Genomic DNA, 72,089 nt, shown 5'->3' with positions numbered 1-72,089 from the left:
GCCTGAGAAAGTGCTCCATCTGCAGAAATGTCTTTCAGTTTTGCATGGTGTAAAAATCTTGAGAGCTTTTTAATCGTTGAGGACAGTCTGTGGGGGGAAATAGCCCGTGAAGCCTGGGTGAGACTGGGAAGAGCCGCGCTTCCCTCCCAGACACGGGTGGGGACTTCACCCCCGTTCAGGCAGTGAAGGGCCCAGACCCGTGAGCGGAGTTGACACTCGTGAATATTTACGTGTATCCGCTGCTTCATCTTGGATATTAATTTCAAGCTGAGTCAGTTTGTGGCGGCAGCCTCATCCTACATCAGGAATTTATAGTATCTGCTCTTTGAGGTGAAGACCAGTCAGACTTGATTATTTAACAGTCTCTCTTGAATTGATATCTCAGATTCCTTTATCAAAAGCAAAACAGCAGAAATACAGATGTCCTTTAATGCCGATGTGACCTGGAACGGGTTTAGTCTCAGTGCCTCAGTGGCCTTATCTACGGGTGGAGAACATGATAACAATGCTTCCTTCAGAGGGGCTGGGGAGGGGGGAGTGAGAAGCACAAATGTAGGACTTACACGTGATGCTCATGAATGACCGAATTTAGTGCTCTCAGACTGGTGAGGCCTCAGGGGCAGAGATGTCAGAACAGAGCAATCCTAGCCAGAACTCGATCCGTGTTGGCAGCTGTTACGATCACTATCACCACTGTGGGTTATCAGGTAGTTTTAAGACTTGGTAATATGAATTTTTGAATAATGTTAAAAGACTAGACATCTCAGACCCAGTTTACATAGTTCTCAAGAATTCCTCTGAGAAATGGATTTTTTCCCCCATCTTAAATCTGAGTTGAGTCTCTAAAAAAATTCTGTATTCCTCCATCATTTTGCTTTAATTCTCCATTTCTTAAAAAAAATTTTTTAAGTGTAGTTACTGGGGACTGAACTGAGGGCCTCATGCATGCTAAGCACATACTCTCCCAAATGAGGTATAATCCCCCCCTGTTTTTTTTTAAACTTTACTTTCTTAATATTCAGAGGTTAGAGGCCTCTAATTCTTTTTCTGGAGACTTGTCCATGAACCTGTAAATCTATAATTAATGGACAAAACTTGGTTTATTAAAAAAATCAATAGAATATTCTGCAATCCATCCAAAAGGAAATGCTCATTGATTTAAAATGTTTGTCCTTTAAGGTGATTTCTACTTTTTGGTCCAGCTTAATTTATTAACAGCCATCCTCATCATCATAATGACCAAACTCACTGTGAGTGGACACTTACCTAAGGCTAAAATGCTTTCCTCATGTTTTACTTCATAGCAGGTGTTTGAGGGTAGGTATCAGTGTCTCCTTTTTTGCAGCTGAGGGATTGAGAGATGGGCCAGCTTGTCCCAAATCACACGCAGCTGGTGGTGTCTAGCTCGGTGCTGGAATCCAGGCTGCACAGGATGCAATCTCAATTGCTCCTCTAATCAGCCTCCCATTGAGTGGTTTCCCGAGCTCCTGTGAGTCCATAAATGACCGATTTTAGCGATCTCAGCCTGATGAGGTCTTCAAAGGAGAGACACCAGTGAGAATGTGAGACAGAGTGGCATAAATTAAAATTGTACATTTTCACAAATGTTTTATTCTCAGGTAATGACTTTAAAAAGTATTTTTTTTTTAATTTTAGTGCTTTGTAAGCACTAAAAACAAAACATTTAAAATAATTATTGTGCAAAACAGAAGTGGGCTTTGAAAATCCAACCGTTGCTAATGATGTTATTGTTTTTCTCTAGGGGTGCTTATTGACTGAAAAATTTACAAAGACTGAATTGGTTTTATGTAGTCTTATTATGGAAGAAAAGATTGTCAGTGAGTATTGTAAGTAAAATCCTTACTCTTTTGTTTCCTGATGATGAATATGTTAGTTGTTTTCATGGCTTAAATACATTTCGTTTTTTGTGAAATTTGAGTAATATCGTTTACCTTGTCTGACTGTGAGAGTTAGACGTCTTGTATACAAAGCACCGTAGAGGTGCTTAATAAAAATGTGCTGTCACAATGACTGATACTTTAGAAGTAGCAACTCTGAATACTAAAACGTGTAGCTTATTTCTGATGCATATTCAGTATGTATATATATGATATATATGAATATGGCTTAAAATAACAAGGATTCAGTTTTTTTTTTCCTTAGTGCAGTATGAAGTTTTAATGAAATCTGTATCATTCTTGTGAGACAGGGAATACTTAAATTGCCTTAAGCAGACGACCTTGAAGATTATTTACACAGAATGTGTAGTGTTAAAGCTCAGAATTCATGTTGCCGTGTAAACATCCACTCAGACATTTAAATTCGTGGGATTCTGACCAGAACCATTAAGTTTAGAAAAATCCACATTGATCATTTTCAGGGAATAAGCTTCTCTCATATGTGATTAAAGAAAATTTTGATATTTTTTCTGCATTCTTAACAGGTTTTAAAATATCAACATTTTGATTTGACATGTCACATTTTAAATAGAGAGAATAAAGCTCAGGCTGTTTTAATATGTAAATAAATGTTTTTGTATTTCAACAAACTTGTATGATTTCCTGGCTCTTTGAGAAGTATTTTGCAAGATACTTTGATTACCTGCTTTTGGAAAAATACAGACGTGACTTTTATGAATATAGGCCTAGTACAGATCTGTTGGTTTTTGCTACAGTGCAAGACATGTGGCCTAGGAGAGCTTTGCTGCAGATTGCCAGGACATATCCAAGGTTTCAGTCTCCCCTCCTGTAAAATGAAGTGGCTGGACTGGATTCTTTCCTCTTCTAAGATGAGTTTCCATGAGCCTGTGTCTTTTGTTTATATTCAGGAGTATTAGCAATATCAGATTAAATACTGAATACCCCTCCCTTCCCCCAAAGCAAAGTGCAGTATGTGGTACACAAGTTTTTAGTTACCTGATTCTCCTTTCTGATCCTACAGGCAATTTTTGTGTTGCATATTTCCCGGGAACCTGGAAGGTATTTTTAGCCGTAGGTGGCGCTGTTGCACATTCTTAGAGTCTTAATTTTCCTGTTTATAAAAGAAGGCTTAAAAAACATGATTTTATTTTGATTTCTTTGCTTAATGCTTCAGAATACCACAATGTCCATTGTGTCTGTCTACCTGGAAAAATTATTCTGCTTATATCTTAGTTTTATTCTGTCATCTCGCTGTGAACATTTCAGACTTGCTGTGCAAACAATGGCAAAATCGGACTTTTCTTCCAGTGTTAGAAATCAGTGGGCCAGGATTTTATAAAAGAGCAAGAAGTGGCCTCTGGAGCAACTTAAAGCTAAAAAGTGTGTTGAGTTCCCTGAGAATTGACCCCGCTGATGTGTGTTAATTGGTGGGAGATGATTTGGTACATATACAAAGGAGTGTAGTGTTTTGACTTGGGTTTGCGTGCACGTGCTGCCACTGAGCCACGTGAGCCTAAGTCAGTTCGTTCTGAGATTTCCCTCGTCTGTGAGATGGGGACGCTCATATCTGCTTTGTAGAATTGTGAGAATTAGAAGTTATGTAAAGTGTTTACCACAGTGGGTATGTCAAGAGGGCTTATAAACTTTAGCTGCTGTTTTGTGTGAAGACATCATTTGATGGTCTTTGGCAATTACTAAGAAACAGGAAAATAAGAAAAGCTGATTTTATGATGAAAGATATTTGAGGAGGTTCCATAATTCCTATACCCATAATTTAGCATCATCAGAGTCAGAACTGTTACACAGTCGCCCTGAAACAATGTTAACCCACAGAATTCTTTGTTCATATATGTTGGGGCCTAAGAGGGTCCAATACTTATACACATGTTGTCTCCAGCAGCCAACTGAGAGATGACGTAAAAGACTAGGCAGGCAATAAATGTCTTCTTTGTTACTGATGAAGCCACGTTCTCCATGAACTTCAGGGCTGTGGGTAAATGAGTGTCGTGATACTGTGTCCCAGAAGTAGAGACTTACCCTGTCCCATGTATCTCTGGGCCACAGCAAGCCTTCCCTTGAAAGGATCTGCCCCATCATGTAAAGGGCTGTCCTGCCATGGAGCTGAGCACCCCAGGTGCTTCCAAAGGGTGGGCAACACTGCATGCAAAGGAAGGGTTTCACATGTCCTGCTTCTCCCCCTGGAAACACACCTCACTCTGTTATTGTGAGGAGGGCTAGCTGTGGACCAGGGGTCAGTGGTGTGAAGGGAGAAGCACTCTCCATGGCCCAGAGGAGTTGGGAGGAGGCATCCCCTCCTTCAGTTTAAACAGGTGGTGGGATGGAACAGAAGGGTACACCCCAAGAGTTTATAAAAGGAGAAATAAGGATTTCCTTTGGGAATTAGTCTAGCCAGGAAACACAGGAGATGATTAGAAAGGAGACTTGTAAACCACTGTAATATTAAGTTGACATTTGTTGAGCACCAAAAATGTGCTACATTCTTTTCTGAGCGCTTTACACAAATGCATCCTTCAATCTTCTCAACAAGCGAGTAAGAAAAGTTTGATTGTTATCCCAGTTTTACAGTGTGGAAACTGAGGCACACAGAGGTTAAGTTGGCCAAGGTCACAGAACTAGTAAGTGGCAGAGCTGGTACTTAAACACTGGCTGTCTGACTTTGAGGCTCCGAAAATGGGCTTTGGGTGTTTAGATGTATCTGCATCCCTGGATTTCTGTACATCTCTGCATCAGTTAGCCCAGAAACGACAGGGAAAGGAGAGTTACACAGGTGCTCACAGTCGTGTCTCGGCCACTGTCCATGAAGAGTGCACCGTGATTAGCGTTGTTTTCCAGGAGGTAGATCTGTTGGTATAACAGAAATTTAGTCCATTGAATTAATCTAGAAACCCTTCCTGCTCTGCTTCTGTCCACGCTTGCCATGTGACTGCCTGCTCGTGATTGGGCCGTTGAGGAGAACATGTACTCATGGTTGAACTCTGATATTGCAGTCTGGTTCATAGTTTCACGTCTTCTGTTACATTAATAAGTTAAATTTCTAGTTTTCTTGCATCAGTGTCTCATGAGTTTGGTTAATGTGAAACCAGTCCATGGGAGCCCAGGGGTAATGACGGTATAATTTCTTAGCACTTTGTGGCACTTCTAGCTGTGCAGACCTGCCTGGAGGATGTACGCCTTCCGCACTGATTTACCCCAACAGCAGGGCCCTCTCCCACCCCCGGATGTGAGACTGGGAGCTCTCTGAGTAGGCCAGTCAGAGGCCAAGACCACCAATCAGAAAATGATGAAGTACCTGGAAGTGGGTTTAATAGAATTAAAGGGCTTCCAGGTAGTCCGATGGGCTGTTTGAGTAATTTAGTGAAAAGCTGTCCACTGTCTGTGGTTGAGCTGCTTCTTTGCTGTTGAAAATTCTGGATTAGATGAAGGGATTTTAAAAAGCAGAAAGGAGTGATTTCAGGTGGTACGTCCACACCGGGGAGAAGTGATGGATGACCGCCTGTGTGAGGCATAGACAGAGTCTTACAAACTTAATAAAACAGCTTTAAAAGCTCTGCCATCTTAATGCACTTCATATTGGGTCCAGTTCATCACTGGTCACGCTGAGAGGGCAAATAATTTATGACGGCAGAAAGGACACAGAGGCAACAAAAAGGTCTCAATCACGTTCCCGTTTTAAAGAAGGTGGCACAGTGTAATATATTTGAGCTGGTTTTCCACTGAAAAATTTTTAGTGTTTTCTGGCTCTCCCCAGTTCCCCAAGGTTCCATGCAGCTGGGTGTCCCCTCAGTGCAGCTCTCTCAGCGCTTGCCCTGGGCTGACGCGTTGTCACGGGGAGCAGGACGGTCAGCGTCCCCGACTCCTCCGAGCTCCGTCTCCTCATCCACAGTGCCGGGTTTCTCATCCGTGTCTACTTAGTAGGGTTGCTGAGAATCACACGTGATGGTTGTCAGATGTGATTTGTGGTTGTCTCTGTGATTGGCATATAGTCAATATTTGATAGAAACACTTGTTTTTTTATTCCAATTGTGGCTCCTAGATTGCAGTGGTTTTTAGTCTGCATTTTTTTATAACTTTACTCATTTTTAAATATGCACTTATTTTTATTTATTTGTTTGGAGGTACTGGGGACTGAAGCCAGGACATTTTGCATGCTAAGCAGGTGGTCTACAACTGAGTATCACCCACCCTCCTTGTCTGCACTTAAAAATAAATATTGCAATACACAAAAGAGCTCTTAATCACCATCATGGGACCTAGTCTCTGTATAGGCATTTGAACATGTATACTATATCAATAAGAGTAAATGTTGTTGGGACAAACCTTTCTGAATCTGTTAATGTGCTTAAAAACGATCATAGCTAGTGATAAACATGAGACTTGGATCCAGTACTTCTTAGGGTCTGTTTTGCCATCATGGGAAATTACATTCTACAGAGAAGTCTAATTGGGTCTCTTTGATAATTGGATGGTTTAGCAGATGATCAAGGCTTTCAAAAGCTGACAGTTTTGTATTTTAAATTAACTACAAATTTATATTCTAGAAGTTGGAAGTCCTAAGCTTGTGAAGTGTCCAGTAATCCAGGGGGAATATGTCTGTGTCTCTGTGAACGATTGTGTGTGTGTTTTCAGGAAGGTAGAAAGAAGTTCCATATAGACTTCTGATATATTTCTCCTCTAGTTTAAGCTGTAGGCTTATATTTACACAAATAAATTGATATTCTTTTGTCATTTGGCATATTGATGGGAATAAGTCGTTCTCATACTTGTTTCAGAAGGGTTGGGAAGCATGAGCTTAGAAAACGGGAGGAGAAAGAGGCAGGGAGGCCCTTCACATTTTGTGCAGGATGAGAAGCAGTAGCTTTTCTTTTCTCTTTTATTCTAAAGCAAACTGGCACTGAAACATAACATACTGTTACTCAGAATTGCTTTTCTGATCAGATACTAGTGCCTCAGATTTTTCAAGGCAACATGAATGATGAAATGTGTTTTAGCATTTATCTTTAAAAGTAGTTTTATTTTTCAAGGAAAAGGCTATAGCTTGTTCTTTCTTCCAGCGGTACATGAAGTTCTCATTGATCCAGGTACATGATCTATGTGCTTAGTTTCTTTGGGTTTTTTGTTTTTTTTAAGTGCGTGTTTCATTGTGGTGTGAATGAATGTTTAAAATTTCTGGATTTTGATCTTTAGAACATGCTGATTTATCAGAACTGTTAAAAACCTGATTGTTCTTTGGCCATTGTTTGATGGTTCACCCTATTGATTACTGTTGTCTGTTAAAGACAGAAATTCTTCCTCTAGCCTGCAGATCATTAAGTGAATGGTTTGCAGTGTGCCTTTAAATTTCCTTGAATGCATTGAACATGATTGTCCAGTGAATTTTGGATTGACTCATAGTAATGACTTTGCTTTGTTTCTGTGGCTTTTGCTCCTCTCCACAAGAGTTTGAATTCTCTATTGCATTCTGTATAAGTGTTCTTAACAGGGGAAGATATTTTGAATTTTTTACAGAGGTGGGTTTTCCTAACCCCTCTGAATGCCTTCTGTAATTGATACAACAAAAATCTGTTATTGCAGTTCTTAATTATTTCATACACTAGTTTTTGGCTTAATCAGAAACAGTGAGAGAGTGATAATAAAATATAGGAAAACCTTCCTTCCTTTGAAGAATAGAAATCAGGTGGTCAGGCTCACCCATGCTTTACTCTCATGTCATTGTGTATCATGATTCGGAGATGGAGTTGTTTCAGTTTTATAGATTTTTCTTTAAACATTTGTGTTGAATTCTTTCTCCAGGCTGATGTATCCTTTTGGGTTTGTTGAAAGTGTAGAAGGGAAACAAATGCTTTTTTTTGTTTTCCGGAGGCCTGAGTTGCTGATGATAAAGAGTTGAGGGTGGGCTGAGGAACAAAGTGACACTCCCTCTACTCCCAGCTGAAACTGATGAACAATGAAATCAATTAAGTGTATTGGTATTTGACCAATAGAATTCAGCGAGACCAAACTGGCTAGTTATGCCCAAAGAAAGTACTGAATTCACCTGCAGAATTAGTTGCTTTACCAAGAAGAAGCAGCTTAGAGCAATCAGAAAAATCAGTCCTATGATGAGATATAAAATGAATATAATATCTTTTATTTCTGAAACTTTTCTACGTTAAGTTGTGTAGAGCTAAAATTAAGTTTCAAGCACCAGGAGTTAAGAGTGTGGGTGATTCTGTAGGATCATTATTCAGGGATCTGCCTAGACCCTGCTAGAGTGGCTGAAGCTGGCAGGAAAAGGCCCAGAGCCAGGATTTGTCACCCAAGGGTGTCCTCCATAATGGTTCCATGTGGGAGCCCATGATTGGGTTAAAAAATTTTAACAGACCCCAGCCGCCTGTCAACATTAAGGAGAAAAAAAAGCTTAGTGACTGCTTTGCAAGCAAGCGCCTGTGCATCCTCACTCCTGTCTCCTTGCCTTAAAAAGCAGAGACAATGCTTTGCTTGTGTAGTTGAGGTTTTAGATAGCACTCTGCTCATTGCAAAGCAATGACCCAGGCCCTCAGCTATAAACGCTGGGCTTGTGTGCAGTTAGATAGTCTATTATCCCCAAAACAAGGACTTAGCTGGTCTGGTGGTCTGCTTTGTAATTCACATATCTAAAGAATGTATCTTATTTCCCTCACCCCATGACTTCCCTAAAGATACACTAAGACTTTGTACTCATGGTGGATTCTACAATCTCTTTCTCATCCCTTCTTTCCCCAAGTTCCTGCTTACTATCACACAACTGTTAATGACTTTTTCCTTTGATTATACACAATAAATATGGGAGCATTTGAGAGGCTCGTGGAGTTGGCTCCCTACTCCCTATCAATTTCTGGGCTTTTTCCACAGGGTCTTGAGTAATCATTTACTGTAGGTAAGAATTCTGCAAACCAGAACCCACAGATCCAGGTGAGAAGGATGCAGGTTTATCTCTCCTACCCGAGGGAGAGAGAGTAGAGAATTGAGATCTGCTTCCTTGTGGTCTCTTCCTGCCCCAGGGCAACTCCAATTCACCTGCAGCCTTCTGGCCTCTGCTCATAGGGCGTCTGTCCCAGGACTGACCGCAGCCTTTTCTTCCCTTGTCAACATTTCCTGTGTCTTTTAGAAGTTGGTCTCTTCTCTGCAATACAACCCTTGAAGATGTGATGGTGGTCAGTGTGCTGGTGGGCAGTCACTTGGGGACTGCCAGGAACCATGCTGATTCTCCTGAGTCTCTCATTCGGGGTTACAGAACTGTCGAGCACCGGAGGAAGCCCATTCACGAGAGGTCAGCACAGCATTGCATCATTTTTATTTTATTTTTGAATTTTCAGTGGAGAAATTATTTGTAGCTAACTGTTCCAGATTTTCGGCCGCCTGATTTCCTCACCACCATTTCCTTGTTATCTCTGGTGCTTGTTCTAAGAACAAGGTATCTTCTCTGGTCATTTCTAGCAGCTGGGCTTGCTAAATCCTTGATCTGCATTTGAAGCAGAATGTTTTTCATGATGTCGAGCTGATTTTCCTATTTCTGAATAATTCGTGTACACTCAGCAACTGTTTCAAGTGAAATGCTCTTGTCCAATTTCAGTTTACCCACACTTGATGATCTCCTGCTTTCATGCTGAGGGCAGTTTCTTCTTCCTGTAATAAAAGTTAGCAATTTGTATCTACTATTTGAAAGTACTGGCCCTAGGTGCTTTTGTCCTTAGCAGTTTTAATACAATTCACCCAATAAAATGTACAGCGGTTTTTACTCTATGCCCAGAATTGTGCATTGCAGTCAATTTAGAATATTTTCATCCCACTACAGGAAGCCCCGTATGCACAAGCAGTCATTCCCATCTTCCCCATCCTCCCCCAGCCCCAGGCAGCCACTGTTCTCTCTCTGTGGATTTGCCTGTGTTGGACATTTCATGTAAAACGAGACATTTCATGTAAATGGAACCGTCTCTTGTGACTGACTTCTTTCACACTGAGTAACGTTTTAAATGTTTGTCCACGTTGTTGCCTGGGTCAGTACTCTATGCTTTGCTATTGCTGAATAATATTCCACTGTATGGCTGGGCCCCACTGTTTACCCATTCATTAGGTGATAGTCATTTGTGTTGTTTCTGCTTTTTGGCTGTGATGAGTAATGGTGCCGTGAATATTCCTGTAGGAGTTTTTATGTGGACATTTGTTTTCAGTTCTCTTACGTGTGTACCCAGAGAGCAGAAAGGCTGGGTCATTCATAAACCAAATGTTCAAACCTCTGAGGACCTGTCAGGCTGTTTTCCAAAGTGGCCACACAGCGTTATGTCCTCACCAGCAAGGGCTGCGAGCTCTGCTTCCTCTGTGTCCTTATTAGTGCTTGTTACTCTTTTTTTTTTATTATAACCTATTGTAGTGAGTGTGAAGCGGTTTCTCCTAGTGGTTTTGACTTGATTTCCATTACAGCTAATGATATTGAACATCGTTTGATTGTGCTTATTGGCCATTTGTATATTTTCTTTGAAAAATACATTTTCAGATCCTTTATTCACTTTTTAATTGAGTTCCCTTTTTATTGTTGAGTTATAGGAATTCTTTTTTTATTTGAAGACAAAAATTCTTAATCAGATAAATGATTTGAAAAAATTTTCTCCTGTCTGTTGTTTTTTCACTTTCTGGATGGTGTCCTTTGAAGAAAAGTTTTACATTTTGATGAATTCCAATTTATCACTGTTTTCTTTGTTCCTTGTGTTTTGGGTTAATATTTATAATCTGAGGTATTTTATTTAAACCTTTATATATAAAATAACTTAATTCTTAGGACCGTTCTAGGAGACAGGTGCTGTTGTTGTCCCCAGTCTATGGATAGGAGACTGAGATGCAGAAAATTTCACTGACATATCAGTGTCACAGCTACCCAGTGCTGTGGGAGTTCAGACCCTCATGTTTGTCCCAAGCATCTGTGCTCTTCACCAACATGCTCCACTCCTTCCTGAATCGTTATGGAAAAAGTCTTTCCTTTTTTGATTTCTTGTTAGTTTGTTTTCTCATTGAGGAACTCAACTCCTCATTTTCCTTGCAGAGATCAGTGTAGGTTTAGTTTAGGTCTCATGTAGGAAGAAGAATTGCTATCAGTTTACTTCTTTATTATTCACTCTCCATTGATGATTGTTGCTAGTTGACCTAATCAAGTCATGCTTAACTCTTTCCTGCTCATGACACTAAAAACAGAGTTATTACTTAGAGAATACTCAAAGAAGAAAGTATTTGAGTGATTTTATTTTTCTAACCAATCAAACAAATCAAATAAAAACCCCGGTATTAGAACAGATTATAAGCCCTCCAGAATAGGGTCACTGTCATCCTTGTGTTTCATTTGTTTGTCACAGTGTCTGGATAGTGCCTTGTTGTCCAGCAGTTATGTTAGGATACGGTGCTCGTGAATCATTGTAAGGACAGAATTTGGCAACAGATTTTGTTGTTCATTTCACGAGGGAAAAGATCATATAGAAATACTGCTCAGATGTATTTTAAAATTAAGCTTGGAATTTTGAGAAGAGTTCAGGGAACCATACAAAGATCTTTTTCACTAATTTTAGAACTATCTTACACATATTATGGTTACATAGCAGAGTAAATTATCAACTAGATTTGACAAGAGGAGTGTATTATTGATTATTTGTTTTAGTTGAAATATTCTACCTGGGATAAAGTAATCAGTGCCCATAAATGAACAAATATGTATATCTATGCAACATGGGAGCAGACTTCATATGTTTCTATATAATATATATGACTGTGTGTTTTAATCTGTCTGTCAGTGTTTTTATAGTTTTTCAGCAATGTTGTAACTTTAGAATTCTTCTAAGAAAATCACACCCAATTCTAGTGCAGTTTGTACTGTGTATCCTGTCTTATGCATGGGATACCACTCTCCCCTCAGTGAGGAATTTCCTCTCCTATTAAGTTAGTAGCAGAGTTAAAGGAACTGTGATTTCTAGGCCTTTGCTCTCCATGTGTTTGCAGTTGGCTGTCAATCACGATTTTCCCTTTCTTGAGTTTTCATTGTTCAATTAGAATTTTTGAAAATAACTATTAATATGTTGCATCGGTCTCCCTAGAAACTTGATGTGTTTGTACTTTTCAGTTTTCAATTTATGAAAAATGTGAATGCACTCTTGTTTTAAGTAGTCCTTTTTCACTAGATATTTGTTTACCTCTTTATAGTTAAAATATTACTTTCCCAATGAATGAATCGGTGTGCATGTTTAAAAAAATAACTTACTTTTTATTTTTCTTATTGTAACAGTTATTTTCATTGTAGAGAATTTAGAAAATAAGGATAAACACAATAATAACTTAAAAATGGCCTCTAACCTCACCTGGAGACACAGTTGTAAGGTTTGAAATTGAGAATTACAATTCCTCTCATGTTGTTCTTTTACAAGCACATTTTGGTTAATGAGACCCTTGAATTCCCATATGAATTTTAGCAGCAGCTAGTTAGTTTCTGCAGTGGAGCCGGCTGGGATTGTGATCGAGACCACGTTGTATGTATGGATCGCTCTGGGGAGCACTGCCATTCCAAGAGGGCTGTCTTCTGATCCAGGAATGTGCGTGGTGTGTCTGTCCAGGTATTTAGGTCTTCTTTAATTTTTTTCAACAATGCTTTGAGTTTACAGAGCATTATTTTACTTTTTTTTTTTTTGCCTTTATACTGAGGACAAGTGTGCCAGGTACCGGGATCAGAAGTTTCTTTGAGCCCCGCCACTTGCTGCCACCATGGACGCTGCGCTCTTGCTTTGCCCTCTGTACAATCTTGCACAAAATAGGACCTCAGTAACTCTCTCTTGAATGAATGATAATATGATTGTTGAATGATGCTTGACAGTCCTTGTGATGATGTCTTTTTCCTAGCCTTTCCCCTATTCATAACGATGCCCTTTCCCTTCCTTTCCTCCAGCCTGGTTTTCAGCCTGCCTGTGGCATTGATTTTCCCTGTCTGTAGACTCTTCTTTTCACTGGTTCACGATAATGTTACATGTGGGCTGTGGAAACTTGCTAAATGACAAGAAAGAGCAAATCCATTGCATGCTAGTATTTATAGAGTGTGTTATTCTTTTATTGATTGAAATTAAATCAGGCTGACCCCCTGAGCCCTCCCATGAGCTTTTTCCGCCTTCCTACAGGTGATACTGCTCTGGTTGCTGCATGTCCCTGCCCCCAGCCTTGGTTTTGGAGTTGAGTATGTCACCATCAGTGGAGCAATCTCTTTAAAAGTTGAAGACAACATTTGCTCCTTCTCCCTCATTGGGGACTTGGATGAGATGAGGTACCAGATAAAGAATGGAGCCCCACCTCATTCTGGCCCCCGCTCTTTCCATTCCTTTCTCCAGGGGAAAAGAGTACAATTCAACAGTATAAAGATTGATTGTGAGCTAATGAGATAGACAAGACAACCGAACATTTATTAAATATCCTTTCATGCCAGAAACAAATGTATTATACACACAAAAAGCACACAGAGCATGTAATACCGTGGTTACAAACGTGGGTCCGTGTTCGAGTCCTGCTCTGGAGTGACCAGTTCTGTGAGATGGAGAAATGTTAGGTCAGCTTAGCCTCTCCCGGACTTGTTTCCTTTCCTGCAGAGACGGGGCTCGCTAGGCCTCCTCCGCCGTAGAGGTGCTGTGGGTGTAAATGGCGCGCGTGGGCAGCCCGAGCACAGCTGCTCGTTCCTCGTAAATGCAGGATAGAATGGATTTGCGGAGACAGCTTTATGGCCTCACCGTGTAGACTCTCAGTGCTCTAAAGGGAAGACTTGTGGTTTGGAGATGGGATTCTCACTTCTGTAAATACCCAAGGATTGTGTTATTGGGCTCTTCTGATTTGAATCTATTCTTTAGAAAGTACATATCATAGATATATTTTTTCAAGCATGCATGCTTTTTTTCTTTTATTATTTATAGTTCTACCCTCTCATCTCTTGGTGTGACTTTTCATGGAATCCAGGAAACAGCCCTAAGCTACCTGCCTCTTCACACTACTCCGTGGTGGTTTTCTTCCCTGACTAGAAGAGGGTTTTGCATAGGAAATTTTCTTTGTTCCCCTTTTCTTGCAGTCTCTCTGTCTGTCTGCCCTTCTCTCACCTGTCCATCTGTCCATTTATCTACCCACTCATTCTTCTGACATGTTCCAAGAAGCACTTCAGGCAGCTTACAGAAGAACAGATACCAAATAAACAGGTGAGAACATGGGGCCAAGTTCAGACAGGGAGGCTAGGAAGTGAGCCTCTGTGACGGTTGCAGGCGTGAGACACACGCCTCAGGCCTGTGACTTATAAGATCGACAACAAGAGTGTGCCTGAGGCTCCCAGCAGACACAGGGAAACAGGGTTTGTGGGAGATGCTCACTGGCTGTGAAATAAATAAGTGGTTTAGGAGAAGCCCAGCCTTTCCAGCTCCTAAGGCTTAGGAGAATATTTTGAGTATCTTCCAAAATCAGTGTATTTCATCTTTTATTTTGTCAGAGTTCTACATATTTTTGGTTACATTCTAAACCTGGAAATTTCTCCAAAACTCCTTCCCACATGAGTCCCATGGCTCAGGAATGGGGTGGTCCTGCTCATTGACGGTGTTTGAACAGAAACAGAAAATGACAGCCTCCAAGGAGCCTGGGATTTTTCAGTTATGTTTTGTCAGTGCTGTAGATTTCAGACAATGTTTTCACCGTTTCTTTCCATCTGAGGCAGCAGTGTGCTCTCTTAGCAGCATCAGGAGCTCAGTGCCACGGGATGGTGAGTGCTGACTGCACTGCCTTCAAGACATCTAAGGTAGTGACTGCAGGCGTGGTGCTTTTACATACGGCATTTCATGTTCTTTAATAGAAGGTTTCAACAGGGAGTTAATTGAGTTAATTAACATTTAATAAATATGATGCTTTGTTGAAAAGACAGTTATAAGCAGAATATAAGCTGTGAAGATTTTAAGAACGGTTTCATTACTGAAATTTCAGTAGGGAAGATTCACAGTTTACCTTATTTATGCCTCTCTTTTAAAGTAACAAAGAAACAAGACAGAAAAAGCATACGATGATTTCTGTTCTTCCTCTTGGCTTACAGGTGCCCTCACCTCCAGTGACATCCATCCAGACACCAGCACTGACACTGGCCGTGCTCAGAACTGCCTCAGCCCTGAAGACACAACTGACAAATAGAAGGGGGCCGTGCCCTGTTACAGCAGGTGCTCTCACTTAGTGGGTCCTTATGTAACTGTGCGGTGTTAATCAGGATCGCCCATTCTACATTGTGTGGCACTGCTGAGGTATCTCCTAGTTACTTGTTTCTATATGTACTCGTGTATTTTCTCCAATGTGAGGTACTACACATCTTAAAATGCTTTCTTTCAGATGAAAAATAATGTGTATTTAATATAATAAGTCTGAAAAAAGGGGCAAAAGAGGCTATCCTGATCCCACTACTCAGAGATAATAATTAACACTTTAACATCTATTTTCTGTTCTTTACATCAGTGTGTATCAACTCTCTCATAAAAACCAGTGAGCACTCTGTGCCTGTTTACTTTGTGGAGACCTCCATTTTCCATTCGGCTTATTACATGTTTTTCTACAATATTCTAATTCCCCTGGCATGATTTTTAATGACCAGTATAGCATTCTGTCTTGTGGAGGCATCGTCCATTTTACTTTGGACTTAAATAAACTTTTAAATTCCAAGTATACTTAACTGAAATACTGAAAAGAGAACTGTGGTGGTACTTAAAGGCCCCTCCATCCCTTCCCCTTTTTTCCTGAGGGCAAAACTTTTGGCAATGTGGTGTATATACTTCATGACATTTATGCCTATGACATATATATATACCCATACATACATACACGTATATGAGAAATCTATGTATATGTGTGTGTATATATGCTTTATTGAAAAATAAGGCCATAATATAAGTTTTATGCAGCTCGCTTTATTCACTCAGGGGTATATCATAGACGTTCTCCCACTCCATACTCACCCGGTCCTTTCAGATAGAGTGGAGGGGTCCCCTGATGTGCAGTTGTGTTCTCTTGTGCAAGGACACCTTTGTTGGGAGAGTGCTGTGGACAAGGCCTTGGACCACGCCGAAACGCTGGCCCCATCAGAGCACACAGCTCGCAGTGTTTTACCGCTTCGTCGTCTTGATGGTCGATACTTAAGTTTTCTCCATTTTCCATTGTCAGAAAAGATGTTTGACTGGCATCCTTCTTCTGTAAATATTCCTGTGATCTCGTATGAGTATTCCTTTAGTTAAGGCTTCTGGAAATTTAGTCCCTGGTTGTGACATTTACATTCATCACAGGCTCTTTTCAAGTGACTCTAGAAATTGCTTCTCCAGTGGGGAATGAAAAGATGTAGAATTACTTATGTAACCATTTCTCTATCACTGGATTTGATTTCACTTCAGCTTTTCTTCCCACCATTGTAAACAGTGCTGTGAAAATATCCTGATGAGTACATCTTTTTGAACTGATTTTTTTCTAAATGAAACGATTCCTAGAAGTGGAGTTGAGTCTGTGTGTACACACGTTTTTCAGAGTTTACATATCCATTGACATGTCATCCTCCAAACACGTTGCTCACAGTTTGTTCTCTCACAGATGGACATTAGCTAGAATAACTTTTAAAAATATTTGCCAACATGATGAGCAAAAGTGCTTTTTCATTGTTTTAGTTTGCACTTGATGACCAGTGAGGTATTCAGCATTTTTCACTTATTAGCCATCTGACTTTTAAAAAGTGAATGATCCCTTTTGTCCTTCGCACACAGTTAAGTGAGGGAGCTTCTTGTTGCTTTGTGGCAGCTCTTTGTATGTTATGAACATTAACCCCTTGACTTCATCAACATGTATCACGCAGCTTTTTCTTGTCATTTCTTGCCTTTCATTTTGTTCAGTAGGTTTACTTTTGTTGTGGCCCAAAATATACTTAAGATAGTAAATGTTTTCTTTTTGGGTTTTATTTTTGGTATTATTTTAGAAATACTTTCTTATAATGGTACAAATCTCTTTTGTAGGTTTTTTAATCTCTAAGATGGAGATGATAGTAGTACTTGTTATAGTGAGAGGAAGTTGAATTAATATGAGCAAATAGTTGTATTTGCTGTTATTAGTACTTTTTAATATTTACATCAATATCTGTAATTTTTCTTGTGGTCATTATGACAGGAATATAATTTGTTCTTTCCAGGTGATTCTCTGATTGTCCCAGGACAATTATTGAATTCATACTTTGCTCTTTGATTTGAAATCCCACCTGTACAAAATACTTATGTACACCAGAGTCTCTTTTTGAGCTCATGCTTTATTTCTGTCAATCTTACTTTCTTACTCCAGTGCTATATCTTACATATTGTAAAATTTATTTAATATCTGACAGTGTGATTTTTTTTTGATTCTTTTCTTCCATCCCAATTTTTCTTGGCTAGTATTATGACTTTATTATTCCTGAAGAATTCTAAAATACTTTATTCAAGTTAAAAAAAAAACAGATAAGGGTTTTCATAGGATTTTTTAGTAAGTTTTGAATTATCTTTAGGAGAACTTACATCTTTACAAAACTGCTTTCCTCCATGCAATATGTTGATGTCTCTATATTCACATCTCTTACTTTACCCCTCAGTACAGTCCTGTAGTTTTCTCCATGTAGAACATGGGCATTATTTTTGAGTTTAGCCCAGATTACTGTTTATGTTTTAGTTAATTTTGTAAGTGAGAATTTTTTGCTATTATAATTTTTAACTCTTTAAACTGACACCTAGGAAGGCAGATTCGGTTTGTAAATACTCACTTTGTAACTTGTCATTTAAAATTGTAAGTATTAAATACTTGTTCCAGAATCCTTTCTTTTCTGTTTTTCAAAATTTGCTTCCAAGATTATCAAAATGGTCATAGCTAAGTAGTATATTTGGGGAGACTGATGGAGAGAGGTAGTGTGGCTCATGTACAAACTCTGAGCAGTTTCATGGCTGCCTTTAGGCTGGAGAGGCCTCTGAAGAGCCCAGGTAAGACCAGGGATGGCTTTTTATTCACTTGAAAGCCAGCATTCCTGCCTTTATGGAGAAGCCTGTTGGACGTGACAGGTAGATGATCAAGGTCCAATGGAGGCCATTGGCTGCACAGAGCGCTGTGACTGTGAGAACTGGAGACCATCACCATGGGAAATCCTTGGCACCAGGAAAACTGCAGGGGAGCTGGGGAGCCTGTGTGTTAAGGATTTTCCAGTCCTGGGAGTGAGAAGAGCAGACTCTGCATTCAGATCTGAGTTTGAATTCATCCTCTCTTGTTTACTGGTCCTCTGACTTTTGTCAAGTTATATACCTGCTTTGAACTCCTGTTTTCTTGTGTCTCAAAATAGGAGAATTACAGTCTGCTGCTAGAGTGTTTGATCAGGGTAAATGATTTGTGTCTATAAGATGCCACATACTGTCACAAGTTCAGTGAGAAATAGGCTGTTGCCTATTCTGCAACTCAGTGTTCGACAAGACATTGGGGGAAAGCCAGTCCCTAATTTGTGTGTGATGCAAGTAGGAACAAAATTAATGTCTTGCTTTTCACTAGCAGTATTCTTACTCCTTTGCGTCATTTACTTCTTTCCTCCTTTCATTTCCCCTTTCCCCTCCTCCACCAAAAGAGCCTGAGAATGTCTCAGAACACTAGATTCAAATTACTTTAAAGGTTGTCTCAGCCTCATGAAATGACAGTAACATAAAAAAATCTGTACACATCCCAGAATTCATTGTATTTGATTTACACACACACACGCACGTGCACACACACACACACACACACAATCAGGCTACCTCCCACTTACTGAGGAAGGAGAACCACTTATTCTGAGTTTTCATTCACTGACCGTGAGAGCAAAGTGTCTTACGCAGACTTTCACCTGGCTTCATGCATGGTGTTTTAGTTGGATTTCTGCTTTGTGGCCATAGAATTATTCTACTAACAGAAGAGAGGAAGTGGAGACATAGACATTCTGCTGAGATATTGGTGTCATCATATTTGAGTTGGGAAGGACTTAAGACAGCATAGAGTCGTAACTGTTTATGGGTGAGAATCCATGATGTTGTAACTTGGACAAGAACCTGGATCATCTACCATCGTGTCAACGCAGGTGAAGAGGCAACTTGGTGGGGGATGGCAGTGATCCTTCTTGCTTGAGTTCCAGGGTCTTGCTAGTTTTCATTGCTCACCTGCCTTTAGTTTATGTCCATGTGGCCTCTCATGGGAAGGTCACTCTGTTCTGATAAATAAAGTTACTAATCAGCAAAAGCTCTGGAACCACTAATATTTCCTAGAGATTTTCGCTGACCTGCTGACACTTTATATAAATGAGACCTAAGAAATTACTGGATATAAAATCCTCTGTGTTATCATTAGCCCTCGAGTTCCATAGGAATGGGGTGCTGTCTCAGGCTGTCTAAGGCTAGATCTGAATAAAGATAGGGTGATAGACTTTGCTGCTGGACCCTCCACAATCAAATGTGTTTTCCACCTTAGTGTTTAGAATCAGGCAGATGAGATCAAATCTTGCCTTTACCAGTTATTAGCTTAGTGACCTTGGGGAAGAAACTGTACTTATTTGTGTCCAATTTTCTTTGTTTGTAAATAAGTTCAGTATTTATTTTAAGGTTTTTGTTTTAGAATTGAATGAGCTAATTTCCTCATTTATACCTAAAATACAGATCGCGTGGCTCTATGATGGTGCCTTGGTTGTTGATTACTAAGGCACTCGGCAGGGAGAAAGTGGGTGGGGGACCCCTGGATTCTAGAGCTTATATTCCAGGATATGCTTGTAAAAGACTGGATGTGCAGTGGATTTTTAGTAAATATCCATTCCTTTCCTAATCTGCATTGATTGTGTATATACCTTTATATTAATATATGAACAATTTTATAATGCAATTTAAATCTTTCTGTAGAATTTAAAATATGTAGTTGTAACAAAAATACATGAAATAAAATGATTTCACTTTTATTTTCTTTTCAATAAGCAAAACAAAATAAAATATAAAAGAAAAAAAGGTTTGAAGGAGTAGAAATAACTTTGTTTCCGTAGAATCAATTCCCTAACATAGGTTTATAGGTTGTTTTGTTAAACAGCATATAAAATTGATAGGTTGTGACATATTGGAAATGAGGAAACAATGGAGACATACTACCACCAATGCAGTCATTTTGTTACCAAGTCCAAACTCATTCTGCTTGCTGCATGACAGGCCAATAAATCAGGAGATGAGGTGTTGGAGCAAAGAATAGTGACTTTATTTGAAAAGCTGGCAGACTTAGAAGATGGCATACTGATATCCTGGAGAACCCTCTTCCCCAAGTCAGAATTAAGTCTCCTTTTATACTAAAAAGGGGCAGGGGTGTGGTTGATTGTTGCAAACTTCTTTCTGTATGAATTGTTTGTCCTTGGAGTCCTTTGTTCTTACAGCTGTCCATGTGGGTCAAATCATGTGCCCCTGTAAAACCTCCAAAAATAAACAAAGTTTATTCTCTGTTTTAAAACTTGCCATCTATATATAAGTGCAGAAGAGCTAACATTCTTAAAGATCACAGCCCGGAGAATAGTCTCTCCTGGATATTTCAGCCTAAAGGCAACTTTCTTTTACAAAAGGTCCAGAGCTAGCAAGTCTGAGCCTAGAAAACAGGGCAGAGGTTTAAAGCCAAAGGAACACATCTAATATGGAGTCAAATTTGTTCTTTTCTATTACAATTTCTTTTCCCACCTCATAAATAATTTTAGTAAGAAACATGGGCAATTTTTTTTTTATTTTTGCTTCTTAATAACTGATAAGTGGTCCAAATACATTTTTGTGATCAGGGATGCTGTGCGTGCCTTGGGGTCACAGCAAACTCTTGTTGGGGGTGGTCGACACTGCAACATGCCTGATGCCCCATGAGTGTTGGTGAGGGTCCCCCTAACCAGGGGCTCTCTTCAGGAACCAGCATATGGACATTGACCTCAGGAGACCTCTTTTTCAGGTGCAGGAAATTTTTTCAGATTCTGTGATTGAAAAATCACTCCAGCTTGGGAAAATTAGGGAATAAAGGAAGAGGAAAAGGGCTTGGAGTAGAGTAGAAGAGAAGGACAGAAGATTAGGGAGCCTGGAGGCTTGGCAGCGTGGCCTCCGGAGAGAGAGAAGCAGGGGTGGGGAGGTGCCCGGCTCCGGAACCAGCTCCTGCACCTGTCCCCGCGCCCAAGCCACACAGCCTTTAATTACCCAGGACTCTCTGCTGTCTGGGCATCACCCTAGGCAGAACCTTGAGAATCAAAATTAAGGGGTGGGCAGTGCTAGTTAGGGGGTCACAGAGGACTTTGTTAAAGTCCACGGTGCGTTTTCTGGTCATGTGTCTTCACTTGTCCTTTATCTTAGGATCTGAGGAACAGGAGCAAGGAACTCAGAGAGAGATCCAGGAAGACATCTGAGTGTGTTAGGGGGGACATTCACAGCGACACGGGGAGCGAGGACACTTGCAGCAAAGAAAAATGACTTTACAACTATTGCATCAGAGCTGCAGGTGTGAGAGAGCCTAAGCCTGTTTCAGAGTGCAGGGGACAAGCGGAAAGGAATGGTAAAATTTCCACTGACAATTGAAATTTTGTTAAATAGCCTGCTACTCTTAATTGTATCACTTGAATGTAGGCAGGTGTATTTCTGTGAGCATTTATAGGTTCACACAAACCCACCAGCCCCTCTTGCCCCCATCGGGGATAGGCTTTCTCAACCACAGTGCACCTCCTGCTTTGGGGGACCACGCTGCATGTCCTCGCCTGGGGCTGGGCTGCTGCAGGGCACTGAGTCCCCGAGGCACGGGCTGTGAGACACGACAAAAACATCTCTGCTCATGACTGAGAGCCTCCGTTTCCCCCTGCAGTGTAAGGATGCAGGTGACTGAGTTAGAAGCATGCTTCGAAGCTGTCCGTGTCCTTGTCATCCAGAAGCGGAGCCTGGGAGCTTCCGAATTTCTCCAGAATGTGGTTTACATTCACCTTCAACAGGTGAGTGTATGTCCACTTACAAGTGGAGGAATTACTGCAGTTTTTCTGAAACTTACTTACCACTATTCGATCTGATTTTTCTGTGCTAGGATTCAGTATACCCTGCTAAAAATTCTGGAGTCAGATCTTGAAACCCTGATGAAGAGGACTATTTATCTTATTTCTTTATATGATAGTATTTTACTTTCAAAATTCAGAGTTTTCAGTTCCTTGAGGAATTTTTTCGGGGGTTGGAGAATCAACTTTGCTATTACCATCTTTGTGACCTGTTGCTATATGCCTCTCACCTGTCTTCTGTCACTTGTGAGGCAGTTCCATTTGTGACCCTGTCCGGGTTGTTCATGTTATAAAAAATAAAGTCTATAAAAGTACAGTCCCTTTTACTCTGAAGACATTCCACAAGTACTACTTAAATCTGGGTGTGGTTTTTAGAAGACAGAATCATTAGAACATGTACTTGCAGGTTGCTAGTGCAAAACCCCCAAATCAATAGTCTAGCTCAACATCTAAAATCTTTCTAATCTACCTTGGATTTATATGGACAAGTGAAGCAGTTTGCTAAGAACAGAAGACCAGGTTTACAATACAGGCTGGTGTAACTCAGCAGGTCCTCCCATGCTGAAGCTCTGCCAGAGGGAAGGGGCCGACCGGAGAGGGCGTGTCCTGCCCGCCCTGAGCTGACAGTTTGATGACAAAGATCTTCACCAGGTGAAGAACTGGGAGATTCTTCTAAGAAGAGTGGGTTTGAAAAGAGGCCTAAAACCGCGGGAGTGACACAATCCCATTTGTCTCAAGTAGGGGGGAGCAGCTGTGGGGCCACTTGGGAGACTCGTGAGTCCAGGTGGTCAGTGTTGGTGGCTTCCTCTTGAGAGGTGCGACGGTCAGTGAGTAAAAGCGAACAGATTGAAGGCATGTTTAGATTGTTAACAGGAAAGGATGAATGATGTCTGTGAATGTAGGATGGAGTAAGGCCCAGGTTTCTGTGTGCATTAATGAGGTAAATGATGGTCCCGCTGTGCTCTGAGGAGGGAAAGCTGCAGAGGGATTTCTGGGGGAAATCTGATGAGTTCAGCTGTAGGTAAAGTGAAAGGCTGTTAGATGTGTGGTCTGGGAGCTCCGGTGAGAGCCAGTAATGAGTAGGGTGAGGGGAGAGGGGGGGAGAGAGACTTTCAAATCATTTTGTCTTGTGAACATACAAATAAGTGTGAGCAATGACACACTTTACACCTCTATATTCTGGATTTAAAGCCCTGTAACATTTTGCTATATTGACTGCAGAGATTCTTATTTTTTTAATAGAAATAAAATAAATAGAAACAAAATAGTGGAGTTAATGAACATCTTAGAGTTGATGTGTGTCCTTGTATATATTTTGATACCTCATCTGTTTATAACCATAATCTACAAAAAGTTAACTTGCTTAGCATAAGAGTTAAACATAGGGACGTGAAACACACTGTTGGGGGTTGAAGCTGATCACCTTGGGCAAACTATGTCGCCTCTCTGTGCCTTAGTTGCATCTTCTGTGACTGCCCCCGGGCCCCTCGTCACAGCTGATTTCCTAGACTAGATGTTGGGAGGGAGGCTGCTGAAGGGAGTAAGAAGAGGCAACTGCTAGGGATAATGAAGAGAGAGACAAAAACAGATTAAAGCCGATAAACTGAGTGCAAATACCCTCAAAAGAGAAAGAATCCCACAGTGTTTTGAGCCACTTAGCGTAAGGAAAACAAAATCACGTGAACCCAAAGCTCTTGAGAATGTGAGTATTGTGGGTAGGAGGGTGTCATCAGAAAACAGTTGAGAAAAGGCCTTTTGTTTTCCCTTGATGTTTCCAGTAAGGATGGGGAGCAGAAGCTAAAACCAACCGCTTCACAGTGGAAGCTGCTGTTTTGTGCAAAACTGACCAAAGGTTGGAAACCAGTCATCAGCGGTGCTTGCAAATGAAGAGACTTCTGGATTGGGTGGGACACTTGCTGTGACTTCCAGGTGAGCTGCTGGCTGGGGGCTGTGAGGTGGGCAGTAGGTTTGCAGGATGACCAGGGCATAATCCCTGGCTTGAGACTGCTAGTCTGATTAGCAGACCTGGGCACCCGCAGTCCTAATGGGGCAGCTAGGGATGTGGCCTGGGACATCTGCCATGCTGAGGGCGAGAAGAGGTCTCCCCTGAGGGGGTGTCCCTGTGGAGAGTGGAAACATCCTCCTGCAGGGGAGGAAGAGCCTCTGAGCAGGGGGCCGGATGCACAGGCAAGACCAGCCTGAGCACGGAGGGTTTGGGAAGCTGGAATTCATACAGTGGCCCAAACAGCCTTGTTCCTGAGATACTGGAGGGAAAAGATGATGATAAAGGAGGGCTAGGGTCCGAAACTGTGTTGGGTTATGAGTGACAGGAAAGGACTAGACGGGCAGGCACGAGAGAACCCTGTGGGTGTCCCAGCTGGGGCGTCACACCAGAGGGAGGAGCAGAGTTATAGACTTTGCCACTTATTAGCTGTGTGACTTTGAGCAATATCACCCCACCTCTCTCTGTATGTATCTTCATCTGTAAAGTGACAGAGTGACAAGCTCGTGTCATCAGAAGGCTTAGTTTAGCTCTGATCCTCTGTGTCCAGTCCTGTCAGTGCTGCCCTGCAAGGTTCTGCAGCGGCTGCTCTTACTCTGAGATGGGAGAGCATAGATGGACATTGTAGCACCCGAGGGCAGGAAGGGGTTGCTTTAAAAGCAGACATGTAGCTTCCTGCAGCTGCAGACCTGCAGTCAGTTTGATTGATGGTCGTGGAGAGGACTTTGGAGGCCTTAGCGTTGTCTTAAGACTTGTTTTCACTTGGGGACCAGATTTGCCTTTGCAGATTAATATTGAAAATTTGGGCTTCTAGCAAAGCTGTTTTCAGAGATGGGTATATACGTAACATATCATATAAATTAAAATGATTTATTTAACGTGTGGGACTTTGCAACTTTTGGGAACAGCTCTCTTCGCCTGGTCTCCACGGAGGACTCTAGGGGTCAGCAGAGCGTGCGGGAGGGCAAGCAGCCCGCAGTGCTTTTGCCGGCTCTTCTCCCCAGTAGGGCAGTCTGCTGAGTTGACTCTTCTCTGAGTTTGGTTGCCAGATGAGCAGACAGCAAAGTAATGAGTTCTGGTGGGATTGTATAATGACAGGAAGAAAGAGGAACCCGTAGATTTTTGAGACTAGAACACGCTTTTGGTTCCTGATCCAGTGTGTTCCATTACAGAATTGGTGAGTTTTGTCTATTCTGGGATTTGATTGAAAGAAACGTTCAGCCTAAAAGTTAAGAGTTATGTTTTATTTGGCGGGAGGACTCGAGCCGGGATGACAGCCTCTCAGATCACTCTGAGGGACTGCTCCCAAGAGGTAGTGGAGGAGCTAGGATATACAGGAGCTTTACAACAAAGACCAGGTAGTTGGAACAATAAAACAGTGCTTGTTATCTAAAGAAAGCCAGGTATCTCAAGTTCAAGTATTTAGTGCTTTTCTATGTATGGGAAGAAGCAAACATTTTGGTAATCGAATTCATTCATTTTACAAGCACCTAGCTATCTAGGGCCAGTATCCTGTCGTTTCTTATTCTGAGTCAGCTCAGAGGGCACCACTGTGATTGGCTGAGAGGTTGGGCTGCAGGAATGTCCTCGCTGGGGAGTTGCAGCAGCCACTGATGACTTGGGTTCAGCATTCTTTGTTTATTGACATGGTTGCAGTATTTTCATTCACATTGTAGTACTTTCATTCACAGTACTACCCCTTGGTCCTAAATTCAACCAATATTTTGACAGACATTTCATGACCTATTTTGTCCCACGGTGCTAGGATGGCTCATTCCTAGTTCAGGTGAAGAATCTTCTGAGCTGTCATTCAAGGTGTTAGTTTTTCTATCAGGACCTGTTGATACTAAAAGTTCTCTGGATCACCTGTCTTACTAGTCTATTATGATCCAGGAAATGTTTAGCCTTCGTTGTGCATTCCCATACCTAGAATCACACTATTACAATTATTTTATGCAGGGTTATAAATTTTATCTATTTCTTCAAGATGTTTGCCACCATCAATCTTTTAGGCCTAGTTACACATTGGGAAATGTAACAGACAAGTTTATTATATAGACAGGATATAAGTAATTCAGCTAGTAACGTTAATAAAGTCATGAGTAAGAATTTAATATTCAAGAAGTTATATTTTTTGGTTAAAATATTGCTTGTGTTTCCGATTGAGTTTGAGTGATCTTATGAGAAATTTCATATTTATGGTCAGGGTCAGAGCAGGTATTAATTGGCCAGGTGAGGTCTCCCACCTTGTAAGATCAACAGTGGCCTAAACAGAATTATAATTTCCTTTTTAGAATAACGTTTCTGAGGGCTATCTAGTTTGTGCCTTGGAGTAGGGAAACCCACCAAGGTAACACAGAAGTACTAGACATAGGTAATTTACCGTAAACTTAACAATTGGAGTAGTTCATAATCAAAGGTAGGGGAAATTATCAAAGTAATTGGTATACAGGCCTGGTCCGGTGTCTTGGGTCAGCTGTCTTACCTCAGATGTCGTCTTCTTCTCGTCCTGTCCTGGGTAGCTTTTTCTCCATTTGGGCATTGTTTTAAGATGAGCAGTGCTCTATAGGTCAGGGCACTGTAGGGTCTGATTCTGATAGGAAATTAATTGGAAAGTCTGTTTCCTTCAGCTTTTGTGTGTATGGACTAGTTAAGAGTACCTGATAGAGGGTCCTTCCATTCAGCTTGGAGACAGTTCTTTAAGTCATGCCTGTTCCAGTATGTATAATCCCCTGGCTGCAGGTCTTGGGGCATTGGAACTTTACCCAAGGATAGATTACTGAGCTTCAGAAACAAACCTAGAGTATCCTTTTCATAATTCAATTAAACTTTACAGCAATGTGACATAACAGCAAGGAATGATCTGGGAAATGTCTTATTAAACATAGACCTCAATTAACAAAACTAGAATTAAATATCCACTAAAATATACTCCTTTTTCTCTCTAAAGTTACCCTCATTTTTCTCAAATATAGCCAAATCAAGATTAATTTGTTTACAAGTTAAGTCTGACTATTTGATCATATAGGCTTTTTTAAATTGGCTGTGTTGGAAGTTTTAATAAGGAGTCTCAGGGTAGAATGTTAATAAGGTTTCCAAAGGCCAGGAAAGCCACGTCAAGGGCTTGTCATGGGTTTCTGCCTTACAGATATAGGTAAATTCTTTTCTCTTTAAAATCCTTAAAATACCTTGAGATTCCTATATCTGTTAGGAGATAATCTTCCTAATTTGTCTGATAGAGCCACTGGGGACCTAATAGTTTTTAGTCTCTTGAGGGATCAGATAGAAAAGATAACTGTTCCAAGTCGGATTACATAGGTATAATTTATCAAATTTCTGTGAATCATAACTAGCTTAAGCAGAATAGTTTCCTTATGTCTGGGAAACAGGTTAAAAGCCAGTAGTATTTCAATCAAAATCAAAAAGTATAACCATATTCACCAGTTTACTGAGTCCCATGTAACTAATTCATTTAATCAGAGTTTTCATTAAACCTTTAAAATTTCTTACCCAGTTTACTTCAGTGCTATAGTTTGAAATTTATTAGAAATCAGTAAATCTCCTTGAAGAGAAAGCATTTTTCAAACTCATTAGAAGAAAACAATTAACTGTCTATAAATGACAATAGATTTAAAAGCATGGTTAAAAACCACTACACTATAATCAATAAAGAAACCTGGTCACTACAACCAGAATTATGACTGGTAACATTTCAGATATACCAGAAATTTAGGGAGTCCATATAATTTCTAGAATATCTATATTAATAATACTTTCTCATACAGTATAACCTAGGAAGATTTATTATTCATTTGACAATACCATGTTATTTAACATGCAAAATGAAACTTACTAGTTTAAAATCTCTCTTTGGGATGTTTCAGGGGCCCTCTGTAGCATCCCAAACTTAACTGGAGATTAAAAGAACTTTAATTAGAAATTGATATTTGGGTAGCTTGTTAAAAGATTTGAGAACACGTGGTCAGATAAACGTATAGGTCACTGTAAACAAGTACTTATTCATTAACAAGAAAATACATCAAAGTAAAGGCAGAACAGTTCAGGTAAGTGGTATAAAAGCTTTACAATTTGTTACTGAAAGTGGATTAACATTTTAAGAAAATTTTGTCCTCTTAACAGTGAGAAAACCAAATCTATTCTTGTACCAGCTTGCCTCTAAGATTAATTTACTTTGCCCAAGTTGATTCTAAACTTAGCCAATTCCGACCACGTACAAAACTCTTTCCTCAGGGTTCCTCTTCCACAAGCCTTCCACAGCTTTCTATACTTATATTAGTGTGTCCCTTATTTTCTCTTCCATTCATAAGTAGCCAGCTTCAGGAGAAAGTCACTATTTTTTATTAACTAAATATAATTCCATTCTTATATCTTCCTTTACACGTTTATCTTACTTTCCTAGGATACTTAGATCATTGCCTTAATAATAGAGACTATTTCAGTGTGGCACCAACCATTTATTAATATTTCTAAACACCTTTAGTTTCTCTGTAAGAAGAAGTTAAATGTTAAGTAATTCATATTTCAATCTTATTTTATCTGAAAATGGCATAGCTATTTAATAAAATCCTATCATTTAACTTAATTTAGCACAACTCTAGAATTTAAAGATAACAAATATTTAGAGAGTATCTTAACCATACATTTTAAAAATATATTTTAAAAATTTACCCAAAGCTCTCATCTCATTTGCATTTAATTTACTTCAAATTTTACTACACCACATTACTATTTTTTTTCTTGACAATTCTGCAACAGATATAACAGGATCTTATTTGACTTTCATTAAAACTAGGTACAGTAAAGGTATTGTACTTAATATTGATGACTTTAAAGATGTCTATATTAATTAGAACATACTTAAACTAAACAATACCAAGTGTTATCTTAATATTGAATATTTTCCAGTTCACGTGACGCTGAAAGTCAATTTGGTCAGTTTTTATTTTAAAAATACTTAATTTGTAAGCTCTTATTTTTTTTACGTCAATTAAGCAGAGATCTTTGACTTTGATTTTTTTTTCAGCTGTAGAAATATCTCATATCTATAATGTGTACTCAGGCTTATAAACAGACAAAAGCTAGAGATCTCATAGGTTCACTTTAAAACTTACTTATAAGATAGGTATAATAATAGTTGGAGTAAGCTGAATTTGCTTGCTCAAATCACTAAGGCTTACTATTTATGAAACCGACATTTAAGATTTCTTGACAAATGCTGAAGGACGTGTCAGAGTTATGAGTTCTAAAATGCCAAAAATTTCTTCGCCTTAAGTATTATCTCGTTGAGCTAATTAGGCTCAGTCCTAGGTCACTGTTTGCTGTATTTATATTTCTGATCTGCAAGACAAAGACAGAAGCTTCCAGTTCCCCAGAGAACTGCTCTGTCACGCAGGTCCAATTGTATCTCCTTAATTGGCTTTTTTGTATCAGTGAGAAGAGCTGTAAACAAAGAATTCCATGTTTTAAAACTTTAAGATTTACTTTAGCATGTCTTCCAAAGCTTGGATAAGGTATTTAGTGAGGTCTCTTTTCCTTGAGTTATAAGTTAAACCCAGGGTAAACCTCTTATTTTATTGTCTATTAGCCACTGAATATTAGTTTTTAATTTTACGTTATATTGGAAGGCTCACAAAACTCTATTGGTTTCCTTCACTTTGTTCAATTAATATTTTCTAAGGGACAGATATGTGCCCAGCCTTATAATACCAAGAAGGGGAAGCGTTTTTCCATTGAAATATATCTATCCCACAATATAATTAAGCAAAAGTTTTATATAAAGCCCATTTAATATACCAATTTTACAAACTTTTATCTCAATTTTATTAAATCTTGTACCTTTAATTTTTATATTTATTAGGTTTAATCAGTAATTCCTATTTCTAGAAGGAGTGTCAGAAGCTTTTTTTTTTTTTTTTTTTTTGTGCACTGTATCTAATTACATAGAAAAGTCTCTGGGATTCCCAAGTTTCAGCCAAAGAGCTTAGGCCCTTCTCAATTTTCAATTTGATTAATAGGTCTGTTGTCCCAATCATTGATCAAGTATTTCAGTCTATAAATATGTATTTTTTTTTAGCTCTATAAATACATATATTTTAAACTGTGCTAAAGCGGACTTGTTTGAACTTTAATGTTGGGGGGCAGTAGGTGATCTCTTTGGCCCTTTTTTTTTTTACTTTACATAGTGTAATATCAAAACCTTGTATCTAAATCCAAAAATGTCCATTTTATTTATCTCATTCAAAATAACCATATAAAAATATTTATCCATTTGGGATAAGCCCCTTATCTTTTTTTTTTTTTTGACATTTTTACAATCCTTTATCCAGTTATTCAGCATAATTAACATTAATTATTCTAAGTATTAATTAGCATCTTTAAAACCATTGATAGGAAAGGAAAAACACAAATGTAGGTTTTCAAACCATTTTTTTTTAACTAATTTCTTAGGTTAACCATTAGATATATTTTTCTACCTTTAAACTTGATTTTAATAGGTACCAATAAAACGGCTGTTTATAATGAGAGCTCTTTCAACTTTCACCAATTTAAAAGTTTTCCCAAATTAAAGGATCCATCATATGGCCATCAATTTATATATATATATAGTGATTTTAAACCAATAAGATGAAGAGGCTTTTCCACATGAGAGTGGGGGTGTTGCTTAAATAAAATTCAAAAGTTTACTTTCCAAAAGCTAAAAGCCTTTGTGGTCCAGGCTGATGCAACAACGGTTAAGATGGCAAAATATCTGAAAATTGGTACAATCAAAGGATTTTTGAGAATCCCAATTTATTTGCGTGGCCACAATATGTACACAATACTTGTACCTTTTGTATGACAGAGTCCAAGGTGTCGTTTAAAAAAAAAGAAACACATATATACATACATACACACACATAAAACACCCAGAGAAAGATAAAACATTTACATTTCAAGGACACAGGAAGAGAAATCCAAGTTCCCCCTAAATGGGATTTTGTTCTTATAAGTTCAGAATTCCAAAAAATATTTTATCAGGCCTGGTTAGTTACTTTCAGGGTGAGTTTTTTTTTCTAATTCCTAATTAATGTTGTAAGTTTTGTACGTATATAAACCTGGCTAGTGTATTAGTTGGAGGCTGGCAATCTGTCATTTGTTTTTCTTTTCTGTTCTGTGTTTTTATTTTTTTTTTAATTTTTTTTGAAAGTTCTATTTCCCATTGTAAGTTCGGGTTCTCAGAATAAAATTGCTGGTAAGATTTCCCGCAGGGACAACACTATGACATGAAGTCTTTGCCTCTACCATTCCTGAAAGTTTCTCCATCACCCAAGAATGCTGTTACCAGCCAGGAGGAGGGTCCCATTTTTGGAGTTGAAAGGTTCCTCATAAGAGTTTTACTTTTATTCCAAAAAATTCAATGGAGGTAACCAAATCGAGGACAACATTAGACCAGCTTCTTACCTAACCACTTAGTCCTGAACCCAGTGTCTTTCAACTGGGACCCACTCAGGACGTTTTCACTGGGTGAGTATTTTCCTGGTATGTTTCCACCAGCCCCACTTCAGACGTCTCCTCAAGATGGGTGTTTCCTGTTATCTTTCAACCAGGCCCCACCCAGTATGTCTCCACTGGGTGGGTTATTCTCCCCCAGTATCTTTCAACTGGAGGGCCAGGTACCTGGATACACTGCCAAATAAAACTCAGGATCATCAACCAATATGGGAGATCCGAGAACTAGGAGAGACTCACCCAAATTCACCTGGATTCCCCAAGGAGGCAGATGGGCACAAAGTGCCAATGCTGGTACCAAGGCTCCGGTAACTCGGAGAGTTCAGCTGGAGAGAAGTCTGCTCTGGGTCCCTTCCTGGTGTCCAAAACTTTTGACTGAAATACATGTGCAGCCTAAAAGTTAAGAGTTATGTTTATTTGGCGGGAGGACTCGAGCCGGGATGACAGCCTCTCAGATCGCTCGGAGGGACTGTTCCCAAGAGGTTGAGGAGGAGCTAGGATATATAGGAGCTTTACAACAAAGACAAGGTTGTTGGAACAATAAAAGATTGCTTGTTATCTAAAGAAAGCCAGGTATCTCAAGTTCAAGAATTTAGTGCTTTTCCATGTGTGGGAGGAAGCAAACATTTTGACTCACTGAATTCATTCTTTAGACAAGCACCTAGCTATCTAGGGCAAGTATCCTGTCCTTTCTTATTCTGAGTCTGCTCAGAGGGCACCGTTGTGAGTGGCTGTAGAGGCTGGGCTGCAGGCCTGTCCTCGCTGGGGTGTGTTGGCAGCCACTGATGACTTGGTTTCAGCATTCTTTGTTTACTGACATGGTTGCAGTATTTTCATTCACACTGTAGTATTTTCGGTCACAGAATGATTATGGATAATCTGCAAACTTGGAAAGCAACCGAGATGGAATTACTTCAGGTACCTTCTAATTTAATAAGCCGTGTGCAAACATAAACATGGAGGAAGCATACAAAAGGATTTGGTGGTGTAGGGAAGGTGTTCTGCACATTCCTTTTCTTTGTGGGCAGGGACGTAAGCCCACCTTTCTTTTCCGTAGTGGTTTCTGAGAACAGTTTATGGTAATTAATGAACATTGAGAAACGGTGGCAAACATTGCATTCAAGAGCTGGCCGGCTGCAAACTTGTGTATTGGACAGGTGGATTTCATAGGCAAGTGGTCAAGTGGATGGGAGAGAGATGGAGCCCAGGCCTGGGCCCAGATTCAGGTTTAAATTGCCATTTCCTCACCATGGGGCCTTGGACTAGAATGTAACCTCTCCTAACCTGTTGGTGAATCTGTGAAATGGGCATGAAAATATTGGTTTCTACCTGGGATTGTTGTAAGTTGTAAAGAGTATTATAGCACACATGAAGCACTTAACACACTGGCACTTAGCAGTGTTCACTGTGTGTGGATGTCCTGCTTCATGTGTCAGAGCCGTAAAGGCAGCATTTGTCTGTTGAGGATGCACTGATAGCCCCTTGAATAGGTTGTGAATTTGGTGATTTCCTTTTATCTTGGTAAATCTGTGTGCCATGGGCAGTTATTTTCATGGACAGATGAGGAATCTCAGGGTAAAGAAGACTGTGTAATTTGCCCAAAGTCAGACCATAATTTTGGGTGCAGGGGCCTCAGTTCAGCATGGGCCCCTGGGCCTTCTGCCCTCTCCTTTCAGCACCTGAGCCAGATGTGTGCTCGGCTGTCTCCCAGCCCAGAATATCCAGCAGGGAGCAAGACATACCTGGCCCTGTGCTGCTTGAGCAAAACTCAGGGGTGGAGGCAGTTACAAAAAGGATAAACATAAAAACAGATGACTGCAAACTGTGATCAGCTCTGAGAAGGAAAGGAACAGGCCTCGCCGTGCAGCGCTGGGAGCTTACCCGTCGGGGCTGCTCTGGGGGCGTTCAACTCAGCTAAACAAGCTCTGCTGCTGCACCAAGGCAGGAAGGCAGGGCACGTGTGACCAGGTAGACTGGGCCTCATTAGTCATACTCTTTCCCCATTAAGCGGCAGCTGTCATGGGCACTTACCTAGTAAACAGATGTTGGCCATAATCATCACGCACTTTTCTTGGTAGTTTTATTGGCCCCACCTTTGAGATGAGGTCATTGAAGCTGGGGAGTTTGCTGCATGCCCGTAATCACCTTGGAAATACCCCCACTGGTCTTTCAACCTAGACTGGTTTGGCTGTCATGCCCCAGCCCTGTAAATGGCATCGTGTAACTTCTCCCAAGTGGCCCAAATGACTGACATTGATTTTCTTAATTCGTAGGAAATGGTATGTGACAATAGGAGAAAAAGGTAGTAAGAAATTGTTTGGAAAACTAGAAAAAAATTGAATTCTTCCCCAGCTGGGGGAGCATACCCTGTGTTACTCACCCCACTCACTGCCTGGCACCTCCTCCCTGCTGACTCCCTGTTCAGAAGCCACTCTGAGCCTTTGAAGAACATTTTGCCTCATGACACTCTTGACTAGGACCTGCGACCTCTCTGTCCCTGGTTAACAGTCTATTCAAAGCCATTTAAATTTTATGCAGGCTTCTCTGCTCAGATGTAAGAATAGCCTCTTTAAACTTCTTGATGCAGCTCCTTAATGAAGATCTTGCAAAGGAAACCTAGCCAAAACCTGGGAGGTATGCACACAGTGACTGCAACCTCAGCACTTTGTGAAGTTCAGAATCAGAGGGGTGGGAGACTCAGGAAAGGCTTTTTAAGGTAGAAAAGGGAAAGTGAAAGGATGATGGCTGTGTGAGACTGAAACATCTTTGTCCCAGCCAGCAAGGCACCTCAGTTCACGATGGTGTGTGGAGAGTGCAGAGTTGTCACAAAGAAAGAAGTGGTGGGATGGGAGGGAGGACAGTTAGGTTCTTTATTGGGGAAGGAAAATTTGGGCTGAGCACTTCCTGGTTGAACAAGAGGATTGTGACATGATGTGCTTGTATTTTGGAAAGAAGGGTTTTGTGGGGACAGGCCTAGAGAAAGTTCTCTGGATAGGGAGTCAGCACAACAAAGAAACACAGAGAACCAGGCAGACCCCAGGGCCCCTGCTGGGGGAGAGGTTGCCCGCCAATTAGAGCCCTGGGGGCTGCTTCTGTCCCTTAGCTGGGGCCTCAGAGCTCCCTTCACAACACAGTCCTGCTGATACAAGAAAAAATACGTGGGGCATGAGAAAGGCTGTGTCCCAGGCTTTGGTTGAAACCCTGGGATGTGCCCCGCCAGATGTTGGTCCTTGGCTTCATGCAGGAAAGGATTCAAGAGCAAGCCAGTGTTGAGTAAAGGTAGATTTATTCAGAGAGATACATAGAAAGGCAAGAGAAACGCCACGAGGTGTGGGGGTTTGATGCTCAGATTAAAAGTAGGTACACAATCCACAGACAGAGTGTGGGCCTTCTCCGAAGAGGGAGAGAGAGAGGAGTGACCGAGAGGTGGCGCTGTGTTGCTGGTTTTCATGGGCTTGGTTGTTTCATATGCTAATAAGTAGAATGAGCAGCCTAAGGGCAAGGGGCTGGGATTCCCAGGGAGTTGGCCATTTCCCACCTTTGACATTTTGTGGCTAGCCTTGGGACTGCCATGGTGCCTTGGGGCATGTTATTCACCATGTTACTATTACAACGGATGTATAATGAAGCTCAAGATCAGCTAGAAGTTAAATCTCTTCATCCTGAGCCTCAAGGCCTACTGGGGGTTGAATCCTTCACCATATTGATGTTAATTGCTGTGGCCTTCATTGAATGGCTGTGCTCTGCCCCCTTCCATCCTGTCTCACTGTGTTGACACAGAGAGAGCAAAGGCCGGGCCCTGCCTGTGCTCCTGCATTTAACAGGGGGAGGGGTGGTGTGGGCTGAGGATGACTCTGAGTGGTGTGAATGATGTTTCAGATTTTCCCACGTGGGACATGGGGACGTGCCAGCAGCCACCGCAGATTTATCTCATAGGCATTATCACTTGTGTCACTCATTTGTTTCTATTTTTCTTTTTTTTTTTCAAGTATTTAATCTAAATTTAATATCAGGATTTTTTAGGAAAGAAATTTTTCTTTTTCTTTTCTTTGGGGCTCTTTTGAGGGGTAGGTAATTTGGTGTATTTATTTGTTAGTAGAGGCCCTGGCGCTTGAACCCAGGACCCCATGCACGCTAAGTACACGCTCTACCACTGAGCTCTACCACCCGCCCCATCATCTTTTTCTTTTTGCTTTAGCTGCCAAGAATCTTACAGCTGAATTTCTAATTGGCCTTTAACACTTACCCTGACGTCATGGCATTCGTTTTTATGACTTTACCTTCCCCTGGTTTCATTTAAGTATTGAATCTCCATTTTCTCTTCACTCTCAATTTTGTCTTTTTGTTGTTATGGTTGTTAAGTTGTGTTTAAAAAATTGATTAATTTCTCTTTTAGCAGAAGGCTAAAAGTAAATAACTATGTAAACAAACTTATCACAATTTAATGTTTTATACATTCTAAGCTGTTTAGTAGTTACTTAAAAACCGAATTGAATACTAAAGTGATAAAATTTTTAAATTATTTTTTAATTTTTTATAAAGGTAGAGCTGATTTACAATATGATATAAGTTTCAGGTGTACAATAGTTGCACAATTTTTATTGTTATGCTCCATTTATAGTTATTGTAAAACATTGGCTATATTCCCTGTGTTGTAAGACACATCCCTGTAGCGTGTTTACATAACATGTTACAGTTTGTATAAGAAAGTTGGGTAACACAGAGTCTGGGGCGCCGCTGTGTCTGACACAGGTTCACGCTCACCCTGCCTGTCAGAGCCCAGGCCCTCACTCCTGTCTTCAGGGCAGCGAGTGGAGGCAGCTCTCATCAGCGCTGGCACCATCCTCTGAGTGGCAGTGACAGCAGTGACTTTCTGTGGACGTGCAAACTGTTGTTCCAGGAGTTTTACATGCATTTCTGCATTTAATAATTAAAACCCTCCTGTGAGGAATCATTTTATGTTTTTAATGAATAATACATTTTATTTTGATATTGATAGACTTCAAACCTCCAGAAAATGTACTGGAATAGTACAATAAACGGTTAGATACAGTTCACCTAAAAGGGAACTATTTGCTCTTTTGTGTCTGGCTTATTTTAGTATAAACTTTCAAGGTTCATCCATGTTGTAGCGTCAATCAGTACATTATTCTTTTGGTTTGATAATATCCTTTTTCTTTTTTTTTGTTTTTTGTCTATTTAAAAATACTTTCATTGAATTCTAGTCAGTTTATAATGTTGGATCAGTTTCTTGTGTACAGCACAACCCTTCATTTATATAGAAACATACCTGTATTCATTTTCATATTCTTTTTCAACATAAGTTACTGTAAGATATTAAATATATTCTCCTGTACTATACAGTATAAACTTGCTGTTTATTCTATACATACTGAGTATCTGCAAATCTTGAACTCCCAATTTTTTCCTTCCCACATCCTCTTCCCTCTGGTAACCATAGTTTGGTTTCTATGTCTCTGTGTCTGTTTCTGTACTATAGATATTTTTATCTTTTTGTTTGTTTTTCCTTTCTTTTTTTTTTTTTTGATTCCACATGTGAGTGATCTCATATGTTATTTTTCTTTCTCTTTCTGGGTTACTTCACTTAGAATGACATTCTCCAGATCCATTGATGTTGCTACAAATGACATTATTTTATTTTTTTTTTTATGGGTGAATAGTAGTCTATTGTACAAATATACTAAAACCTCTTTATCCAGTCATCTGTCAGTGGACATTTAGGTTGTTTCCATGTCTTGCTATTGTAAATAGTGCTGTTGTGAACATTGGGGTGTAGGTGTCTTTTTGAATTACGGATCCTACTGGATATATGCCCAGGAGTGGGATTGCTGGGTCATATGGGAGGTCAATTTTTTGTCTTTTGAGGAACCTCTGTACTGTTTTCCACATTGGCTCCACCAAACTGCATTCCCTCCACAGTGTATGAGGGTTCCATATTCTCCACAGCATCTCCAGGATTTATTGTTTGTGAACTTCTGAATGGTGGCTATTCTGACTGGTAAGAGGTGATACTTGATTGCAGTTTTGATTTGCATTTCTCTGATAATGATATTGAGCATTTTTTCATGTGCCTATTGGCCATTTGTATGTCTTCATTGGAGAAATGTTTCTTTAGGACTTCTGCCCATTTTTGAATTGAATTGTTTGTGTTTCTTTCTTATGAAGTGTAAAAGCTGTTTACATATTCTGGGAATTAAGCCCTTGTCAGTTTCATTCATTGCAACTATTTTCTCCCATTCCATAGATTGTCTTTTTGTTTTGCTTTCTGTTTCCTTTTCTGTGCTAAAGCTTGTAAGTTTAATTAGATCCCACTTGTATATTTTTGCTTGTATTTCTATTGCTTGAGTAGATTGCTCTAGGAAAACATTGTTGAGATGTATGTCAGATGTTTTTTCTATGTTTTCTTCTAAGAAGTTTATAGTGTCTTGACTAAATGTTTAAGTCTTTAAGACATTTTGAATTCATTTTTGTGTATGCTGTGAGGGAGTAGTCTAACTTCATTCATTTACATGCAGCTGTCCAGTTTTCCCTACACCATTTGCTGAAGAGGCTGTCTTTACTCCATTGTATGTTCTCACCTCTTTGTCAAAGATTCAATGACCAAAAGTTTGTGGGAATATTCTTGGTAATTGTGTTTATCCATTCATTGATGGATGGATATTGTTTGTAACCTTTGGCTACTCTGAATGATACTGCTATGAATATTGATGTGCAAGATTTTGTGAGAATACGTTTTCATTCGGTTGGCTGTACAGTTGGCCAGCCATATCTGTAGTTTCCACTTCATGGATCCAGATGGCTGATTGTAAAGAGACTCGAACATCCTTGGATTATGGAATCGAGGGTGGGGGGTTCCTGAAACCAACCCCCCGAGGATACTGAGGGATGACTCTACATGTAGGAGTGGAATTGCTGAGCCATATAACTCTAACCATTTGAGGAAACACCAGACTTCTGCAAAGAAGCTGCACCATTGTCCCTTTCCACTGGCCACATATAAGGTATCTCTTCCTCCTGAACAACACTTGTTATTGTCCATGTTTTGATTATAACCATCCTAGTGGGTGTAAAATGAGATATCGTTTTGATTTTGATTTGGCTAGTGATGATGAGCATCTTTTCGTATGCTTATTGGCCATTTGTGTATTTATTTAAATCATTGGCAAATTTAAAAATTGGGTCGATTTTCTTTGTATTGTTCAGTTGTAAGCATTTGTTATATATCCTGAATACTAGTCTCTTATTAGATACACGCTTTGCAAAATTTTTCCCCTATTCTGCAGATTGTCTTTTCACTTTAGTTTTTTAAACATTAAAACAGTTTCTTTATAGGGGAGGTAATTAGATGTATTGACTTATTTTATTTTTCTTGCTAAGCACGCACTCTATCACATGAGATACCCGATTCCCCTGTCATTTCACTTTCTTGATGATGTCCTTTATAACAAAAAGGTTTTAATTTTGATGAAGTCCAGTTTATCTGCTTTTTTCTTCTATCACTTGTGCTCTTCGTATTGTATCTAGGAAACCAAAGCCTATCCTAGGGCCACAAATATTTATACTGTGTCTTCTTTTAGAAAGTTTATAAGTTTAGTTTTTACATTTCTGTCTGTGATCCATTTTGAATTAATTTTTATTTGTTATATAAAATATGGGGATCCAGATTCCACATCCATTCTTTTGCCTGCAGATACCCAGGTGTCCCTGCACCATTTGTTGAATAGACTATTCTTTCAATGGAGTGTTGTTGGCACTCTTGTGGAAAACTGACTGTAAATGTAAGATATTTCCCCCTGGATTTTTATTGTGTCTCATAGATTTATTTATCAAAACTTATGTCAGTACCATAATGACTTAGTACTATAGCTTTTTAGTACACTTTAAAGTGAGTCCTCCAAATTTTCTCTGCTTTTTCAAGATTGTTTTGTCTGTCCTGGGCCCCTTGCATTTCCATATGAATTTTGGTATGTTTTTCAATTTTTGCAAAGAAGTCAGCTGGAATTTTGATAGCGATTCCACTGAATTTGTAGGTCACTTTGGGGAGTCTTAACATTTTAAACAATATTGTCTACCATTCCATGAACATGGGATGTCTTCCATATATGTAGATCTTTTAAATTTTAATTCCGTGATACTTCAAAATGTTCAATGTACAAATATTGTAAATTTTTGTTAAATGTATCTCTCATTTTATTTTTAATGCTGTTGTAAATGGAAAGGCTGAGCTTCTTGAGGGTAGGACTATACATCAATTTGTTTATTTCTAGGATTCCTACACAGCAAATCCCCTAGGTTTATATTTGCTACATAAATCTATCCACAACTCTTACCACCCCCGTGTTACAAGAAACCAAGACCCAGGTTAAGCTACCTGAACAACTATGTGGAAGTGAGAAATGAGACATTTTTGTGGGGCTTTGTGCAGATGATACTGAGAGCTTACTTAGGATGGCTTCATCTTAATTTCTTTTAAACAACACTTTCGGTGTTGTCAGATACATTAAGATCATGCCTTTTGATGTGCAGAGGAGCTAAGACTATCATTTTCAAATAATTTCTAGTGAGACTGTTGTACTTGAAATCTAATTTGAATCAGTCTTTGAAGATTTATGTTTCAGGAGCTTTGACTAAAGAACACATGTCTTTATTCATTAATGACAACTAAATGCTCAAGCAACATGTAAGAGTTTGAGCAAACTGCCCCCGCCCCGTAGTGCTGGGTGGCTGCAGCTGTAACTGGAGTCAGCGCTTACCTCTACCAGCATGCTTGGGCTGATCTGCTCAAAGGGGTTCATCCAACAATTTATCTGTAGTCTGTTGGACAAAGCCATAAAACACTGAGTTAAGATTGCTGGAATGCAATATATTCTTATTAATATTAAGTAAGCACATATTGAGTTCTTACTGTATGTTGGGAATTGTCCTTCAGCCTCACATGAATATTATTTCACTTAAAACCTCACATATTTCCTTGTTATTCTCACTTTACAGATAAGGAGGCTGAGAATTAGGTCTTCTTTCTTTTGGGTGGAGCTCATTATCAATGATGGGAAGTTGTAAGGAAAAAGATATTGATTCACCCCGAGAAAACATTTTTCTGAGAGTCAGCAGTGAAGAGGGTGAACACTGAAGAAGGTGATCATTGTTTGATTGAGATGAGCCCCGGGTTGTACGGAGTCAGCATCCTTGTCCTGGGCACAGCCAGTGTAGTGCTGCATGGTGGGTGAGGCGGCGCAGCCATGCAGGGAACACGGATGCCAGGCCGTTGGGCTGTGCTCAGGCCCTGGGGGGCTTTCTCCTAAGAGCAGTGGACTGTCATTGACAGATTTTAAGTAGGGGAGTGGGGTGCTCTTGTAGATCACTTTTGTCTTGTAGAATGGTTAGAAACATTTAGAAGGCTCAGCAGGAGGTGATGTGATGAGTCAGAGTAGGGTGGCTGCCAGGTGTAGGAGTGTAGAATTTTCAAGTGGTTTTCAGTCCCATGTTTGTGGCTCAGTAGCCATGTCACTTTGGATGATGCACTCAAGGAAGTGAAACAATTTATCTAATCAATTCAAGCAGTGATGTACCGACCTCCCAGGACTGCTGTGGAGATCCAGTGAGATAACGTGTTCGCAGTGTGCAGCGTGGTCCCCAGCACAGAGTCAGTGCTGCGTGAGTGCCAGTGAGTATCTGGTAGGACAAGTGTGGGTGGTGGGCCTCGGTAACTGATGAAATCTGAGGCCTTAAGGAGGGGTCCAGTCACATCTGTGAGTGATGGGCCTGAGCTGGGAGAGGCAGAGAGACCTTGCCCCCCGACCAGGGGCCCAGGGCAGGACGGCTATGGGAGGAGAACCGTGAAGTCAGCTCTTTGCAGGTGGAGTTGGAGTTGCCCTTGAGACATCTAAGTGCAGTGTCACAAGCTGAAAGTTTAGGTCTGGGCCCGGGCTGTGAATTTTCCTATAATCTTAATCCCTGAGGATGCTGAGATATTGATCACTGAACGTGAAGACATACTTTACAGGACAAGTGAATAGTAGTATCATCTCTTTCATCAAAGCTCACGTCTCTTTATTCATCACTCACTTTGCTATTTGGGTACTTACAGAGCTCACTTCACCGCCCTCCCCTGGGCTCAGGCTCCACAGTAAAGAGCTGGTGAGACTCCCTCCTTTCCAGAAGAAGACACATTTAGCTGGTAGCCTTCTGTACCTCGCCAGACTTAGAATTTTAGTTTGTTGTTTTAATTCTATTTTCTGTTAGCCATCTCCTGACAGGAGAGACGTTTTACATCATGGTCATATTTCAATTAGCTGTTACTGAGAATTGCTGATCTGATCCATAGTGTAAGTATTATATTAACCTTGTAGAGTATTTATCATTTTTCTGTCTTTGCCCTTTAATTTTGTATGCCCCTTCAAGTCTCTATCCTATTTGGGGCCTTATTGTTTTTAATATAAAAATGTCTGTTGTAGTTAAGAGAATGAAAGAAAAAATACACATGATAGCTAAACTTAGAAAATATCCATTGTGTTTTCTGTCTTGGCAATGGAGTGTTGTAGAAACTCGTGAAAACTTTCATTACACAAGTTTCTTAAAATGCTAATTAAGAAATAAAACCTTCCTTCCTCATCTTTCAAGCTGCACAGCTAATTGTCAAGAAAGTGAGGGGAAATCCTCAGAAGCCAAGACAAACCAGAAAGCAGGGATTCTGGGAGATACGTGAGCCTTAGAAGCCCTGGGGTGCCTGTTGGCTCCTGTACTGAGTTTCAGTTGCCCTGGCAGGAGGGCAGGAGGTGAGCCCGAGGCCTCTCACACTGGGAGTTGGATGACTGATCATATGTAAGGCCAAGCAGAACCCGAGAAGCATGGTTTACTATAGGGTGAACTAGGAAAAAAATTCCTCAAGACAAGACAGTAAGGAAAGTCAATTTTGTTGGAAGAGGGGAAAAATAACAAATCCAAAGTAAGGATATTGTTTAAAGCTGTTCTGGCATGAGAGTGACCACAAACTCCTGGCAGAGAAGCACAGCTACTCCTGGAATGAGAAGCTGTGGTTTGAATAAATCAGTGAGCAGCCATTCCAAAAAAGGCCTCCAGAGTCTTGTGGATCAAGATACTGGACCGCAAACACCTCTCTTCCAAGGTCTCATTCAAATAACCAGAAAGGTTTTAAAGGAAAGAAGCCATAATCATAGTTCTATTTATTGACATTACTATATGCTAGGAATTCAGAGGTGACTATGGAGTTGTCTCCTCTTTTATGGATCTTACTTTCTCCTTGGGGAGACAAACTGACTTAGTCGGGGAGCTTGGTGGAGGGGGGTGTTAGTCTGTTGCAATTAGCCAGGAGAGGGGATTAAGAAAGCAGTGAAGGGTGGGTGAACTTTTTACCTGAGGACAGACAGTCTTGTTCAGTTGGCTTTTAATTGCAGGCTCAATGAGCTGTCACTGGAGGGAATAGATCTTATGGAGGATGGACTTAGCTCAGGCCTCTTTAGAATGGACAAGTGAACCTGGACAAAGACAGTCAAATCTGTGCAGACATTGAAGTTCACTTGAATGTGCTCGAACCCTGAGCCAAAGATAGGACAAATATGTAGCGCTTCTTGAGGACAGAGGAGTGGTTTTTAAGGTTCTCCAAGAATGAATCCCAGGGAACCGAGATGGCCAGTTGTCAAACTGTGACTTTGCTTTTTCGACGGTGTACCCACCAAGTATATTGGACTTTTATAGGTTTTCATTTCTCTTTAATACATGTCAGGTGATGAGGACGTGGGCACAAGTGTTTGACACCTTGTCGAGGTGACTTTGGGTACCTGCCTAGAAGCACGGGCACAGCTATGGCTGCGTCATACATCTTGCCGCCCATCCCGCTCCCCGGATCCGTGATCACGGCAGAGTGGTCCCTTGTTGACCTGTCCGTCTCCTCTGTGACATCATAACCCATGAAAAGACCAGAGCGTATTAACTTGGCTTTGTTAAAGTCAAAGGAACAGATCAAATATGGAGTCAGATTTGTTTTTTCCTATTTCAGTAGTACCATGGAGAAGGCAGTTTGGGCAGCTTTTGGTAGGGTCCTGGAGGCTTTCTCTCTCAGCCTCTGGGCGCCTCTATTGAAAACCCTTCATAGCTGTCTGGCGTGCTGGAAAACCACTCCGACTGTTTTGCCCTGAAGATGTGCTCTGTTTATAACTCATCTCTACTCCTTGGAAAACAAGTCAATAAAAACTCAGTTGGTTTTCCACCAGCCATGGGCAGGGGTGAGGGATACCTTGTTATTATTTCATAGAATAATAATAACAGTAATAATAATAATAATAATAATAATAATAATAATAATAATAATAATTAATAAAAATAATAAAAGAAGTCTTAAAACACCACTGGGCACATTGGAGAGAGTCAATAAATGCTTCCTGGCTTAAATCAAAAGTGATGACTCAGTGATTCCATGGCTGCTGTATTTGCTGAGCTAATTACTCCTTTGCTCGATTACACATTTTTTTAACTGAAAAAGAAATACATGCAAATTTTTTTAAAAAATTCAAACAGAGCACAAAAATACACAAGTGAAAGAAGTTTCCTCTCATGCTCTCTTCTTTCAGCCCTCCCTGGAGATGCCACTATTTACTAATCTTTGTGTGATTTTCCAGATAGGCTATGCACATTTCCACCTATGTATGTAAATTCCTTTAAAGTTTTAGTTATTTTTAACTTAAAGGGATTTAAATCCTCAAGTGGCTTCTGCCTGGGTAATAGAACAGAACAAATCTGACTCCATATTAGATCTGTTCCTTTGACTTTAACCCTATGCTCTGTCTCCTAGGCTTCATCTTGCTTGTAAAACAATGTTGCCTAGAGCCTGAAATATATAGGAGAGCCTATTCTGAAGGCCCTGACCTTTAAGGATATTTAACACTTTTTCATTCATAAAAAGATAACAAATTGCAGAATAGAAAATAACGTTTGTTTTGTTGGAGGTTTACAGGGATCTGACCCAGGCAGATAGCTGCAAGAACAAAGGATTCTAAAGATAAGGAATTCCTACACCAAGAAGATTGCAACAACCAAGCATGTAGGAAAGGAGCCTGAATTCTGACTTGGGGAGATGGTTTTCCAGGACATTAGTTTGCCATCTAGGTCTACAGAAACTTGCTATTCCATGCTCCAACACCTGGTCTCCCAACTTATTGGCCTGTCCTGCACTGAGGAGAATGAATTTGGATTTGGTAACACTCTTATCTACCTAGCAAGCTGGGCACTGGAACTGAGTGTTATGGAAACAACAGGCCAGCCAAGAAACAAGCACCACTCGGAGTGTTGGTGTACTCAGATTTATTATGCCGGCGGACTCAGACTGGTTTCTGCTCCGAAGTTATGAGCACCCCGAGACGTGCACATGAGGTTTTAAAGGGTTAATTACAAGTAAGGGGGTATTAGCCAATAAGGCTCAAACAACAAAAAGCAAGGAATCAGTACACTAGAGCTTATCTACTTGTAATAGTTCAGGTTACTGACAATTGTTGAGCTTGGATTTACGAGTTAGCTTGTAAGCCCAGTAAACTGACACTAAACCTCAGATTTATGAGTTAGCCCAGCAGAATTTAGATCAGTAAACCGACACTTATCACACTTAGATTTGTGACTTAGCTTGTTAGCCCAGCTTGGCTTTTCCTTCACATGAGGATAGCTCTCCCACACCCAGGGAACTACTGTGAGCCCTTGATGGTTCCACTAGGGTGGGGTGTGGTTTACCCAGGAGGGATGGGGACTATGCACCAACACTCAGGCAGTCTGCTCTGTCTGGGGCTCTGATCTTGTACCACCCCGCTCCCCACCAGCCCAACACCTGGGACAGTGGAGCTAAGGCAGAGATCGTGCCTGCCTGTTTCCCAGCGTGTAAAAGGGGAATATGTACCCTTCCCAAGGTAGTTTTGAGCGACAACACCTGCGGGTGCTTGGTTCCCAGAGAAACAGAAAACCAAGCTCCGTGTGGGGCAATGGGTGTGATACCCCTAGGGGTTCTGCAGAAGCATCGGAAGGAGGGCTGGATCAGAGAGGTAAAACGTGAGCTGCGGGCCTTGAAGGGTTACAGAAGGGTACAGAGGCAGGACTGCCTCCTCCTTCGGGGTGCCCCCAGAGGTAAAGCTTTTTCTCTCCATCTCCGCTACTCCCCTCCCCTCTCAAGATCCCTCCCTTTTCTCTGCTCTTCCTGTCCATCTGTCTCCCTCCACTTTTCCCCTCCTCCCCTCCCCCTCCTCTCCTCCCCCTCCCATCTTCTCCCTCCCTCGCTGCCCCACCTTCCCTCACAGAACCCAGAGGATCGCTGGCCCTCCTGCGCATGGGCAGTCAGTGCCAGCTGGACCCCGAGTTGGAAGCTCCAGCTCCGAGCCAGGAATCGGCCCCAAAACCTTCTCAGCTCTGTCGCCCGGTAGGCCTTTGGCTCCTGCCCGGGGCCGGGGCCACCGGCTGTGGAAGTGCAACGTGGGGTTTCCCGGGAAAGGGGTCAGGCGACTGCGAGAGGGCGGTCTGCGTGTCACAGCCCCCCAGGGCGCCAGTCAGCCTGTGTTCAGCTGAATTGCTCTGGCCAGACCCCTCAGCCTGCGCCACCTGCCCCGGGGCCCCGGCCAAACCTGTCCAGGGCCAGGTGTGCACCTGCCGCCTCTCACCCAGCCGGGCACCACTCAGTCCGCGGGTGGCGTCCCCTTCCCCTCTCCCGCCCGCGAGTCCTCTCCTCCCGGGCTTCCTCTCCTCGGCCGCCGGGCAGTCCCCACACCTGGGCGGGCTGTGTCCCGGGCGGGCGTGGTCTGCCGACCCGGATGGGGGCGGGCGGCTGGGGCTGGGGCTGGACTCCGAGCGGGGCTGCAGCCCGCGTCCCCAACCCCCCGCTTTCCCTGCCCCGCGACCCCGGGGCTGCCCTCCTCTCCCTTTCCCGCTCCCTCAGGACCAGCTCAGTGGCGTGGGCACTGCTCCCCCGGCTGAGAGCCCCCGGCTGTAACGCCCAGCTTCTCCTAGTGGAGTCGGGAAAAGGGATCCTCAGTGTTGAGCGAGCTTCTATCTCCTCCCTCAGTGTTTCTGCCGCAGGTAAGTATCTTGAACACTTTCAGGTGTTATGATGGCGGTGCTTGTTTATGTCACTTTTTTTATAGTGCGAGGGATTACAGTGTTGAAAGCAGGGCTTGGTTCAGTTAAAAATGTGCTGAAGCTATGAGGCTGTGACATCCTCCTTCCTTCCCTCTCCCAGGGTGAAACGTGTGACCGTCGATTTTAAAAAGATAGTTACCGTCCCTAACTAGAGCAGCCCAGCTAGGGTATTTTAACAGGAACAGCACCACCAGGGGCGTTGGAGACCCAGGGATATTGCAGTCCTAAAGAGCTCCTGGCACAGTTTGGCTTGTTTTGGTTTTTTGTTTTTCTTAAATTGTAGGGCAGACTAGTAGTATAGAGGGAAAAATAATTGTCAAGAAATATTTTTTCTTATAACAGCTTTATTGTGATATTTTTCACACACCATGAAGTCCATCCATTTATATGGTACAATTCAGCAGCTTTTAGCATATTCACAGTTGTGCAACAATTATTATTCCAGAACGTTTCATCACATCAGAAAGACCAGAGGAAATGAGTGACCTATCCACCCCTCTCCAGTGGTGGTTCTAAAGAAGGTTCTTGGCTATTCCTGACCATAAAATAACTTGTTACATTCCATGAAAAATCTGGTAGGAATTCTAATCAGAATTGCAATGCATTTGTCTATCAAAACAGGAAGAATTAATGTCTTTATGGCATAAATTTCTTCTAAACATGAATATATCTGGAACCGTATCTTTCCATCTCTCCAGAGCCTGGCCCATGGGAAGCCCTCACTAATTTTTGGGCTTGTGAATGATGAGATTCTATACATCGTTAGTTGCTACTGTTGCCTTTCACAGGGGAGGAAAGTAACCTCAGTGAAGCCAAGTGACTCTCTGATGGTCAGAAAGAGTGACAGCCAGTGCTGGAGTGATCCAGTGGACTTGGTGCTTGCAACCAGGATTCTCCAGCACCTACAGCTAAGGGGATTAGAGTATTCTTTTATTTTTTTCTTAATGGCATTGCTTTTATTTTTACTTATTTTTTAAAATTATTTTTTATAGAAGTGTAGTCAATTTACAATGATAGTTTCAGGTGTACAGCAGAAATTCAGTTATAAACATATGCATATGTATATACATAAGTTTTAGATTGTTTTTAGTACAAGTCATTACAAGAAATTGAATATAGTTCCCTGTGCTATATAGTAGGTCCTTGTCATTTATTTTATATTTATTAATGTGCATCTGTTAATCCCCCCTTTCCTGGCTGCTAACCACAGTTTGCTTTCTATGTCCATGAGTCCATTTCTAGCAGCACCATTTTTCCTAGTAATATATGCTCTTTGGCTGCTTTCAGCTTCAGTAATTCCATCTTATCTGTGGGCACTTTTCTTCTGGTGGCCTTTATGTTGTTTGCACACATGGTAATAGAGATCTGTATTTGGGAGAACTCCAGGCCTAGTGTACTCCCTGGTACAGAGTGCCCACTGAGTTGATGCTTGAACTGGGAAAACAACATAGTAAATGTTGGAATTTCCACTATGGTTGAGACTTCCAGGTTTCTATAACCTGTTTAGCCCACCTTAATATTGGCTGCACCCATAATGGGTAATTTGGTGGAATTTCATGGTATGGTGGTGTAGAGACAGGGTCTTTTATGCTTCTTCTCTTTCCGTTTTCTAACACTCATTCTCCTGGGCCTCCCAGATCCTCCCCTAGAAGTTCCCAGGGCTGGCTTGGTGCTGCGCTGAGGCAATATTTATTAATGAGGACCTTTCCTCATCTCTTCTGACCCTCCGTTTCTTTCTCTGCACAATGAGGGCTTAGACTAGATAAGTGATTTTCAGTTTCTTTTAAAGCCATATTTCCTTTGAGAAACAGAAAATGCAAATCTCTCCTCCCATCCCAACCCTTTAGATTTTGATACGTCCTCCAAGGAGTGACATTGCTGTTTGTGGAAAATTGATGTGATTGTGATTCCAGGTGGCACAGAAAAGACTCTTCAGAGATTTATTGCAGGGAGAGGGCAGGAAAGCGGCAGTATGTCACACTTTCTAGTGTGAGCAGTGGAGCAGGGGCTTGGATTTAAATATGGTGTCTGTCGTGTCCTCTCTTTAATCTTGTACAATGTGATAAACTTCTCTACCTCAGTTTCTTGATGTGTCAAGTTGGGGTGATAATATTTTAGGGCTTTTGTGAAACATTATACACATAATCCATTTGTGTCTCAGTAGAACCAAGACCTGCTAGTGTTTCAGGAATTTGTTTAAAAAAAAAAAATCTTGTCCATAGCACTCTGTCGGTGTGTATTTTGAATTTCCTGGAGGGTGAGGGTTGAGTCTAAAGTCCATCTAAAGTCCATCTGGGGCTTGAACCCAGACCCCGTGTATGATATACACATGCTCTAACACTGAGCTCTACCACCCGCCCCTTCATCTTTTTCTTTTTGCTTTAGCTGCCAAAAATCTTACAGCTGAATTTCTAATTGGCCTTTAACACTTACCCTGACTTCATGGCATCCATTTTTATGACTTTACCTCCCCCTGGTTTCATTTAATTATTGAATCTCCATATTCTTTTCACTCTCACTTTTGTCTTTTTGTTATGGTTGTTAAGCTATGTTTAAAAAATTGTTTAAATTCTCTTTTAGCAGGAGGGTGAAAGTAAATATTTATGTAAATAAATATCACACTTAAATGCTTTTATACATTCTAAGCTGTTTAGTAGTTACTTAAAAACCGGACTGATATTAAAGTTATAACATTTTTACATTATTTTTTAATTTTTTCTAAAGGTATAACTGATTTACAATATGATATGTTTCAGGTGTACAATAGTTGCTCCATTTATAGTTATTGTAAATCATTGACTGTATTGCCTATGTTGTAAGATACATCCCTCTAGCGTGTTTACGTTACATGTAGCAGTTTGTATAAGAAAGTTGGGTAACACAGAGTCTGGGGCGTGGCTGTGTCTGACTCAGGTTCCAGGTCACCCTGCCTGTCAGAGCCAAGGCCCTCACTCCTGTCTACAGGGCAGCGAGTGGAGGCAGCTCTCATCAGCGCTGGTACCAACTTCTGAGTGGCAGTGACAGCAGTGACTGTCTGTGGACGTGCAAAGTGTTGTTCCAGGAGATTTACATGCATTTCTTCATTTATTATTTAAAGCCCTCCTGTGAGGAATCGTTTTATGTTTTTAATGAATAATACACTTTATTTTTAATTTGATAGACTTCAAACTTCCGGAAAATTTACAGGATTAGTACAATGAACACTTAGATACACTTCACCTAAAAGGGCAGTATTTGTCCTTTTGTGTCTGGCTTATTTCAGCATACTTTTTTAAGGTTCATCCATGTTGTAGCCTGAAACAGTAATTTATTCTTTTGGTTTAATAATATCTTTTTTCTTTTTTTTTTGTTTTTGGTCTATTTAAAAATAGTTTCATTGAAGTCTAGTCAGTTTATAATGTTGCATCAGTTTCTTGTTTACAGCACAACACTTCAGTTATATAGGAATATACATGTATTCATTTTCATATTCTTTTTCAACATAAGTTACTATAAGATATTAAACATATTTCCCTGTACTATACAGTATAAACTTGCTGTTTATTCTATACAAAATCAGTATCTGCAAACCTTGAACTCGCAATTTATCCCTTCCCACACCGTCTCCCCTCTGGTAATCATAGTTTGATTTCTATGTCTCTGTGTCTGTTTCTGCTCTGTAGATAAGTTTCTCTTTCTTTGTTTTTCTTTTTTTTTTTTAAGATTCCACATATGAGCGATCTCATATGGTATTTTTCTTTCTCTTTCTGGCTTACTTCTCTTAGAATGACATTCTCCAGATCCATTGATGTTACAGCAAATGGCATTATTTTATTATTTTTTATGCCTGAGTAGTAGTCTATGGTATAAATATACTGCAACCTCTTTATCCAGTCATCTGTCAGTGGACATTTAGGTTGTTTCCATGTCTTGGCTATTGTAAATAGTGCTGCTGTGAACATTTGGGGGAAAGTGTCTTTTTGAATTAGGGTTACTTCTGGATATATGCCCAGGAGTGTGATTGCTGGGTCATAGGGGAAGTCAATTTTTTGTCTTTTGGTGAATCTCCATACTGTTTTCCACAATGGCTCCACCAAACTGCATTCCCACCACAGTGTAGGAGGGTTCCACTTTCTCCACAGCCTCTCCAGCATTTATTGTTTGTGAACTTCTGAATGATGGCTATTCTGACTGGTGTGAGGTGATACTTGATTGTAGTTTTGATTTGCATTTCTCTGATAATGATATTGAGCATTTTTTCATGTGCCTATTGGCCATTTGCATGTTTTCATTGGAGAAAAGTTTCTTTAGCACTTCTGCCCATTTTTGGATTGAATTGTTTATTTTTCTTTCTTATCAAGTGTAAAAGCTGTTTGTATATTCTGGGAATTAACCCCTTGACAGTCTCATTTATTGTAAATATTTTCTCCCATTCCATAGGTTGTCTTTTGGTTTTGCTTACTCTTTCCTTTGCTGTGCAAAAGCTTGTAAGTTTAATTAGACCCCACTTGTATATTTTTGCTTGTAATTCTATTGCTTGAGTAGACTGCTCTAGGAGAACATTGCTGAGATGCATGTCAGATGTTTTGCCTACGTTTTCTTCTAAGAGGTTTGTAGTGTCTTGTCTACATGTTTAAGTCTTTAAGCCATTTTGAATTTATTTTTGTGTGTGCTGTGAGGGAGTAGTCTAACTTCATTGATTTACATGCAGCTGTCCAGTTTTCCCTACACCATTTTCTGAAGAGGCTGTCTTTACTCCATTGTATGTTCTCACCTCCTTTGTCAAAGATTCAATTTCCAAAATTTTTTGGGACTATTCTTGATAATTTTTTTACCCATTCATTGATGGATGGATATTGTTTGTAACCTTTGGCTACTCTGAATGATACTGCCATGAATATTGATGTGCAAGCTTTTGTGAGAATATGTTTTCATTCTGTTGGCTGCACAGTTGGCCCGCCATAGCTGTAGTTTCCACTTCATGGATCCAGATGGTTGGTTGTAAAGGGACTCGAACATCCTTGGATTATGGAATCCAGGGTGGTGGGTTCCTGAAACCAATCCCCCGAGGATACTGAGGGATGACCCTATATGTAGGAGTAGAATTGCTGAGCCATATGATAACACTGAACTTTTGAGGAAACACCAGACTTTTCCAAAGAAGCTGCACCATTGCCCCTTTCCAATGGCTGCATATTGAGGGTTCCCTTTCCTCTGCCTCCTGACCGACATTTGTTATTGTCCGTGTTTTGATTATAACCATCCTAGCGGGTGTAAAATGAGATCTCATTTTGATTTTGATTTGACTAGTGATGCTGAGCATCTATTCATATGCTTATTGGCCATTTGTGTATCTATTTAATTCCTTGGTAAATTTAAAAATTGGGTCGATTTTCTTTGTATTGGTCAGTTGTAAGCATTCGTTTTATATCCTGGATACTAGTCTGTTATTAGATATATGCTTTGCAAATTTTTTCTACTATTCTGCAGATTGTCATTCCACTTTACTTTTTTTAAACATTAAGACAATTTCTTTATAGGGGAGGTAATTAGATTTATTCATTTATTTAATTAATTTATTTATTTTTTGCCAAGCATGCACTCTATCACTTGAGCTACCCACTTCCCCTTTCATTTCACTTTCTTGATGATGTCTTTTGTAACAAGTGGTTTTAATTTTGATGAAGTCCAGTTTATCTGGTTTTTTTTTTTATCACTTCTGCTCTTGGTATTGTATCTAGGAAACCATAACCTATCCTAGGACCACAAAGATTTATACTATGTCTTCTTTTAGAAAGTTTATCGGTGTAGATTTTACGTTTCTGTCTGTGATCCATTTTCAATTAATTTTTATTTGTTATATACAATAGGGGGTTTCAGAATCTAAATTCATTCTTTTGCCTGCAGATACCCAGCTTTCCCTGCACCATTCATTGAATAGACTATTCTTTCAATGGAGTGTTGTTGGCACCCTTGTTGAAAACTGACTGTAAATGTAAGTTTCCCCCCTGGAATTTTTACTGTGTCTCATAGATTTATGTATCCAAACTTATGACAGTACCATAATGACTTCAGTACTATAGATTTGTAGTAAAATTTAAAGTGACTCCTCCCACTTTGCTCTGCTTCTTCAAGATTGCTTTGGCTGTCCTGGGCCCCTAGCACTTCCATATGAATTTTGGGATCAGTTTTTCAATTTTTGCAAAGAAGTCAGCTGGAATTTTGATAGCAATTCCACTGAATTTGTAGATCACTTTGGGGAGTCTTAACATTTTTAATAATATTGTCTACTATTCCATGAACATGGGATGTCTTCCATATATGTAGATCTTCTAAAATTTTTTCAGTGATACTTCAAATTGTTCAATGTACAAATCTTGTAAATTTTTGTTAAATGTATCTCCCATTTTATTTTTAATGCTGTTGTAAATGGGAAGGCTGAGCTTCTTAAGGGTGGGACTATATATCAATTTGTTTATTTCTAGGATTCCTACACATCAAATACACTAGGTTTATATTTGCTACATAAATCTATCCACAACTCTTCCCTCCCCTGTGTTATAAAAAACCAAGACCCAGGTTAAACTACCTCAACACCTATGTGGAAGTGAGAAATGAGACCCTTGGGTGGGGCTTTGTGCAGATGATACTGAGAACTTATTTAGGATGGCTTCATCTTAATTCCTTTAAACAATCCTTTCAGTGTATATAGTCAGATACATTAAGAACATGCCCTTTTGATGTACAGAGGAGCTAAGACTATCATTTTCAAATAATTTCTAGTGAGAATGTTGTACTTGAAACCTAATTTGTATCTATCTTTGAAGATTTATGTTTCAGGAGCTTTGACTAAAGAACACCTGTCTTTATTCAATAACGACAACTAAATGCTCAAACAACATGTAAGAGTTTGAGCTGTAACTGGAGGCAGCACTTACCTCTCCCAATACACTTGTGCTGATCTGCTCAAAGGGGTTCGTCCAACTGTTTGTCAGTAGTCTGTTGGACAAAGCCATAAAACATTGATTTAAGGTTGCTGGAATGCAACATATTCTTATTAATACTAAGTAAGCCCATATTGAGTGCTTACTGTATGTTGGGAATTGTCCCTCAGTCTCACATGAAATTTATTTCTCTGAAAACCTTACATATTTCCTTGCTATTCCCACTTTACAGATAAGGAGACTGAGGATTAAGTCTTCTCTCTTTTTGGGGGAGCTCATTATCAATGACTGGAAGTTGTAAGGAAAAAGATATTGATTCATCCTGAGAAAATATTTTTCTGAGAGTCAGCATTGAAGAGGGTGACCACTGAAGAGGGTGATCATTGTTCGAGTGAGACGAGCCCCGTGTTGTACGGAGTCAGCATCCCAGTCCTGGACACGGTACTGTGCTGCGTGGTGGGTGAGGCAGCGTGGCCACGCAGGGAACGAGGATGCCGTGCCGTTGGGCTGTGCTCAGGCCTGGTGAGGATTTCTCTGAAGAGCAGTGGACCGTCATTGACAGATTTTAAATAGGGGAGTGGGGTGCTCTCGTAGATCACTTTTGTGTTTGTAGAATGCTTGCAAACATTCAGTAGGCTCGGCAGAAAGTGATGTGACGAATCAGAGTAGGGTGGCTGCAAGGTGTAGCAGTGTTCATTTTCAAGTGGTTTTCAGTCCCATGTTTGTGGCTCAGTAGACGTGTCACTTTGGATGACGCACTCAAGGAAGTGAAACAATTTATCTAATCAATTGAAGCAGTGATGTACCCAATTCCCGGGACTGTTGTGGAGATCCAGTGAGATAACATTCGCACAGTGTGCAGCGTGGTCCCCAGCACAGAGTCAGTGCTGAGGGAGTGCCTGTGAGTACCTGGTAGGTCAGGTGTGGGTGGTGGGGCTCGGTGACTGAGGAAATCTGAGCCCTGAAGGAGGGGTCCAGTCACATCTGTGAGTGATGGGCCTGAGCTGGGAGGGGCAGAGAGACCTTCCCTCCCAAACAGGGGCCCTGGGCAGGACGGCTATGGGAGGAGCACCGTGAAGTCAGCTCTTTGCAGGTGGAGTTTGAGTTGCCCTTGAGACATCTAAGTGCAGTGTCACAAGCTCACAGAGGAGGTCTGGGCCCGGGCAGTGCATTTTCCTATAATCTCAATCCCTAAGGACGTCGAGGTATTGATCACTGAACGTGAAGACATACTTTACAGGACAAGTGAATAGTAGTATCATCTCTGTCATCAAAGCTCACATCTCTTTATTCATCACCCACTTTGTTAATTGGATACTAACAGGGCGGTTCTTCACCGCCCTCCCCTGGGCTCAGGCTCCACAGCAAAGAGCTGGTAAGCCTCCCTCTTTTCCAGAAGAAGACACATTTAGCTGGTAGCCTTCTATACCTCGCCAGACTTAGAATTTTAATTTGTTGTTTTAATTCTATTATCTGTTGGTCATCTCCTGACAGGAGAGACGTTTAACTCATGGTCATGTTTCAATTAGCTGTTACTGAGAATTGCTGATCTGATCCATAGTGTATGTATTATATTAACTTTGTAGAGTACTTATCATTTTTCTTTCTTTGCCCTTAAATTTTGTTTGCCCCTTCAAGTTTCTATCCTATTTTGGGCCTTATTTTTTTTAATTAAAAAATGTGTGTTAGTAGTTAAGAAAACAAAAGCAAAGAAACAATGCACATGGTACCTAAATTTAGAAAATATCTATTGTGTTTTCTGTCTCGGCAATGGAGGGTTCTAGAAACTCGTGAAAACGTTCATTACACAAGTTCCTTAAAATGCTGATTAAGAAATAAATCCTTCCTTCCTCATCTTTCAAGCTGCACAGCTAATTTTCAAGAAAGTGAGGGGAAATCCTCAGAATCCAAGTCATACCAGAAAGCAGGGATTCTGGGAGATACGCGAGCCTTAGAAGCCCTGGGGTGCTGGTTGGCTCCTGAACTGAGTGTTAGTTGCCCTGGCAGGAGGGCGGGAGGTGAGCCCCAGGCCTCTCAAACTGGGAGTTGGATGGCTCATCCTATGTAAGGCCAAGCACATCCTGAGAATCCTGTTTAATAAAGGGTGAATTAGAAAGGAAGAAAAATATCATTCCTCAAGGCAAGAAATTAAGGAAAGTCAATTTTTGGGGAAGCAGGGAAAAATAACAAATCCAAAGTAAGGATTTAGTTTAAAGCTGTTCTGGCATGAGAGTGACCACAATATCCTGGCAGAAAATCACAGCTCCTCCCGTAATGAGAAGTTGTGTTTTGAATGAATCAGTGAACAGCCATTCCGAAAAAGGCCTCCTGAGTCTTCTGGATCATGATACTAGACCCAAACAGCTCTCTTCCAAGGTCTCATTTAAATAACCAGAAAGGTTTTAAAGGAAAGAATCCATAATCATAGTTCTATTTATTGACATTAGTATATGCTAGGATCAGAGGTGACTATGGAGTTGTCTCCTCTTTTATGGACCTTACTTTCTGTTTGACATAGTTGGGGAGCTGGGTGGAGGGAGGTTTTAGTCTGTTGCAATTAGCCAGGAAAGGAAATTAAGAAAGCAGTGAAGGGTGGGTGACATTTTTAGCTGAGGACAGTCCTGTTCAGTTGGCTTTTAATTGCAGGCTCGATGAGTTTCACTGGAGGGAATTGATCTTACAGAAGATGGACTTAACTCAGGCCTCTTCAGAATGGACAAATGAACCTGGAGAAAGACAGTCAAATCTGTGCAGACATTGAAGTCCACGTGAACGTGCTGTATCCCTGAGCCAAAGATTGGACAAGTAGGCAGCACTTCTTGAGGACAGAGGAGTGGTTTTTAAGGTTCTCCAAGAATGAATCCCAGGGAACCGGGATGGCCAGTTGTCAAACTGTGACTTTGCTCTTTGGACGGTGTGCCCACCAAAGGTATTTTCCGTTTATTAGTTTTCATTTCTCTTAAATACATCTCAGGTGATGAGGACGTGGGCACAAGCATTGGACGCCATGTAGAGGTGACTTTGGATACCTGCCTAGAAGTGCGGGCACAGCTGCGGCTGCGTCGTACATCTTGCCGCCAACCCCGTTACCCGGCTCCGTGATCACGGCAGGGTGGTTCCTTGATGACCTGTCCGTCTCCTTTGTGACATTGTAACCCACCAAAGACCGGAGTGTATTAGCTTGGCTTTGTTCTTTTCCATCCTTCTCTTTGAATGGACTGATAGTGGACCCAGTTATGTTAGCAGATGTTTTACAAGTAGGGCTCTCAGTACAAACCTTGTAATCCCCGCTGTGTGATCTAGAGAAGAAAGTTACATTCTTTCCAAATTGTTTTGATGCACTTATGTGGGAAAATGGTGTACGTTTGAATATGTATTTCCTCTCTGAATCATCATGGCTAGAGATGAATGTGGGCAGACATGGAATGTGTTTTCTGTATTTGAAATGTATGGTCCCCTAAATTCTCCCCAGCTTTTTAAAGTCATCACTGGAGTGCTACCTCCAGAGTGTCCCAAAGCATCCACCACTGCCTGTTCTTCAGACACTGTGAGTTTCCAAGTTGGAGAAGGCTGCTAGCTGGTGAGGCATTCTCTGGCACATCTCTGGCTGGCTGATGTGGGCTTAGCACCCAAGACTTGGCAGACAGTAACTAACCACGATCACTTCCATTTCTGGGACACTCATTAAGGATTTTAGATGTATGCTAGTGGCATACGTTATTTCAATTAGTTTTCCCAGCAATCATAATTAGATTTTTTCACCTGTATTAAAATGTAAACTGTCAAAGCGAGTGACGTGCAGACTTTGGACTGGAACACGGGTCTTTCTGATCCCTGTCTCTGTTCCCTCCCCGGCCTATCCTTCCAGATGGCCAGGAGACTCTTCCTCAGTCTTGAGTTTCCTGCTGATATTACCACTCTCTTTGTTTCTAGGAGAGGAAAACAAGTCTAAACTTACCTTCCAGTTGGAAATGGAATGGAGAGTTAACGTTGGAAGCCGGGAGAGTCTGTCCTGTGATGAAGCGGTCTCCAAGCCACTTCCACTGGGACGTCACGTCACTGTCTGGGCCCCTTTCTCAGCCTGTGCACAGGTGACAGCACAGATGTGCCGAGCCATCCTCCCGGACAGGGCAGTGGGTTGGAAATGAGTTTGGGGATTTGGTTTCATTTCATAGGTTTCTGAGGGCCTTGGCCTGGCACTTCGAGTGGGACCATTCCCTGTCCCACATACTCGTGCTCTGGGCCCGTGCAGACCTGACGTGGCCTCAGCCTGAGGCTCAGGGCCCATGGTGAAGTGGAGAATTTTAGTCCAGGGTCTGTGGAGGCTCTGACAATTCTGGGTCGTGGGACATTGTCCAGGATGATAATAATTCCTCCCCGAGTTTCAGATTTCCTTGCCTGTGAGACGGGGTAGTAATAGTTTCTGAGATGATTGTAATGATTCAGTAAGGGGCGCAGCATGTGCTGGCAGGTAGCTGGTGCTTAAGGAGCAGAAGTCGCAGTCACTCTGTCAGCCTCTCACTGTGTGCTCTGTGCTTTGAGAAGATGTGTTTTTGGTGAAAGTCCTGCCCAAACACTAGGGTCTAGATGAAACGTTGTTCCTTTACTTTTCCTTTCTTTTGCTCCTTCCTTTCTCTGCGTCTCATGAGTAGGGAGCAGATTCCTCTGTTTCAGGGAATACAGGCCTTTCTAGGAAAAGGACAGGATGAACGTGGAGAGGTGGGGCCGGAGGGGGTCTGGAGCATCTGCACAGCGCTGCTTCCCTGCATTTCTGCATCCGGTCCCATCAGTGCACGAAGTCAGCCTTCCTCTTCCTTCCTGTGTCATCAGGTCTCTGTTTTATGGGAAAACCTTTTTTACGTGTCTTTTTTCACTTACATGTTTCGTTCAGATGCTTGTTGCTTTTCTCCCTGTGCTTCAGCATTCCTAGGAGAGAATTCAGCAGTGCAGCATCTTCTCCGAGCTCTATGAGTTGATCGGCTTCCACTGCAAGTCCATCTTCTTCAAGTGGGTGGCCCCCGTGCAGCGCATGGCCCCCGGCATCCCGGAGCCTGGCGGGAAGGCCTGCTACCGACTCCTTCTGCAGATGCTTCCTGGCTACAGTCTGTCACTGATTCTGCAGGACTTCAACAAAGGTTTTGGAACTAAAACATTGCTTCAGTCCGATTAACCATGCCTTGTTTGGGCCCTGCTCTCCTGTCTCATCAGGGTGAATTGTGATTCGTGTAGAGCAGGACACAGCAGACTTTTTTCTGTCAAGGGCTTGGGAGTCAATATTTCAGGATCTGCAAACCTCCTGATCTCTGGTGCAGCTGCTCAGCTCTGCTGTTCAGACGCCAGAGCAGCCGGACAGTCCACACACCCACAGAGCTTTATTCACAGCAGTGGCTGGGGCTGGATTGGGGGTATGAACTGCAGTTTGTCCCCACAGCCTCCTCACTATTGACGCCTGTACCTGAGCGTGCATTTGCGACAATGGGTGAACCTACACTGACACGTCATCATCACCAAGTGCCCATACTTGACACTAGGATTTACACTTGGTGGTGGGCACTCTGTGGGTTTGGACAGATGTACAATGACACGTTTCTACCATCACAGCATCATACAGAGTAGTCTGTCTTAGTGACCCTAAAAATGCTCCGTGCTGCACCTCATTCATTACTCCTTCCCCTCTAGCCTCTGACAGTAACTGATCTTTTAGTCTCTGTGGTTTTGCCTTTCCCAGAACACCATACAGTTGGAATCAGACAGTTGCGGAACCTTCCCAGATTGGCTTCTTTCACTTAGTAATATGCATTTAAGGTTCCTCCATGTCTTTCCATGCCTTGATAACTCACTTAATTTTAACACCATAAATAGTCCATTTTCTGCCTGGACCACAGTTTATTTATCCATTCACCTACTGAAGAACAGCTTAGTTGTTTCTGAGTTCTGGTGATTATGAATAAAGCTGCTATTAACATCTGTATGCAGATTTGTGTGTGGACGTAATTTTCCATTTTGTTCAGTAAACACCAAGGAGAACAGTTGCCAGATCATATGGTAGGAGTACGTTTAGTTTTGTAAAAAATTGCCAGACCGTCTTCCAAAGTATCTGGGCCATTTTTCATTCCCACAAGCAATGCAAGAGAATTCCTGACACTCCACATCCTCACCAGCATTTGGTGCTGTCAGTGTTCTGAGTTTTGGCAGTTATGACTGGTGTGCAGTGATATCTAGCTGTTTCAGTCTGCAGCCCCTTGATGACAGATGCTGTGGAGCATGTTTCCATAGATTTCTTTGGCATCTAGTTTCCATGTTGAGCTGTGTGTTGAGGCATTTTGCTCATTTCTTAAGCAGGTTATTCATTCTTCTTGTTGAGTTTAAAGAGATTTTGGTGTATTCTGGATATCAGCCCTTTATCAATGTGTCCCTGCCCTTCACCTGCAGCACTGGAGTTGTCCTTTGGGTCTCAGTGGATTGTCAGCTCTTCAAAGAGGTTCCCTGTCTTCACTCACCTAAATACTGTCCTTGAATTTTTCACTTTCATTGACTCACTTTGTTCTTTTAAAATAGCATTTCCCATAATTTGTAAGTACATTAAAAAAAAAAGGCAATGATTGAACACTGCCTCCCCCATCAGGCTGTGTGCCCTGTGAGAGCAGAGACCCTGTCCCCACTCACCATGTCCCATGACAGCACATGTCACATGTCCATGTAAATGTGTGTAACGTGGGGCCAAACCTGATGAGCAGCTATGATGACATGTGTTGGCTACCATTCATTGAATAGAGTTTGTTTCTTGATCTTAATTTTAAATCACATGAATGAAACATGTTTCTTTTGAAAAATAAAACAACAAAGCGCACCTCCATGTGATTGGTACTTTCTACTTAGCCTTCTGACCCAGGAGGGGACATTCACCATCATTTTGTGGAGGAGGTTGGGGAGGTAAAGTAGGAGAGTGAGATCAAATAAAGTAAAAATGATAACTATCAGCTGGCTTTATTTTCACTAAGACAAATGTTACTTTAAACCATATCTCAGCTGTTGTTCTGTTGTTTTAAACACTTCTCATAGAATTAAATGGAAGCCCACTAAACCCTGAAAGGGAAATTATGTGCTCAGGTCCTGAAAAGTGTTTATGTCTATTTCTTGAAATGCACATTTTCCCTGCTGGTTACAGAAAGTCATGGCGGGAACACAGCCGTGAGCTGTGTGTGTCTGCCGGCTTCACGGGCTGCTCACTGTCATTTTCATTTTCTTGTGTTGCAGTGTATGAAGGTTTTCCATCAGACTGTTTGCTCAGCCCCTTCCTGAATGAGGGATTGAATTTTCCACAGGAAATCTTATGGAAGAGAGTGACAAGGCACATGGGTTTCCCAAAAAGCAATAGTTGTTGTAATAAACTCTCACATTGGTGAACTTTTTGAATACAAGCGAGTTGAAAATTTTATCACTAGGTCATATGCCACAAATCTGTCTTAAGAATAAAAAGATTCAGATTTTATAGAAGAAGCAGTTTGAATCAAGTATAAATTACAATTTGTACACTAGTTGGTGTTAGAAATTATACTCACTCTTACCATAATTGCCTGTGGTAGGAACTGGATCATTATTTATTTATTTAAAAAAAATCCTCAAGATTCTACTTGCCCCATTCTTGATGCGGCAGTGCTGAGGTTAGTTAAGTTGGGACATTTAGAATTCTTGGCTAGGTTTTCAGGACATTGATTTCAGCCTCTTTATCTTTTTTAGAATCTCTTCTTTGTGTCGGTCTTTGGTCTTTTGACAATGTGGAAATACTGCACAGATCTGTCTTTCCCTTTTTTCCTGTCTTTACGGGAAAAGATTTCTGTAAGACACACTACTAGGACATTAAGGATTTTGTGTGGGGTAAGTTTGGTCGGCTCAAAGGATTTCAATTAATACGTATTAATACTTGCTATTCAGCTAATGATAAGAAAATTATAAAATAACTTAAGTATACATCAATAAATATAGTACAATAAGCCCATCACCCAGATTAAGGAATTCACAAACATTTCCATATTTCCTTTATTCAGACCTTTGTTCTTTTACTTGTCCTTTGTTGAAGTATTTGACAGCAAATTCAAGAAAACCTGTCATTTTACCCTATGTACTCAAGTAGGCATGTCTGAAAAATGAGGGCCATTTCTTTGATCAGGTTTTTCCATTTGACTTATGTGCTCGTTAAGTACCAGCTGTATCAGGCATCTCACTAGGCATTAGGAATCCTTGGGGCAATGAGACAGTCCTGGCTCCCAAGGAAGTTAAGGGCTGATGGAAGAAACCAACACAGGAGCTTAGGTGCCTCACCTAAGGTCCCTGCGGGATGACACCAATTGGAAAAAATTTGTGCACAATACAGTGGGATTCACAGAAGGGACTGGTCAGACTAGTAGGGCAGGCCGTGAGAGAGGCGGTCAGCAGGGCTACAAGAGGAGGAATCATTTGATCAGAATCTGAAATCTTTTCTGCCAACCTTCCTACCAAGCCCCTCGGGCCCATCACACACAACCCTATGCTGTAACTGTTTTTGATTCCTGTTACTACGTCTCCTTCAGGAAGGATTTTAAGGTGGAAAATATTTAAAATCAGTAATTGTTGCCAGAAGGGACATAGAACAAAGAACATGGAAACAACACAAATGTCCATCAGCACATGACTGGATAAAGACAAGGTGATACATATCTACAATGGAATACTACTCAGCCATAACAGACGCAATTTGCAGCAACATGGATGGACCTGAAGACTGTCATTCTAAGTGAAGTGGGGTGAAAAGAGAAAGAAAAATGCCATATGACTTCATTTATGAGGAATCTAAAATTAATAGCAATAATAATAAGACCACAAATGAACTAATTGTTATTTTGATTTCTTGAATATGCTTAAGCACATATGACTGTCCTTTGTGATTGGATTACCATATTCTGTTTATTATTCTTTTGTAGTTGGCTTTATTCCTCTGGTAACTATGTAAGTTTAAAAATCTGAAACTCTAATCTGTTCTTAGAAACAATAATTAGTACATATATGTAACTAAAACAATGCAGTATACTCTGTAAATGTATTTACATGCAATGTGTATGTGGAGTTGAACTGTAATAATTATACCTAATAATACTGAAAAAGAAAAAAAATAAAATAATATATAAAAAAAACTAATCACCCCTCTTTAAATATTAAAACATTCAGTTCTGAGATTCTGTGAAAGACAGCATGGAAGTAGGTTTTTAAGATTTTCTCCTTGCTCCTTGGTGAGCAGCCTGGGCTGCACAGCTTGGCCGCCACAGGCGCCCAGGGCTTGCCGGCTTGCTCCTCACTTGTTGGGAGGAAGATTAGCTGCTTCAGGAATATTTATGCTCTTAGAAGTTGCTGAAAACCCACAGAGCTTCTGTTTACATGGAGTGTATCTGTCAATATACCCCATTTTAGAAATTTGAACAGAAAATTTAAACCCAAGAACTGACAAGCACACGTTGCCCCAGCACGTGGTCAAAGCAGTGCTGCCACGGTGGCGTGTGTTGGTTCTAGAAAAAATGCACCATACACTCAAGAATGAGGGTGAACCCACAGATCTCATCTCAGCAATGCTATGAAGAGGTGGGATCCAAAGCCCCTAAAACAGTGCTGAAGTCCCCAGATGTCCCAGAACACACAGAGCCATGGGACCAAGAATCCAGTGTCTCATGGATCATCAGCCGTGGAGACCGCGTCCTGGGTCAGGAGAAGCAAAAGTAGGGATACCAGGCACACAGTCCTATTACAGCAAAGCTTTAAAGGTGTTGAATTGACTAAAAGAGTGGCAAAGATTTGCATTTAGAATACTACATTTCCTCTCCTGGAGACGTTAGAATAATAACACTGATTAACAGAGGATGATTGTAATGGATTAACTATGATACTGATGACATGAGCTGCTCACACTAACCCTGCACTCAATGTAGACTAAGCCTTTTATGCACACACTTCATTAGGTCTCCACATCCCTGCAAGGTGGCATTAAGCACTCATACAACCATGAAATCAGTGACTATAAAACAGTCACAAGGCTTTCTCTGCAGCATGAGGTAGCAAAACCAGCAAGGATTTTCAATGACAAAATCCAAAATCATATATATTTGGGAAAGAAAGCAAACAAAACACAGAAGGACAATAAAACAAAAGAGCAGATGGAATGGAAACTTTTATTGAAGAAAGCAATGATTGATTCAATTACAACAGGTAATGTCCCTGGTATAATTGAACCATCAATCCAAATTTTTGGAATAGTGAGTTGTGAAATTACTGTCTCAATTAATATTGGAATTCCTAGTTGGACCAATTTGATATACATCACTGGTGTGATGTTATCTATTTAGGTAAATAACAATATTCATATTTTTTAATATTGTTAACAGGAATCATAACACAGGACTCCAGATTTAGAGAATTCAAACAACTACTATCATACTCCATCCAGTAAGGACAAGTGTCCCTGCGTCACCAAAGCAATGAGAATTTGCACACAGAAAACACAGTTCTCCAGTTGTGACAAATACAAGACCGTGAACCATGAATTACGAGAAGAAGCAACTGTTTAAATGCCATGGGCAAAATTTTTTATCATCTTGAAAACATCACTGATGCACTAAGAAAAAAAATTGTTTTACTAGCAAATCTAACTGACACAGGGGATTTTCCAAGTGAGAAGGTAATTCCAAAAAGTGCAGTAAAATGAGTTAAGATGATCTGTGCAGTGAAGGAGCTGATATTAGACTGACAAGCATCACGATTTCCGGTTTTACACTTGCTCTCTTCTTGTCACCTCTGACACAAGAATGAATCATATGATTTTTTTCTTTAGGGAAAAAAAGATAAATAAAATCTAACTAGAAGATGTGGTATGGAAAGCAGTAATGAAGTTGTCTAACCTAATAATGCAGTCAGTGTAATGTAGCACTTATTCGGGCACTAGAATTTTTTAAATCATGAATTATTTTATATCCTATTTCTATCCTAAAGGAGGCACTTAAAGTTTTCTACTTTATTCAACATATCTTGTGGGGGTTGTGATATATACTGGTATGGCAGTTTTCAGAGATTCAAAATCACCTCTGTGGTTGTGGTCAGGAAAGGCAAGGCTCCCTCACTGCTGCGATGGAGAAGGAATCCCCGGAGTCAGCCTCCGGGCAGCTTCCGAAACGCATTTGCTTGCACTTAGCACAGGACACCATCAGCAAGTGTAAATCTGACAAGATTTCCCTGGGGACCTGGGAGGTGCGCTAACATTCTGAAGCCACTTGTTTCCCAGTTAGGTAAGGCTTGGAAAAACAGTTTATTAGAAGTGACTCCCTTTGTATGTGCCTTTTGTCCTGAGAGGTCACTAATTAGCATAAATATAAAATACCCCATAATATAAGAATTTAGGTACCCCATTTTTCAATCTACCTGTCTATTTGTTTATCATATTTATGCTTAGGTTACACTTTCCATGATGTTCAATTCCGGGCACCAAAAAAGAAAGGTTGCAAAATATTTCTTATTAAAAGCAGGAATGGGTCTAAGGTTTAAAAACCACTACTGCTAACAATAAAAGACAGACAATATTTTTAACCTCAATTGCATCAGACCTTCCCGAATTCCTCCCTTAAGTTCACTGTTACAACAATAATGGAATCTCTGTCCTTCCAAGACTCGGGCCTGATCGCCACCCATCCAGATATCTTTCTGTGGGTCCCTACTTGTCCTCGAGGCCCCCAAACACAACTTACGGGTTGAAATTTCTTCAGTGTTCCTACTGTAGGGGAAACCTGGAAGTCTCAGGCACTGTCCAGGAGTCACACCTACCTGCAAAAATCAAAGTCATGTGACTGAAACGGGACAACCCAGGTTGTGTGGTAGGGCTGAAAGCTTACCAAAAACAGGTTTGGGGGCCTTACCTAAGGCCTCCAGCTCCTAACATGAAGAGGGACAGGGAGGCCAAATTAACCACGAGACTGTGTGGCTTAATTACCCCATGAATAAAGGATTTGTGCCAGTGCCACCTTTAGACAGGGAACCCCAGAACCCAGACTTGGAAGCACCCTGTCCCCTACCCTCTGAACAAATATTCTCTCAAGACACATAGTGAGAGATGGGAGCCCCGGTGAGCTCTGGAATAAGATGCGACCTGAAAGACTGCTGGTAACAAATGGTGTGCAGCTCGGGCAGCCCCCAGGACCACCAGCCATTCTGGTACCACTGATGCCCACACTTCCATCCACAACAGTTTCTTCAGGACACTTATGCACATATAAACATCACACAAAAATGATTGCTTAGACATATTTTAAGAGAAATATCATTATGAGAATGCCAAATTCATGACATGTCAGAGTCAAGACCCCAGAGTATTTACTGGATGAGATCTCACGTGTGCCCCGCAGTGAGCTTTAAACCCTTAGGACACAGTCATGGAACAGTAGGCATTTTCTTTCTTTCCTCCAAGTTGGCTTTACTGGAGAACTCCATAGACACAGGAAGACTCTGTTTCCCACCTCTACTACTTACACAAAGGGCTCATCATGTGGTGAGGGATCAGCGCTGGTGCGACCGGCTCCAATGTGAGCACTGCAGTGCCCAGCTCCTCGAGGAGCAGAGCTCCACCCACAGGAGCAGAGACCCCCCAGGAGCAGAGCGCCCCCCACGGGCACTGCAGTGCCTGCAAGAATCAGGAGTCTGATGAGTGAGCCAGGGGTGGGCAAGTCATGAAGCAAGCACCGCTCCCTCAAGCTCTGCAGGGGATCTCTGTGTCATCTTGAATAAATACAGTCAGCGTTAAAGATGTTTGACAAGAGGGTAAAAGGTAAGGCCTCCCCAAATCTCCTTGCATTCCTTTAGTTGGAGACCTGGTAGAACACATGGCGACAAGAGACTCTGGCTTTTCATGCCCACGTTGGCCTCAGGGCTACAGGGGAGGCCACGGTGCTGCCTCCGCCCCACCTCCTGCCTTCATCCTGCAGAACTCACAGGGGCCGCTGACTCGTTTCTCTGACTTTCTCTCCTTGGTTGTGCTGCTCTTCCAGCTTTTAAAAACTCACAAAATCCTTACCGGAAAATCTTTATCAATGAACCCAAGTCAAATGAAATCAACCAAAGAGGCACACTGCCTTCTTCATTACTTTATATTTTAGGATGAAATTCTTGAAGACGACTCCCTGACCTGAAGGGGTAGATGGAGGAGAAAAGAAAACAAGACAAGCATTTTTGGGCCCATAAAAAATGAGAGGTAACCAGATGGTGTCTAGTCTTCATTGCACCTTTCTGCCTGCCCCAATTTCACATGCCCTTCCCAATTGAACTCATCAGAACTCGACTGAAGGAGACGGCTGTGCAAATTTATTGGAAACCAAATAAATCACTACGGAAACAGTCTCCCAAACCCAGCGAGAACACTGTAAGCTGACCAGTGCCAGGATCTGAATACGTGCAGATCCAAATTCCGATCCCCTCCCTGGTGGGTGTACTTACAGTGGGGGTGTCGCCGTGCAGTTTGTCTGCATCCAACATATAAAAATGAAAGGGACTCCAGTTTTCAACATCACAGTCCCTCTGAAACAACTGGTGGTCAATTAGCGTTTGTCGCCAGCAAAACTCGATTTTCTCCCCTGCACGTGGAGGTGAACACACAGAAGAGACTGATGATCCCCGCTGCGAGTGTAGCTAAGTGTGTCTAAGCAAGCTGGCTCCATCAGCATCCTGATGAGCAGGGGAGTGTGTGAGCCGCGGGGCTCTGCAGACTAATGGCCAGGCAAGGAAGGCGCTTTCTTACATTGGGGAGAAAAAGGCTGAAGCAGCACTAGCTGGAAATAAATTCTAATTAAACCTTCAGGTGCTGTTCCTGCAGCAGAAGCCACGCCAATAGATAGGCTCCCTCCGTGCTGTCCAGTCATGTGAACCAGGCTCATTAATATACCTGTGTGTTTGGTTTAGCAAGTGAAACATGTCTGTTTTCTGGAAATTACATGAGGGTGGAAAACCTTCCAAACATGTTCATTTATTTGCTGTGGACTTTGTTTAATCCTCTTAAGAGCATTTAGAATGACAAACTTCTTAAATTAGCATGTTTGCCCGAGAGACCTTTCCAGGCACATGGGCCGAAACCTAGGACAACCCAGAAGCAAATTCAAAACCTTTCCAGCTGCACAGCACTGCAGAATGTGTCCAGTTTGAGAATCAAGGATTTTTTCTCCACACACTTTTCCTCCTCTGCCCAAATTAATCAGCCTCTGCTGCTCTTGTATAATGAGTATCGTATGACTCATCTTCTCTGCCTGTAAAATAGAAATGGGAAATACTTCTGCCCAATAAAATGACATAGAACTAACCCCCAAAATTATATATATTTAAAAAAAAAAACAGGGCTTTACGCTGTCCAGGGATATGAATCATTTATTTAATATATCAATTGTTACTAGAATAATCTTTTCAAAATATAACCCCTCCTCAGAAAACTTCAACTACTATTCGATAAAAATATCACAGAAAATTTCTGAAAAGAATTTAAAGGAAAATCATTTTTAACTGAATCATATTCTAGGCACACTGAATAAATTCTGTTTAGAGAACTACTTGTTTTTAATAAATGACCTATAAAAATACACCCAGCATTAACCAGTAAATCTTCATTCCTTATTTTAAAATTCTTAAGGCATGCTATATTTCTTAAATCAAATGAGGAGATATTTGCAAGCCAATGGACAACGGAATTACCTAAGAAGACATTATAAAGCAGCAAGAGCAACTAGCACTTTGCCAAGCATTCTGCCTGAGAGTCACTCGTACCATCTTATTTTGACCTGACTGCTTAGAGGTGAGCTCCATCAGCCCATTTAACACATGAAGAAACTGAGGCTATGTGTGGTCATGTTTCCAGTACTTGGTGGAGCCAGGATCCAAACCCGGATCTTTGTCTATAGAGCCTGTGCCTTTACCAGATCACACTAAATTTCTCACTCTTCAAATGCACTCAGTCCCCGAGGTAACACACCTTCCTTGCATTTCTAGGAGTTTTAGGAATTACTGAATTACAAGGACTAATCAGACATTTGTGTGAGCTAATTTTTTATTTTCTGATTTTCCTGAATCAGTTCAGGCTGAATTCATTCTACTTACGAGAAGTCCTGAGGCAGAGGAGAGAGGGGAATATAAGCCAGACATAAACAATTTCAAGAGATCCACTTCATCAAGGAAGCAAAGTATTAAGTAAACCATTCTGCAACATGCTTGTCAATAAACCTTGGTGTCTCTGTCTCAGCCTGAAGGAGGGTAAGCCCTCCAGCACATCTGCCTTCCAGCCACATACCCTGGATGATCTTGGTTCCCTCACCGGTGACACATGTGTTCTCCTGGGACTCTTTGTAGAGATTAAATGATAAAACTGTATGCAAAGGGGCTACTTCATTGCCAGACAGTAGGCACTAAACAAATAAAAAAATTATTTTGTCTCATGAAAATGGGAGGCAAGTCTCCCAATTAAACATTCCTGATAGAATCCCAACAAGCACTTTAATTTATCTACAAGAAATTGTAAAATAGCATTTCTTTTTTGAAGGCCGTATCCATTCTCCCTACTTTTTACCAATCCTGGTTGTTATCCTGAAAATCTATTCCCAGAACGTGGCATCCATCTCCCATATTTAAATCCTTTAAGTTTGAAATTATGATGAAGCTTGGGCACATAAAGATTCACACCATAATTCACAGAATAAACAAAGACCACAGGAACAGGGCCACCTCCAGACCCCATGTGCTCAGGACAGGCTCCAAACTTCACAAAATCAGAAGCATACTGTTTGAAGAGAAAGAAAATTGAATGTGATCAAGGAGGCTGACATAGAGCACTGGCCGGCTCACGAGGCGACCCCTTCGCCCCCTCGTCTGACCTAAGTCATCGAACACAGTTATCCGTTGATCTCTAACTAAAACTAGAACACGGGTAGGGTTGGAAAGTAACATTTTTTCCTACAATATATACATATTTTCAACTAAAAATTGGCACTTGTCATCTGCCTCTAATTTGGTTAAGTCATGAGCCACTGCAGCTGCTGACCTTCAAAACCCTCTCAAAGTAGTTAAGTGTGGAGATCAGGAATGGGGCGCTCTGTGCTCTGGGAAAATGGGCAGAAGAGTCTTCAGATAGTTAGACATTTTCAGGAAATTTTATGCGCCCAAATTCTTGCATCCCCTCCTATCTAGAAAAGCACTAATATCATTAACAGAGACACCTGCTTCTTGACTAGCAGCAGCCTCTGCCTAAACTTGTATTTGACCGCACGTCCCCCTTCACTGAAATCTTATATAATTCTGAGCTCCCCCTCCTCTTCAGAGCAGTTCCTCCGAGCTCTCTGAGATGCTGTCACCTGGGCTTTGGTCCTTATTTTGCCCCAGATAAACTTTAACCAACAAATCTCACTTTTTGTTGTTTATCGACAGTACCACAAAAATTAAGCTTACATGCTTGAACTCAGAGTAAACATTCAGTATCAAATATTTCTTGACTTAAATTCCTATTTAAATGTAAATAATTATTCCATTTCTTAAATATAACATCTTTAAATATAAATTAACGGATATTTGTGAATCTTTGAAAAATATAGTCTAGAAAAAAATTTTAGCAATTAAAAAAGCTATTGTGTGGAGCTTTAGAATTTCAAAAGTGGAAGAGAATAGTATTGTAACTCAAGTTCTTGTTTTAAATGCAGGGATCCTGAGGCCTCAAAAGACATATCAATTTGCCTGATTTTATACACTGTCCTTTAACAGAAAAACTTGAACTAAGTTCCTGGTCTTTGAGAAACCAAGACTTGCTCTGCTGGTGCAGGGCTGAACTTTATGAAAATGGGTGGTGAGAAAGAACCAGAATGCGGGGGCCTGGGAGAGGCAGCGGAGGAAAGGAGGGTCTCACCTGGTCGTGGGTGAGAAATAGGCTCCCGCAGTGCTGGTGTGATGGGCATCCCTCAAGTGCCTGAAAACTACTATTTGGCACACCTGCCACCGAAACGCACACAAGCTGTTTAACTAGAAGGCTGACCAGGAGGCTTTCTCAGTGACACAACAAGCTATTTTCAAGTTAACTCTACAACTACAGGAAGAGAAAGAATAGAAAGCTGATATTAATTATTAAAAATTTACACCAAGAACCAAGGAAATTCCAGGAGAAATATAAAGACGTTGGACGTTTCATTATGCGAACTTACTGCCAATTCATTTGTCTTAAAAGCTGTGCTATAAAATATATTGTCCTTTGTTGTTCCAAATCACATTTGAAAGAAATAATGTTTCTTAAGGGTGTTTCTGGGAATTTCTTCTATTTCCTAACACCAAATCTCAGACCCTTAAAGAAATGGGGGGTTGGCATTTCGTCCACTGTTCTCTAGGCAATTTGTTTTTTCCTTCAAAGAACAAGGGGGGAATCACACAGAAAAGAATTTGAACATCAGGCTGCTTACATTTCCTCCGGGAGTCTTGGAAAATAAGGTGGAAATGAACAGTAGGACAGAAACATGGCGGGAGAGTCACTGGCTAGAAGGTGAGAACAAATGTGTTCTCCAACGTGCTCTGGTAGCCACTAGTTTAAATGAACCGAACAATTGTTCGAGCATACACGCACTTCTACGGGAAAATCTCAACCGTTACCAACTGATCAGTGCAGCCCGAAGCAATGGACGGACTGCGGAGGCCCCCGGCATCTCATCGTGGTGTCTTACACCATGTGCAGGATGAGCAGTGCCTCCCCGCCCCCTCCCTCCCCTCCCCTCGAGGGAGATGGCTGGTCCTGAGCTGAGCTTACCTCATAGCAAGCTGTCTCTCAGCCCTCTGTCTAAAGCAAGATAAAAGCAGGAAAGCTACCTGGGACTTTAAAGAACCAACCCAAAAGGGAACTGAAGCACCTTTCTTCCCTCCTTTCTGCTGCCTGGAATGTGGGCCTGATTTTTGACCCTCAGTCAGACACTTTGGGCCATCAAGTTGACGGGCTGAAAATAAAAGGCATCTGGTTCTCTGACCCTGGGACCTTCATGCAAACCAGCCCTGTGGTACCGATTGCTTGACTTCTTTATGTAAGAGGGAAATACAAGTTTAGCATGTGTAAGCTACCGCTGTTATCTGGGGAAGTAGGTGTTGTACATTGCCACGGTAAGTCCTAATAATAAAGTTAAAGATTCACCAAAAACTATTTACCAAATAGTTAATAAATGATAAAGAGTTCCTGATTTTTGTTTTAATGCTATGAAATGTAAATCAAGTTTCAGCATATGCTAGTAAAACAAGACACTGTGGAGAAAAAGCAAAACAGAGATTATAGAACAGAGACACAAAGCCTCCTCTTCTCCAAGGCACAGGAGGACAGCCCTGACTCTACGTGCCAAGGTTGGAGTCTCATGGGCTCCCTGTTTTCCTTGCCTTGGGTTGTCTTTTCTTTCCAGCCTTGGGAAAAATGGATAAGGCTG

The 72,089-nt window shown here is 41.1% G+C and overlaps 1 long non-coding RNA gene across 3 annotated transcripts; it reads left to right on the top strand.

The window, feature by feature from the left end:
* Positions 1-23,535: 23,535 nt before the first annotated feature.
* LOC135319945 (uncharacterized) lies at positions 23,536-60,453 on the top strand. 3 transcript variants are annotated; one of them, XR_010379029.1, is made up of 8 exons: positions 23,536-23,958; positions 45,732-45,974; positions 46,488-46,627; positions 52,574-52,661; positions 53,843-54,132; positions 56,257-56,539; positions 57,544-57,701; positions 58,532-60,453. It is a non-coding gene; the product is annotated as an uncharacterized LOC135319945 (long non-coding RNA). The 3 variants fall into 3 exon arrangements; XR_010379030.1 differs by adding an exon at positions 41,123-41,225 and having other exon boundaries at positions 45,732-46,627; XR_010379028.1 differs by having other exon boundaries at positions 45,732-46,627.
* The last annotated feature ends 11,636 nt before the right edge of the window (positions 60,454-72,089 follow it).

This window comes from Camelus dromedarius, chromosome 35 (genome assembly GCF_036321535.1).
Source record: "Camelus dromedarius isolate mCamDro1 chromosome 35, mCamDro1.pat, whole genome shotgun sequence".
NCBI classification, from domain to species: domain Eukaryota; kingdom Metazoa; phylum Chordata; class Mammalia; order Artiodactyla; family Camelidae; genus Camelus; species Camelus dromedarius.
The sequence above is the reverse complement of the archived record's forward strand: the minus strand, read 5'-3'. Positions and strand labels throughout refer to the sequence as shown.